The following is a 72,089-nucleotide window of genomic DNA, read 5'->3' as shown; positions in this document are numbered from 1 at the left end:
GACTTCAATAGTTGTGAACTTGAAATTACAAAGTCTAAAAAATAATTACGGTTGGGTTAGTATTTACGATAAATAGTTTAATTAAAAATTCCCCAAAACTTTCAACAGGTAAATGTTTCATTTTCAAATGGCAAGAGGAAAATACACCTCTATGTCTACATGTCAATATGTATGTGAAGTCATGAATGACGCAATACCGTACAACATGAGGAAAATGCATCTCTATGCATGTATGTCAAGTGTGCATGTCGAATGCAATGCAACTCAGTGATAAAACTATATGCATACTCTCAAAGTATCCATTCACTCAGTCCTCACAGTCTCAACATCACTGTCTCTCACTTCCACTCAGCACACACAATCACTCAGCACTGAACAGGGCAGATCCAACCCTCAACACTCTCAGTCACTCAACATTATACAGGGCAGATCCAGCCCAAATGAATCAATAGCAGCTGCACTCACTGTGGGTGTGCAGACTCCGGAGGGGCAGATCCAGCCCAAGTGCTATAATAAGCCAATCATGGCATGAATCAATAAAACCTGCTGCGGCGTGCAGCCCGATACCATCATGAATCAATAATACAGGGCAGGTCCAGCCCAAGAATAATAAATCCTGCTGCGGCATGCAACCCGATCCCATCAATACCACTCACAATCTGGCCCTTAGGCCCCAACTCAGTCATCAATCTTTCTAGTCTCTCGGGCTCACAATGACATAAAAATCAGCCCAAAATGATGATATGAAGTATCAATAAATAGCAACAGAGACTGAGATATGATATGCAAATGAACGAGTATGACTGAGTATGTAACTACAATTTAAGCAAATAACTTCACAATAAATATGACCTTAGTGGGACCCAATAGAATAATGATATAGCCTAAACATGGTTTCTAACATGGACTACATCTCAATTACTTAAAAGCTCAAAGTCAACCAAAAAAGTCAAACCCGGACCCGCACCTCAGAATCCGACAAAACTCACAAAATCCGATAACTCATTCAATTACGAGTCCAACCATACTAGTTTCACTCAAATCCGACTCCGAATCGATGCTCAAAACTCGAAAATTCACTTTATGAAATTTTAGACAAAACCCCCCAATTTTCTCTTTAAAATTCACAATCCAATTACCAAAAAAACGAATATTAATCCGTAAAATACAATCACAAACGAGTCAAGAATGCTTACCCCAATCTACGTGGTGAATTTCCTCTCTCAAGTCGCCCAAACCGAGCTCCAAAAATTCAAAAATGGGTAAAAATATCAAACCCTCGAACTTAAAGCATTCGGCCCAGCACTGTTCGTATTTGCAGACAGTAGGTCGCTTCTGCGGCAAAATTCTTCGCTTCTGCGAAAGCAGTTTGGCCCAGTACCCCTCGCACCTGCGGTAAAACAATTCCGCTCCCGCGAAGCTCGTCGCGTCTGCGTTCCAATTCATCGTACCTGCGCTGTCGCAAGTGTGCCAATTTTCTCGTTGCCAGCCTTCCATTTCCGCTTCTGTGCCTCATTCCTCCTACCCGCGACTCTCGCACCTGCGCCCAGTGGTCCGAAGGTGCGACCATACCAGACTTTGCCCAGAACAAGCCTCCTTCAGCAAATACAACATGCGACAAAAATGATCTGAACCTTATCCGAAACTCATTAGAGCCTCTCGGGACACCGTTCAAATATATTAACAAGCCCCATAATATAACACGGACCTACTCGAGGCCTCAAATCATGCATAACAATATCAAAACGACAAATCACACCTCAAATCGAACTTAATGAACTTTTGAACTTTCAACTTCCAAAACTCGCACCGAAACATATCAAATCAACCTGTAATGAGCTCAAATTTTGTACACAAGTCCCAAATGACATAACGAAACTATTCAAATTCCCGGAACCACAATCCGAACCCGATATCATCAAAGTTAACTCCCGGTCAAATTTATGAACTTTTCAAACCTTCAAATTTTTAACTTTTGCCAATTAGCGTCGAAACCTTCTAGAAATATCCAAATGCAAATCAGGGCATACGCCCGAGTCCAATATCACCATCCAGACCTAACTGGACCATCAAAACTCCAATCCGAGGTCAAATACTAAAAAGTCAAACTTGGTCAACTCTTCAAATTTTAAAGCTTAAATCATAAAATTTATTTTTCCAAATCAATTCCGAATAATCTAAAAATCAAAACCGGTGATTCACACAAGTCATAATACATCATACGATGCTGCTCAAGGCTTCTAATAGCTTAACGGAATGCAAATGCTCAAAATGACCCGGTCGGGTCATTACATTTTCCCTCACTTAAACATACGGTCGTCCTCGAATGTGCCAAGAGTCGTTCCAAAGCAATCAAACCGCCGTGTGACCTTACCATGCACATACCCGGGGGTGATCCCACGTCACCCTACTCCATATAAGCTCGACAACACAACATAACTGAAGATCATTACTTTAACCTTAGTCCGTAAGCCTTAGAACCCAATTTCCAACATCCGTAATCCCTCACAAGACCCGAATCTCACATTTATACACTGTATAAGTCTGAATATGCTATATCGGGCAATAATCTTAACCCAAGATGTAATAACATAATATACCACATTACTCGAATACTTATAGCAATAACTTCCGACCGCAATAGCTGCTCAAACACACCCGGTACCAGTAATAAACCTCATCTCAAACGAAACCTCGTTCCAAAACCTTCGTACACTATCGATAATGAAAGAAACACACAAAAACTCATAATCACTCATCAGATCAACAAGTCATGGAGCCCTCTCTCGTCCGACAAGAACCAAAGCCAAATCCTAATCCGACTTCCGATATTACTCTTCCAAACACACCGTAATCAAATTTGATAGCAATCACCTCAGGCCCAAAGACTTCATCTCATCAAATACAAGCTACTCTACAGACATGCCACACCAATACTACCAGAGCCACAAACCGTGCAATCCGTGCACCAATACGCAATAATTCAAATGCACTCAAAAATAAAAAATGACTCAAATGAGAGAACTATTCCGCAAGCTCAACAAGTACCACCACAACGCAATGCTAAGAACCCATCACACTGTAGAACCAAAACACACGAATCTAACACAAAGGATCATATCCCAACATAACTTTGCTACAATGCGCGACCCTATCCAAACACCAGCCCATATAAAAACTAGCCAAAAGCAACTCAAGAACATCAAATAATGCCAAAGGAAACAAACACAATCTATAGAGGTCGAATCTTTAATCAAAAGTCCAAAGTCAATACAAAAGTCAAACCCGGGCTCGCACCTCGGAACCCGAAAAACTCACAAAATCCGATAACTCATTCAATTACGAGTCCAACCATACTAGTTTCACTCAAATCTGACTCTGAATCGATGCTCAAAACTAAAAAATTCACTTTATGAAAATTTAGACAATTCCTACCTCCCCCCCTCCCCCCCAATTCCAATTACCAAAAATAAAGATTAATCCGTGAAATACAATCACAAACGAGTCAAGAATGCTTACCCCAATCCACGTGATGAATTTCCTCTCCCAAGCCGCCCAAACCGAGCTCCAAAAATGGGTAAAAATATCGAACCCTCGCACTTAAAGCATGTTGCCCAGCACTGTTCGCATTTGCGGACAATAGGTCGCTTCTGTGACGTTTGCTTCTGTGGCAAAATTCTTCGCTTCTGCGAAAGCAACTTGGCCCAGTACCCCTTGCACCTGCGGTAAAACAATTCTGCTCCTACGTAGCTCGTCGTGTTTGCGCTCCAATTCATCGCACCTGCGACAGCGCATGTGCGCCAGTTTTCTCGCTGCTGCGACCACAGTGCCAACCTTCCAGTTCCGCTTCTGCACCTCATTCCTCGCACCCGCGACTCTCGCACCTGCACCGAGTGGTCCGCAGGTGCGACTTTGCCCAGAACCAGCCTACTTCAGCAAATGCAACATGCGACAAAAATAATCCGAAACTCATTCGAGCCCCCCAGGACCCCGTCCAAATATACCAACAAGTTCCATAACATAACACGGACCTACTCGAGGCCTCAAATCACACATAATAACATCGAAATGACGAATCGCACATCAAATCGAACTTAATGAACTTTTCAACTTTCAACTTTCAAAACTCGCGCCGAAACATATCAAATCAACCCGGAATGAGCTCAAATTTTGTACACAAGTACCAAATGACATAACGAAACTATTCAAATTTCTGAAACCACAATCCGAACCCGATATCATTTAAGTCAACTCCCGGTCAAACTTATGAACTTTCCAAACCTTCAAATTTTCAACTTTCGCCAATTAGCACCAAAATCTTCTAGAAATATCCAAATGCAAATCCGGGCGTACGCCCAAGTCCAAAATCACCATCTTGACCTAACGGAACCATCAAAACTCTAATCCGAGGTCAAATACTAAAAAGGCAAACTTGGTCAACTCTTCCAACTTTAAAGCTTCAATCATGAAATTCATTCTTCCAAATCAAATCCGAATAACCTGAAAATCAAAACCGACGATTCACACAAGTCATAATACATCATACGATACTGCTCAAGGCTTCAAATAGCTGAACGGAATGCAAATACTCAAAACGACCGGTCGGGTCGTTACATTGCATGATACATACCAGTGATTTCAAGGTTCTTTCCTTATTGCACTATTATCCCTCAAGAAGTGGTCAATGGATGAATTTTGATGGATAGAATCACTTGTTTTCTTACTCATAACTTTTCCTGGATGAATTTTCTCTAAATATCTTCCAAGAAATTGAACTGTAGTGTCTTCTAACATCCCGAATGTTTCAGCCCGTGAGATAGCATTCACATGATTTAAGGACTGTGATGGTGTTGTTCCTGATGGAAGGGCGGAAAATGTGGAAAATTCATTCCTTTGCTTCTGTCATCTGATAAAGGTTATGAATCTTTGTTTGGGCACACAGTTTTTATTAAACGTGTCTTTGGATCGGACTTTGTGGATGGAAGTGATGTACTCTTTAATGGTTAGGGGTTCAGTAGGTGGCGTCTTAAATTCCAGTAAAGTACAGGGTCTATTGACAGTGCAAATAAAGAGAATGTTGCTAAAATCATGCAAATAGAAGATTCAGCTAAGTGATCATTTGTAGCTTAAGACGAATGTGTGTGTGTGTCTGTTGAAATCGCAGGATAAATTTGTTTACCTTCTCATTTTATACCACCAGCCAAAGGGTGAAAATCATTTACGCCCCTTTTATCCGATGTAATATATTGGGGAGAGGTAGTTAGGCAGGACATGTCATTGTTCCATCTTACCGAGGATATGACCCACGATAGAAAAGCGTGGAGGTCGAGGATTAGGATTGTAGGTTGACAGATAGTAGTGTGTTCCTCATAGGCTTACCAGTAGTACTAGGATTATTTTTGTATTATCTTATTCATGGTCTTTACTATTACATGCTATGTCATTCGCGCCCATTAACTTAATATATTGTTGTTACTATTGTTTGGTACTTGTTGCTTTATCTCCATTGTTCCTTGAGCCGGGGGTCTATCGGAAACAACCTATCTACCTTTATAAGGTAGGGGTAAGGTCTGCGTACACACTATCCTCCCCATACCTCATTTATAGAAAAATACTGGGTTTGTTGTTGTTGTTATTGTTGTTGTTGTTGTTGTTTATCCGATGTAATGTCTATTTTGTCTTTGTCATATTCACTCCTCCGTCTATGCACTACCTTTTTATATTGTATATGATATTTTATTTTTTAACCTAGGTATTTTACATATAGAATAAATAATTTTTTTAAATCATATTACAGATATTATTTAAATTTATTAACATTATAAGTGGAATAATCATTCTATGATTTGTTTTAATCTAACACTGTTTTTACTATTGTTATTTTATTATAAACGACTTTGATGGTCATTAATGAAATATTTTCTAAATTATAATTTAAAATTTATTTACAATATATATATATATATATATATATATATATATATATATATATATATATATTGTACTCCATCCATTCCAATTTATGTGAACCTAATTATTTTTAGTCAGTTTTCAAAGAATGACCCCCTTTCTTTATTTGAAAAATATTTAACTTTATGAGATGATTTACAGCTACACAAAAATCTCTTGACTTATTTTAAACCACAAGTTTCAAAAGTCTTCACTTATTACTTAAGTTCAGTGCCCAATTAAATAAGTTTGTAAAAACTGAAACTGAGGAATTTAAAATCTACCTCTAATCTTATTAACTATCTTGTTTTACCTGCATTGAAAAATATCGGAAAAGTTCTCGCTCTCTTTTATTTTTCACTTATGTAAATAAATATAGTATTTTTATTAGTATTTAAAAAATTAAGTTTTTCTTATTCTGCTCATTTATTTTATAATAGGATATTATTTACTAATATAGCTAATTACTATTTTCACTATTTTTTTTCTTGAAATTAATTTTCAAGTCAACATAGATTGAAAAAATTAAGGAAAAAATTATAATTATAAATAAAGAGAAAATAAAGACAAAGTTTGAGAATGTGAGGGTAAAATGGGCATTGTAAAATAATAATTAATATAAAGGGGGGAGAATGATTATTGTTCAAAACTGAGGGGGAGTTTAATTTTGAAGGTAAAGTTAGGGGGTTTAAATGATTTTCACCTCTGGGTTTCTTAATGTTTATGCTCAGGGTAAACATAGAACTGTGACCTGTTTATCTGAATGCAATTCGAGCTTGGTAAAGTAGTGGGCTGTAGATTATGAATGGGGATATTTTAGCATCAATTTCTTTCCCCAGGTTCTAACAAATTCCTATGGTTAATGTGGTCTATGGTCCTATGGCCAAGTGTCTTGATCTGTATTTGTCTTCTAATTCCTAATCATACTGCCGCCTATGGCATGGATGAATTGGATTCCTCCGCTCTTAACCAAAAGTGTTGATAAATTCCTGTTAGGAAGTACTTTTTTTTTTTTAATTTTATTTTATAAAATGAGTGTTACACTACATGAATTCAAATTAGTCCGCAAGTGTGTATCGAGATATCTATTGCTCGGGTAAAGAAAGAATGACCGAACAAAATTGATAAATGTAGGCACTCATCCTTCCAATTGATCTAAGACATTCGAGTTGAAGTAATTTCACTCACTCAAAAGTAGAAGAGAACAGAGATTTGCCTTACAAATTGTAAGAATAATAAATTCCACTTTTACTCTGAACAATGTCATGGGGTAATTTGCTTCCTCTTGGGATTGGTATCGCTGTCCTAGGCTTGACATTTCCATGATTAAAGAGGAATATAGGCTTTTCATATAACACAAGAAATCTAAGAGGAAGTGAAGTGTTGTGCTGAAAGTCAACATAGGTGCGTGAGCACTCGAAGAGCTTTTTTTTTTTTTTTTTTTTTAAAAAAAAAGTTAAAATGAAATCGATGTGACCAACTAGTCATGCAAAGTAATGCCTTGCATGTTAATCATAACTACTCATTTCAGAAAAGAATTGAAAAGATGAAGAAAACGATACTTTACACGCTGCATATTTGTTTGGCATCTCCACCCCTACCAATCTAAGAGGTCACGATTGATCGTTTTGAACATTCAATCATTTGTGACGACATCAAATACTATAGATTTTTATAGGCATTTGGACAATAGTTGGTGGAGTTGAAGGAGACACACTTTTCAAACAATATTTTCAATATTTTATTAGTATTTTCACATTGTGAAGTTCAATATTTGCAAATACTGATGGCAAAACAAATATTGCAAATATTAAACTTCAGTATTTGCATACTCCGTTGTTTTCGGGATAGTGCTTGCGTAGTGACTCCTAAATTATAGTGGTTTTGGTGAGCGATGGTAGGGTAAGGTCTTGTCCTCGGGGGTGTCAGTGCGGGGGAGGGGGTAAGAGGGTAAGAGGGCTAAGGGAGCTACTAGGCTGAGAGTGGGGTCTTAAAACATGGGAACTTTGACTGAAAAATCTGTAGAGTTAGCAAAGATTCTCGAGAAAAGGAAGATTAATATAGCTTGAATACAGGAGACTAGGTGGGTAGGAGATAAGGTGCGGGATGTGGGCAGTTTCAAACTTTGGTATTCTGGGAGGGTGGGGGGAAGAACTGGGTAGGTATCTTGGTTGATAAGGACCTCCATGAACTAGTGGTGGAGGTTAGGATGAGGGTTGATGACAGGCTGATGACTATTAAGCTAGTTATCGGAGGTTTTACTTTGAACACAATCAGTGCGTACGCACCCCAAGCAGGCTTGGATGAGGAAGTCAAGAGGCGTTTCTGGGAGGATTTGGATGAGATGGTACGTGGTATCCCGCATAACGAGAAGCTTTTCATAGGAGAAGATTTCAACGACCACATTGGAGCGGCGTCTGGGGGGTATGATGATGTGTATGGTGGCTTTGGTTTTGGAGATAGAAACGGAGGAGGAACGTCTCTGTTGGACTTTGCTAGAGCATTTGATTTGGTGATAGCAAACTCGAGTCTCCCAAAGAAGAGGGAGTACTTGGTCACCTTCCGGAGTTCGGTGGCCGAGACTCAGCTTGATTATTTACTCTGCAGGAAGTACGATAGAGGTCTTTGTACGGATTGCAAGGTCATCCCAAGTGAGAACCTCTCGACCCTTCATAGGCTCCTAGTCATGGACCTTGAGATCACGAGGAAGAGGAGGAAGAGGGCGGTGTATAGCCAACATAGGATAAAGCGGGGAGCCTTGACGGAAGCTAAAGCGTAGGAGTTAGGGGTCAAGCTGGTGATTATGGGGGCATGGAGGAGTGGTGGGGACGCAAGCGCTATATGGACCGTGACTGCGCAATGCATTAGGGAAGTTGCGAGAGAGGTATCAGGGGTCTCAAAGGGTTACTCTGATGGTCACAAAGGAGACTGGTGGTGGAATGGAGAGGTGCAAGGAAATGTGGAAACCAAGAAAGCAGCGTATCTGAAGCTAGTTGAAAGTGTAGACGAGGAGGAGAAGAGGGTGAATAAGGAGCATTATAAGTTGGCTAAGAAAGAGGCAAAGCTAGCAGTTACGGCGGCCAAGACTACAGCTTTTAGTCATTTGTATGAGGAACTCGAGGGCCGAGGTGGGGATAAGAGGTTGTTCAGGTTAGCCAAGGCGCGAGAAAGGAAGGCGCGTGACTTGGACCAAGTGAAGTGCATCAAGGACGAAGAAGGTAAAGTTTTGTTGGATGAGGGGCTTATTCGTCGGAGATGACAGACCTATTTCTGTAACACCCCAGAAAACTTCAAAGTACTTAAGTGTAAAGCCCGGTAAAATATGCAAAGCAAATAATATTTCATGGTGCCGGACTAAGCTTACGTATTTGAGGATTGTAACTTTTTGGGTTGAACAATGCACGGAAAAGTAAAGGAAAATTTTTGCCGGAAATGTGCATTTATGCGGTCCATTATGCGATCGCATAATCACTCTGCATGCCGCATAATGGCCGCAGAAGTGAGCAAGTGTGGGCTATTCTGGAAGCAGTTATGCGGTCGACTATGCGACCGCATAGTGACCGCATACACAGGCAGTTCTTTTGGCTATTTTGTAACCAAATATGCGACCGATATGCGGTCCACATATCGCATACCTTGTTCCAGAGCTCCAATTTTGGATTTTTAAAACCCGACTTTATTTCGTTAAATACACTCTTTGGGTCATTTTTGAGCCATAATCTAACATTTTAGAGTGAGAGAGGGTACCCTAGAGTGAGAAGGTATTCTCCAATTATTGTTCTTCAATTCTTGCCCAAGTTTTGAAAGATTGAGAAGGGAAGCTCACTAGGTTTTCATCCTAGAGATAAGATTCTACACCCTAAACCCTAATTTCGAAATCATCTGAAAATGAGTAATTACCAAGATAATTTTTGGGCATGAGAGTTGATTATTTTACATGCATGTGATATCAAAGGGTGTAGGAAGATTGTTGAGCTAAAAATGATAAAGATTGGGCTGTGGGATGATGGAATCCTTTATAAAAAGGACATTGAAACCTTATGCACACCTAGTGTTTGATAAAATGCTCAAGTGAGCTAGAACCATGATCATCTTCCAAATTTTGATTCGATTTGTTATATTTCTACAATAGATTGAAGTTGCTAAGAATTCCGAAATGTTTTAGAGTTTAAGGAAGCTCAAGTGAGGTATGTTGGCTAAAATCTTCTCTTAGAATTGAATCCCACGATAATCATGTAAATTATGTAAGTCCCGAGTGATTCATTATGAAATTGGCTATTTCGAGTAAGATTTGGTTGAAAGATATATGTTCAACAAGCATCCCAAATGCTCTATTCATGTTATGTTACCAATTGAGGATGTGTTAAAATATAGGCTGTGTATTAATAATGTTTCGACTTTAAGTCAAGTTCAAATGAAGGCTATTATGTCAAATTTTGTGAAGTATCTCTATGTGCATTAGACTCTAAATTGCTCACATGTGTACTACACACTTTGATTTGAATTGTGTTTATTGTTGATGATGAGGATGATATTTGAAATTGATAATGTGAGCATGAAATACTGAATATGGTCAACGTGCCAAGAATGATCTTATAATTATGGCCACTAGTGTCAATGAAATGAAAAGATATTAAAGTATTATGAAATGCGATGATTGATATAAAAAGGTTGATGTCTCTAATGAGATGGCCTAGCCGATCGGCTCGTGACCGGACTCCGTGTTAAAAATGGTGGTATTGATATTGAGAGTAATTGTGGTTGATGTCCCTAATGGATGGCCTAGCCGATCGGGTCGTGATCGGACTCCGTGCTAAAAGTATGGTGGCATTGGTATTGTGAACATTGGTATTGCGGACAATGGTAAATCGATACTAAAAATCTCCCAATGTGAGATATGGAAATTAATTTGAACACTGTCTTGATCCTAAATTGAGGTTTGATGTTGATTAAGGCTTTTATTGATATTATGATAATCTTGTTTGTATTAATTGTCATTCTATTGAGAGGGTATTTAGTTATACATACTAGTACTATTCGACAGTACTAACGTCCCTTTTGCCGGGGGCGCTGCATCTTTCAATGGATACAGGTGGTTCCACAGTAGGAGATATTGATCAGCGATAGTAGTGCACCATCTTTCCAGCTGACTTGGTGAGCCCCACTTTATTCCGGGGTCATGAATCTTTTGTACTTGTGTATCCTGTTTGAGGTATAGCCGGGGCCTTGTTGCCGGCATTATCATTGTACTCTTCTTTATCTATAGAGGCTCCGTAGACATAGTGTGGGTTGTGTATTGGTATTGGAAAAAGACAAATTATGTTATGTTGTGGTTGTATTACTTGTCCATTTGAAACTTTAAAAATGATGAAACTATTGGTAAGAAATTGGTAATTGCAGACATGACTACTTTATTGTTTAATTAAGGAAAACATATATTCTCTTTATTCATGAATGAGTTTGGGTAGAAGGAATCTAATAGGCTTGCTCGGTCGGGTTCACTCGGTTAAGCGCCGCTCGTGCTCCTCGGTTTTTGGGGCGTGATAATTTTCATAGTCTCTTGAACGATGAGGGGGACAAGAGCATTGCATTGGGTGATTTGGAACTCTCCGGGAGTCGTTGCGACTTTGGGTATTGTAGGCGGATTAGAGTTGATGAAGTTGAGGGGGTTATGCATAAGATAAGCAGGGGCAAAGTGACCGGGCCAGATGAAATCCCGGTAGAGTTTTGGAAGAGTGCGGGCAAGGCAGGCTTGGAGTGACTCACTAGGTTATTTAATGTCATGTTTAGAACGAAGAAGATGCCCGAAGAGTGGATGTGGAGCACGATGGTTCCTGTATATAAGAACAAGGGTGATATCTAAAATTGCAATAACTATCGGGGTATCAAGCTGCTTAGAGTGGTAGAGCTAAGGGTGAGGAGAAGTGTGTCTATTTTCGAGAATCAGTTTGGGTTTATGCCGGGGCGTTCGACTACAGAAGCCACCTTGTTAGGAGATTGATGGAGCAGTATAAGGAGAGAAAGAAGGACTTGCATATGGTGTTCATCGACTTAGAAAGGGCATACGATAAAGTCCCGAGGGAGATTTTGTGGAGATGTTTGGAGGCTAGAGGTGTACCTGTTGCCTACATTAGGTTGATTAAGGACATGTATGATGGAGTAAAGACCCGAGTGAGGACGGTGGGTGGGGACTCAGACTATTTTCCGGTTATGATGGGGTTGCATCAGGGGTCGGCACTCAGCCCTTTTTTGTTTGCTCTGGTGATGGACGTACTGGCGCGCCATATCCAAGGGGAGGTGCCGTGGTGCATGCTATTTGCAGATGATATTGTATTGATTGACGAGACGCCAGACAGTATGAACGCGCAATTAGAGTTATGGAGGCAGACCCTGGAATCTAAAGGTTTCAAGTTGAGCAGGACCAAGACAGAATACTTGGAGTATAAGTTCAGTGGCGAGACTCACGGAGGGGAAGGGGAAGTGAGGCTGAACTCGCAGGTCATCCCTAGGAGAAGGAGTTTTAAGATGGGGAGATTGATGAAGTTGTTACACATCGTATTGGGGCGGGATGGATGAAATGGAGATCGCTTCCGGTGTTTTGTGTGACAAGAAGGTGCCACCAAAATTTAAGGGTAAGTTCTACAGAGTGGTGGTCAGACCAAGGATGTTGTATGTGGCTGAGTGTTGGCCAGTCAAGATTGCTCATGTCCAGAAGATGAAGGTAGCAGAGATGAGGATGTTGAGATAGATATGCAGTCACACCAGGTTAGATAGGATCAGAAATGAAGTTATTCGCTACAAGGTGGGTGTGCCCCCTATTTAGGACAATATGCGGGAAGCGCGACTTAGGTCGTTTGGTCATGTGAGGAGGTGGAGCACAGACACCCCGGTGAGGAGGTGTGAGAGGTTGACATTGGAGGGCCTACGGAGAGGTAGAGGTAGGCCAAAGAAGAGGTGGGGAGAGGTGATTAGGCAAGATATGACGCAACTTCAGCTGACCGAGGACATGACCCTTGATAGGAAGGTATGGAGGTCGAGGATTAGGGTAGTAGAGTAGGTAGTCTAGAGTGTTCATAACAGTAGTATTGGCTCACAGTCTTGCTTTCTGTTGGTAGTAGGTTTTTATGACTAACTGTTGTTTCTTTCATTGTTGATCGCATTATTGTCTTGTTGTTTTTATTCTATTTTTATATGGCTTTTTGTTACTGTCCTCCTTGTCTATATTTTTATTAATGTGGTGCTTATGCTTTCCTGAGCCGAGAGTCTATTGGAAACAACCTCTCTATCCTCACAAGGTAGGGGTAAGGTCTGCGTACACACTACCCTCCCCAGATCCCACGGTGTGAGATAATACTGGGTATGTTGTTGTTGTTGTATTTGCATACTCCTAAACTTCATGAAATGTTCTACGACCAAATGGAAATCAAATCTTAACATCACAATGTAGAGGGTTTGGTTTCTTGACAAGCTTACTATTTTTCGCAAAACAACTATTTCGTCTGATTATGGGTGATTGTATCACCTAGAAGTTTCGTTGCTAATAAAAACGTTGAAATTTCTTTTTGGTGTTACTTTTTAGTTGTCGGTAATATTAGGAAAATCGTCCAGTGAATCGACAATCCTTTATGGTATGGGATTATCTTTTGTTGAAAGAATAAAGGATATCTACTAAATAAAAGCATGGTTTTCTTCCATATATTTTGGTTTTAAATTTCACGAAATAGCTCATGATCAGCATTTAAAGTCAATGTTACTTGATGTGTTAACGATTTTAATTGTAAAGTAACTGATTTTTCAAAAAGGAACGAATATGAGGACGGAAAAACTCCAATAGTCCATTTGGAACTTGAAATGATGTTTACTTCATTCATCTAATTCATCATCAAACAAATCTAATGGTAAGATGCAGAAATAATAAGTAATCCTTTAAATATGAGATATGATCATTTGTTGTTAACAATTAAATTTTTGACAATTTCAGAAACGATAAGATTACAAGCTAAAGTTAATTAAGGAGATACGTTTACTCAATATAGTAAGCTATAAAATTGGGTCATGTATATAGATAGTTTTAATAATTGCTCGTGTACCAGAACATGCACATAGATTGTTATTTTGTCATGGGAGAGTTGTAGTAAATAACCTCACAGAAATGGAACTCCCCTTAGACATGTGAACTGATTTCTCATCTTCATTGTCATAACATAAAGAATAAAAATAAAAAGAAGCAGACTTTTATCTTTCGAGATATGGATAGTTGAAAACTACAGTTTTGTGCACGATGATACATGTTGTAATTTTATGAAAAAATACATGAAAAAAAGAAATAAGTTTACTCTCGTTTGATGATATAAATGTTGTACTTTTATGAAAAATCAGGTCATACTTACCTATTGTGGTAGTTAATCTGCCTTATATATAAATATTACGGATCCGAGAATTATATGTCGTTATCTTTTGAGTAATCTGATAGTATGTATATATATATATTTTTTTATTTTTTTTTTACATTGTTGATATACACAAGTTAAACTCTACTATTATTTCAAGCTCTATTAACTTTTAAGTATTTCTAAAGGCAAGTGTGTTGTATTAGGAAAATTGAGCAGGCTGACATTTGTTCGTTTAGTTGGCGGTTTCTTAAGAGAGCGGTATATAAATTGACAATTCAAAGGCAACCAGAGAGCCTGCCCTTCGTGCGTCTCTTTTCCCTAATTTTCTCTCTTTTCTTTCTCTTTCCACATTCAACCGAATTCAGATCTCATCATCTCAGGAAGTTTAGTTTGTGTGTAAGGAAAATCCAAAAATGGCGGTGGTGTCGCCATTAGCAAAGTACAAGCTGGTGTTTTTGGGAGATCAATCTGTGGGCAAAACCAGCATCATTACTCGCTTCATGTATGATAAATTCGACACCACTTATCAGGTCTCCTCTTTCTAATTTTCCATATTCTCATCTTTTTTTTTTTGTTTAGTCGGCATATATATAATTTAATGTTCAGTTTTTGTACCGTTCTTTGTTACTCTTGATAAGCCATCCATATGTTAATTATAGGGAGAATTTGATGCTTGGATTTTTATTTTTTGAGTTATTTGATTTCCCCTATGATAACGCTTCTTCTAAAATGAATATATCAAAGTGCAAAATACCCCTGTATGGTTCCTATGATAAAAGACTGAAACTTTAATTAAAATGGTAACGAAAATAAGCTAGTGAAGGAAGAACAATACGGAAAAGACGCAAAGAGCAGCAATTTTTTTCTTCGCCACTGGCTTTGTGTGCAGAGGTGGATCCAGCAATTAACACATATACTCTACATCCGCCCGAGAAAGTTGTTTACCCTTAGAAAGGGATAACAATTAAATTTGTAAGTGATTTTAAGGATACATGAATTAATTTAATACAAATGATAAATTGCATTAGATTAAACAGATAAAGGACGAGATAAATTATCAAACCGATTAAGAGGGGTGATCCCGGACTTAGTAACAGCCTTAATGAGATGTCTGCCCTCGATCCCGGACTCACAATAACGAAGCACTGATGAACAAGAATAAGAACTTTGAATAACAGAGAAAATACGAGTATATTGCCTTGATATACGTGTTACAATATTTCTAATGAATAATGAGACCCCCCTTTATATAATAGGAGAGTTTTACCCTAAGTACAATTTCATAAAAGGTAAAAATCTTTCATTTAACTAATCACCGGTTCTCTGCCGATATGTGTCGAGATCCACGCCGTGATATCCGGCCGGTCGCGGATATCACGGCATTTTGTTGGTCGTGCTCGATTGTTTGGTAATGCTCTCCGAGACTTTTGGGGTTCGAACCGGACCTGGGGGTCAGGGCCCCGATACTTTCGAGGGCGGGTGTTTTGCCCGGACCCCGGACCAAGGGGCTCCTTGCCTCGATTCCGGTCCCTTGTCTTTACGTTTCTTGCTCCGTTCACTTTATCGGAAACCAAGGCGTCCCACGGGCTCGGTTTCACCTGTATACAGATAGTCCCCTCGTTTCTCGGAGAATGAGTTTACGGAAACGACGAGAAATGACACGAGCACCTCGATTCCTTCTTGAATTCGCCGTGACAGAAACGACAAAGAATTTGAAACGTCCTGTCAGTCGCGTCATAATGACCTCAAACGCGTGTCGGCCATCGGCAGACCGTCCCTGGACACGAAACGGCGTGAAGCCTCTATAAATACTACCCTTCTTCGTTCATTTTTTACTTTTGACCAAGCTTCTACCTTCGTACCTTCAGGATATTACTGCCTTTCTTCATACCCCCAACATTTTTACCTTCGTTCTTCAAGAGTTTTTAGCAAATCACAAGTTTTCATTTATCTTTTACCCAAACCAACACGTTTGATTTTCTCGGCAAGCTTTTACCCTTCATCTCCTAATCTTCCTTCTCACTTCTCCTAACGTTTTTCTAGATAACAATGGCGAAGACTTCTAAAACTGTTCCCCAAAAAGTTGCTACTTCTTCTTCACGCCCGACCACTAAAGTCGAAGAGACCGCTCCCGATGTGGTTGACCTTGAGAGGTCCGCTCCGGGCGTGGCTACCGATGAACCGGCAGCCGAGCCTCCCTTGAAAATGTTCGTCCCCGGGGGGTGTTCGGTCGCGGACGACTTCAAGGTCGAAAAACCCTTATCGGTGCAAGGCCAATACGAGGCGGTTTCTAGGTATATTTGCTCCATCACCGAGGCCGTCCTTCCTGCAGTTCGTAAGGACTGCAGCTAGGCGGATAAGGACATAGTAATTCCCGGGCCCGATGACGACATTACTACCCATATGGAGGGGTATGTGAGTGTTTACACTTACCCCTTCACACTGGGCCGGTGGACTCAGTTATTCTGGACTTCTGTAGGAGGTATGAAGTGTGCCTCGGTCAGATCCACCCAACACTGTGGAGGATCATAATCCTCCTCCGATTCTTTGTGAACAAAATCGACTCCTGCTAGTTCACCATCGATCATCTACTCCGCGTGTATAGTCCCCGAATCTTTCGGGGGACTGATAAAGCTCGTACGCCGGGCCAACAAAGGCCCATTTTCAAGCATCGACGAGGATCGGTATCGGGGCTGGCAAGGACGCTTTGTCCGGGTGAGGACCGCAGAATTGATCCCTGCCGAGTTCAGGCCATTCCCTGAAAAGTGGAATGTATCACGTAAGAATAGCTTTATTTTAAATGTCGATTTTATGTTTTATCTCCCTTTTTCTCATCGGTATTTGCTGTGGTGCAGCCCTTGCTCGAGTCCCAAACGCCATTCCTCGGCTCAAGGAGTGGATCGAGGGCATTTGCTTGCAGATGCCTTATTCTGAGCGCTCATGGCGCGAGCTCTCGAAGGGTCGTTGGGAGGCTCGTTCTCACGGTAAGATCTCTTTCCCGAATAAGTAATTTTTAGCATCACATTCTCATTTCCTTTCTGTTCTTTTTGCAGGCTTGCCTAAGACCATTGAGCTTAGGCCTTCAGTAGGGGATGAGGACTTGTCCGTTGATCCCCACGCCTCGGGACAGCTTGGGGCTGCTGCAAGAGAGAAGAAGAAAAGAAAGGCTCCGAGTTCCCCGAGCTCGTAGAAGAAGAAACCAAGGAGAAGATTGGCCCGCAAGCCAAAGGAGAGTTCTGGCTCTCGAGCACCCGACTCGGACTCACTTTATCGGCTCAGGGATGAGCCCGAGGAGGATGATATTCTTGTGGCCCGTAAACCGATCTCCCCCGAAGAGCGGGTGGTTGTTGACAGGGAGATTCATGAGGCTGATCTCCCTCAGATTAGGGAAGTCGATGAGGAGACCGGAGCCGAGACTTCCCGGGATGCCGGCCATGCCCCGAAGGAGACACTCGGTGTAATAGACATTTCAAGGTCGCCTTCTTATACCGAGTCCATGCTGGAAGAGGCTCAAACGACAAAGGAGCGATCCAACGAAGAGGCTCATGGTGCGGACGATCCCCTCAGTTTTGTTTTGAAGGTGTGGACTCCACCGCCCTGGAAGACTTCTCCGGGTTGGGTGATTTGGAGGTGCCGAGGAAAGACCCATCTTCGAAGGTCTGCGGGCTGAACTCGAGCCCAAAATTAATCAACCGGTTCCCCATCCCGAGCATGGATCCCGACCGAAAGCAGTCAATAATCATCACCGTACCGGAGGATGCTCGGGTTCTTTCTACCCCTGTTGGTGTAGCTAACTACCTTCGGTGCCTGGTAACCGAAGAAGACCAGGCAAAAATAAATGAGGTGGATAACGCCGTGCTTGTTTAATGAAGCACAGCAGGCGCTGAACCGGGTAAGGCGTCATTACACTCTTTCATCTTCGGATTTAGTTTTTGATATCTCATGCCTTTTTGTTTTCTTTATATTTTTGCAGGCCTCGGTACTTCATCATAAAAGTTTCCTCCGGTACCAGGCTGAGGTTAACTAGCTCGAGGCTGAGGTCAAGGAGCTTGCTGAGAAGAGGGACATGTATAAGCTTTTAGCGAGCAACGTGAAGAAGAAGCCAAGAGTCTCCGGGCTGAGTTGGATGCGGCTCAAAAGGAGCATGCCGACCTGGTGGAACAAGTAAAGATTTTTGAAGTTAGTGATGATGAGTTAGACATGGAGACTAACGGCCAAACTCCGCAGGTCAAGCTGAAAGTTGACAGGATCGACCAACTCCGAGCCGAGATGGACGAGGTCAAGGCCATGGCCGAAGGGTGGAAAGGAAAAATGGACCGATTGGCTTCGGAGAAGGAGACTGCCCGGGAGCAGCTGGCATCAGTGGAGGTCCAACTCCGAGTGGCCGAAGCATGGGCTCAACGAATCGAAGACCTCCGGTCTCAACTGGGCTTGGCCATTGCTGAACACGATGCCCTCGGCAAGGAGCTCGAAACAACGAAGTTTGCATCGGAAATAACCAGGGCTGATGCTGCAGAGATGGTGGCCCAGTACAGGGCTGATGCTGAGGCAGCCCAGGACCGCCTGAAAGTTACAGTCGAGTACATGAAGTGGTTGTCCCGAAGGGAGGCTCTCGAGGAGGCCCATGCCCGAGGTTTCGACCTGTCGGCCGAGATCGAAAATGCGAAAAGGCTCGAGGTAGAGGCCAAGAAGCTGGCTGACCCCGAGGGTGAGGAAGGTTCTAAGGGCTCTGGCGAACCCGAGGATGGAGAAGACCCCAACGGCTCCGGTGACGAGGCGGGTTTTGGGGAAGATCAGGCTTAGGTGCCTTAGGGATTTTTCTTTGTTTTTGCATTTTGTTCATTTTATTGAGGCCGTTATCGTTGGACTTTGTAAAAGACTTTTATTGCAATGTATATAAGGATTTTTTCCCTTTGGCAATTTTTGAGTTCGTTTCTTTTGGCTTCCCCTTTATGATTGCAAAGTTTTCAAATGCCTTAGCATGTAAATTTTGTTTGAATCTTGTGGGGGGCTCGGTATGACCGAAAGCTTCCCCTGAAGTGCTTGTTTAGATGTTTTTAGATTATAGATTTGCCGAGGGTAGACTTTGAACCGGTTTGGAATTTTTGAAGGCCTTTATGTTTCAATTACGGGTTACGGACGTCTCCGAGCCTTTTCTAAGGTGGCCGTAGCCTTTTGAGTTCAGGTACTGCCTAATAGGCTTTGTACCTACGGGCTTTGATACCCGAGCCGTCCGAACTTGCCTTGGATGACAGTCCCCGAGTGGGGGTGATCTCTTGGATCCGGATAGAGGCGACCCTTGGGCTCGATATCCTTAAGGAAAAATGTAATAGTCTTAAGGGGCAAAATATGTGTCTGTAAGGTAGAAACTTTCTTTCATTCCTGTGCGCGATATACAAGATTGTAAGTATGTACAAGTTTCGTGTTATGGCTTAGGTGGTCTACGCGGGCACAATTTACTTTGACCGTTTGGCCCTTACAATAAATCCTATCCACCGAGCCCAGACTGTTCAAGCACAAAGTTTTCTTCCTTGCTAGAATTATTACCCGAGGGTGATGGCCACCAGTATTCCAGGTCGATCGTCGAAAGGGCTCGGATACTATTGATGCGACCATCGATTCCGGTTCATAACCGGTCTTTGATTCTAAGTTAGCACGATCCACTGTTGTCTCGTTAAAAATCTTGCTGGAAAACCCATTTGGGACAAAACCGGTTCAAGGAAAAAAGAGTGCAACGCGTGCTTTCAGGCCTAGCAACTGCATCATTCTTTGGCTGTTGCCTGCAAGTATCAGTCCAATTCACAATATAAGTAAAGAAAAGAATGAATGGGGTCGTACCTCAGCAGTAGTATCGTTTTAAGTGGTTTATGTTCAAACTGTTTGGTAGTTGTTCACCGTTCCCTGCTTCGAGTTTGTATGAACCTTTACCGGTAATCTCGATAATTCGATATGGACCTTCCCAATTCGGTCCCAGCTTCCCTTCTTTTGGGTTCTAGGTGTGTTTAGTGTCACTTTTCTTAACACCAAGTCCCCGATATTGAAGTGTCGGAGGTTGGCTCTCCGGTTGTAATACCTTTCGATCCGTTATTTTTGGGCGGCCAATCGGACGAGGACGGCCTCACGCCTCTTGTCCAATAGTTCCAGGCTCGTGCTCATGACCTCACCGTTTGACTCTTCAGTCGCATATCGGAACCTGAAACTCGGTTCTCCTACCTCGACCGGTATTAGCGCTTCGACGCCATAGACCAACGAGAATGGGGTGGCCCCAGTAATAGATTTTGAGGTCGTACGGTATGCCCACAGGACTTCGGGCAAAATTTCCTTCCATTTTCCTTTGGCATCGGTCAGTCTCTTCTTAAGGTTTTGGAGTATGGTCTTGTTTGTAGACTCTGCCTGCCCGTTCCCACTAGGATGATAGGGTGTCGATATGATCCCTTTAATCTTATGATCCTCGAAAACTTTGCTCACCTATTAGATTTTGCTTCAACTGCTCTGAAGCCAATGAGCTTCGGGGATTGAGTCCTTGGGTGAAGGCCTGAACGGCCCAATCATCTACAACCGGAGGCAGGTCCATCCGTTCCATTTGAAACCTCGATACAAATTCCCTGAGCATCGCGTTATCTCTTTGCTTTACTTTAAAAAGGTCCGATTTCCTGGTTTCGACCTTGATGGCCCCGGCGTGCGCTTTTACAAAGGCATCTGCAAGTATAGCAAACGAGTCAATAGAATTAGGGGTTAAGTTGTGATACCATATCATAGCTCCTTTCGACAAGGTCTCTCCGAACTTTTTCAACAGAACGGATTCTATTGCATCATCTTCCAAGTCATTTCCTTTGATTGCACACGTATAAGAGGTCACATGTTCGTTGGGGTCAGTTATCCCATTATACTTTGAAATTTCGGGTATACGGAACTTCTTCGGGATCGGCTTCGGAGCTGTGCTTGGAGGGAACGACTTTTGGACAAATTTTTTGGAATCCAGGCCCTTCAGTATCGGTGGTGCTCCCGGGATTTGGTCGACCCTGCAGTTATAGGTCTCTACTTTTTTCTTTAAACCCGATTCCACCCATTTTGTCAGTTCCTCAAGCATATTTATTATCTCGGGGTTGGTCCCGAATTTTGCTTCACCCGGCATTTCTGTGGCTGGTTCATTCTGCGGGCGTTTTCCCGAGACGATTCGGGCTCAACTCTGCTGGAGGCTCGGCTTTGGTTCTGCAACTGGGCTATCGTTGCTTGTTGAGCCTGTTCGCGTGATCCCATCACCTTCGCCATCGTGTGTGCTCTGGGCTATCGACCGAGCTCCCCCGCGAATGCTGTTTTCGGGGTAAGTAGGCAAGTTTGCTTCGATAGACACGTGTGAGTTAGCATCAATCGGATCAACGACTGGGACTCCGTTGGGGTCAGTAGGGGGCACCTCGTTGCTGGGTACCACGTTATTATTTTCGCCATGGTGGCCGGACTCAGCATCCACGTTCAAATGGGCAGATTGAGAGTTTGACATTTTTAATCTGACCTGAAATTAAAGGCTCAAGAAACAAGTGTAAAATAGAGTGTGTTGTGGAAATTTGTATCAAATTGCCACTATTATCCTTAGCCCCATGGTGGGCGCCAAATTGTTTACCCTCAAAACGGATAACAATTAAATTTATAAGTGGTTTTAAGGATACGTGGATTAATTCAATACAAACGATAAATTGTGTTAGATTAAACAAATAAAGGACGTGATAAATTATCAAATCGATCAAGAGGGGTGATCCCGGACTTAGTAACAGCCTTAATGAGATGCCTGCCCTCGATCCCGGACTCACAATAACGAAGCACTGATGAGCAAGAATAAAAACTTTGAATAGCAGAGAAAATAAGAGTATATTACATTGATGTGCGTGTTACAATGTTTCTGATGAATAATTAGACTCCCCTTTATATAGTAGGGGAGTTTTTACCCTAAGTACAATTCCATAAAAGGTAAAAATCTTTCATTTAACTAATCACTGGTTCTCTGCCCATATGTGTCGAGATCCACGCCGTGATATCCGGCCGGTCGCGAATATCACAACCTTTTGTTGGTCGTGCTCGATTGTGTGGTATTGCTCTCCGAGGCTTTTGGGGTTTGAACCGGACCTGGGGTTCATGGCCCCGATACTTTGAAGGGCGGGTGTTTTGCCAGGACCCCGGACCAAGGGGCTCCTTGCCTCGATTCCGGTCCCTTGCCTTTATGTTTTTTGCTCCGTTCACTTTATCAGAAGCCGAGGCGTCCCACGGGCTCAGTTTCACCCGTATACAGAAGTATATGAGGACTTAAAAGATTGAAGTGATTGACTAGGAAAAATATCTTTCTACTCTATTTCTGAATACATGACTTACAGCTGTGCGTAATACTCTTCACGCGTCTATTAGAGAATACTCAGTTCTTAAAAGTGATCTCATTTGGTGATTGCTTCCAGATTATCAATTAAATCAGTGTTTAGCTCTTCCCCCCCCCCCCCCCATATATGCAGGCTACCATTGGTATTGATTTTTTATCAAAGACAATGTACCTTGAAGATCGAACAGTTCGCTTGCAGCTCTGGTACTCTCTCTCTCTCTCTCTCTCTCTCTCTCTCTCTCTCTCTCTCTCTCTCTCTCTCTCTCTCTCTCTTGTTTTTAGTTTTGATTAGCTAGATTGTTTCAGCTAATATTATTTATTTTAAACTTATCTGTAGGGTGTACTCGAAAATGTGAAAGAGAAGCGTGAATTAATTATAGCTAGAATAGTCTTTATAAAGACTAATTAGTTTTCAAATGCACGTCTTTGTTCCATCTGCTTTTGTTATTCAGTTATTCTTATGTTAGGTGATATGAGAAAATAGCAGACTTGGAGAAAAAGAGAACTCGAAATAATAATTTATTCATGTTACTGTAATCTTTGAATTTTATTAATGATGACGATATTGGGCAAGAGAGACTTTATTGGAGTAGCAATTTAGCATGAACAATGAATCAGGCATTTTATTTTTTCTAAAGCATTATCTGCACCCACGCAGGGATACTGCTGGTCAAGAGAGATTTAGGAGTCTTATTCCGAGCTACATTAGAGATTCTTCTGTTGCTGTGATTGTATATGATGTTGCCAGTAAGTGATTTCTTGACGTAGAATATTTCTACATATAACTATGCCCTGCCCTCTATGGTCTAAATTTATGTTTGGTGATAATAAAAGTTTCCAAGGGATCGGAGTCTATAAATAAATTGGTTCTCTATATTGTATGATATTCATTTCTTTGTTTAATGGTTTTGGTGATAAATCATCATATCTGCAGACCGCCAATCATTTCTTAACACTTCAAAGTGGATTGAGGAAGTACGTACTGAACGTGGCAGTGATGTCATTATTGTTCTTGTTGGGAACAAAACTGATCTTGTTGATAAAAGGTATGGTGTGGATGGATCGATGTTTTCCTTTTGACAACTGCTTTACCTACTTATGCAGCCGTGTACTTCTTAGATTATTTTCCTCTGTATTCTGGGTATGACTAAAATGTTTCTGCCGGTCAGTTGCACACTAGTGTATGGATCTTTTTCATGTCAGTTCCATCATTTATCTTACAGTGATGATGCTGATTTAAACAGGCAAGTCTCCACAGAAGAAGGAGATGCTAAGGCTCGTGAATTTGGAGTAATGTATATAGAAACCAGTGCTAAAGCTGGATTCAATATCAAGGTACAGACACTCTTAAGTTCCTTGCTGCAATTATCATTGAAATTCATTTGCATTGAATGAGGATCAGATATCATATCCTGATCAGTTAGTTCTGCTCAGAATGGCATCATTTCTTTTCATAGTCAAATTGCAGCATGATCCTAAGAATATGAAATTGAAAATTGCAGCCTCTATTCCGAAAGATTGCTGCTGCGTTACCTGGGATGGAAACACTATCATCAACAAAAGGGGAAGATATGGTTGATGTTAATTTGAAGCCTACCACAAATACATCCCAAAATGAGCAGCAAGGGGGAGGTTGTGCATGCTAGCTATATAGATTGTACTTGAAAGACGAAGAAAAAGGATAAAGAATGTAGACTTTTTCTTCATGAGGTACAACAACTTGTTATGACTCCATCAAAGAGGTAGCTGACGACAGTCTGCTCTACGTGACCATTAAGGATTTATTTGTTAGTGTCATCGCATTTTTGTTTATTTCTTGGTAAAACTCCTTGTGTTTATATGTCATGGTTCCTAGCTAGTTCATGAACCTTTTGTTTTGGATAAGTCTCCGAGCTGAATATATAATGAATTGCCATATGTATTTTACATTCATTTTAGCTTGTTGTACCACCTATTATTTATTGATACACCACTTAACATATCGGGGGGAGTTCTTTTTCATTTGTCAAAGTTCTCCCAACACGCGCAGGTTCTTTGCAGACATTGATGAGGTGCATCTTTTTGAATCTAACGATATATCTTCATAATCAATTCATTCCAGTTTTCTGATGCGTTACTTTGCTGCTGCCATCATAAAACAGTTTCGTAGAATCATATATTCTTCCTCCCCACCCCCACCCCGGGACACCCCCTCCTTTGCGCCGAAGCTGGGAATTGGGGTGCAAATGAGCCCCGCTGAGTTGGAAATAAGCTGTTCAAGGTGATTTGGTTTGTTCATTGATGAAAACAAGTTTTGTTTTAGTTCAGTACAAGTTGAGCTCGAGTATCTTCGCAATTTCAGTGTATTTATGGATCAACTTGACAGTATAAAGTTCGAGCCATGTTTAATTAGTTAATGAGCAGAACAACTGTGCTCAACATTGATTGCTTAACACTGAAGACGTCAAACCTGAAAGTTCTTGTTAATTTTGGATACTTTTTTTATGCGGGTATTAGTTATGCAGAAAAGAAAAGTAGAACTAAACATTGTATTAAATACTGCTGAATTTCATTTGAAAAGGCAAAGTGAAACCAAACATAGTATTAACAATGTCAAATTTTATCTGGAGATTATTTTCTAACTATCCCAACTAAATATCACCTTTGTTTCTTCCAACAGTACTAGCCATTATCTGGCGACTTCCACCTAGGCTGCTTGTAGAGATTTATAGGGATGCTTAGCCCGTGCGCCTTCAGCTTTAATTTCTTTGTTAAGGAATGATTATATTATTAGCTTATTTGAAAAAAAGAATCTCAAGTACAATGATTGCTTTGATTGTTATTTAAATTTTGTTGTATCGTATTATTAAATTTATAAAAAGACCTCTTTTTTCTCATCTTGCCCTAACTAAAATTATATTTTATGCTTTACCCTATCGTTTTTAATAATTACTCTACCTCATACACTTTTATTTTGTTGGTAATATTGTACACTTATTCTTCAAGTTGTTCGTGTGTGAATTATGAAACGATGGACAACGGTACAATTTACTTAAACATTATATTTATTAAAACAATACAATATAATACAATATAATAAAATATAATGCGATACATAAAGAAATAATATATAACAACCATCCAAACAAGATCGAGGCAGGAGAAAAGCAAACTTTGAGGCATGTGATGACACATGATTTCCAAGTAAAGTTTATCCGATCAATCTCATTTTTATTGCTTCAGTTTGCCTAAGGAGTTTCAATTAGACTACTTGATATTTCAGTGAAACAGGCGTAGACTAATCTCTCACTAGATATATATGTCAAAGATTTAACACTACACAAAAATGCTAAACGAAAAAAATCCAGCTCAAAAATGCATTTCGAAATTTGTAATCACAGTTTAATACAATCGAGTATCGACAATCGACTCTTGCGAAACAACTGAATTTATTAGGGAGAAGAATACCGATTCCCCGGTGCTGGAAAGGAATGAACTCTCCTACAGGCTACAACTTGGGATTATGAATTATGATCCAGCCAAGGTCACCTACTTACCTATGTCACACTTCGCCATCTAGACAAAAGAAGTACAAAAACCCTGAAAGTACGTGAAAATTTTAAACTAATTTCTACAATTTGAGAATATACTAGTAAAATGATATTAAAAAAGAAAGCAAAAATTCCAGGAAGTTCTAAATCTTAGAGTCAGAAGTATCAGTATAATCGTTCCCACGCTTGAGCTGGAAGAAAAGAGAAATGAACCAAATATAAAGCCCGAGTAATAATAGGAACACACAAAATTCCACATACACACACAATTCAAACATACACAAAAAGACAACTAATGTACATAAGTTCCAGATTTGGAGAGCCCATATAAACTCAGAAAGAGCATGTTTCTGCAAACAAACCAAAACTTGAAAGCAGATATCAAAATGCATGGGATAATTTATATTGTGAAAAGTTTCCTTTTAGTCCTGCCTAGGTGACATAGGCCGTAATAAAGAAAGGCATATTAGTTCTATTAAGTAGTACACCAACACACAAACCCAAAAGGAACACAAATAACAATAACAACAAAAAATTCTTAGAGCAGTGTACATCAGCATTTCTTACTTCTTTAGCCAAGTTCCAGATTAAGTGGCCAACAGTTCTCTTTGAAGAATTCTTCAAACATAGTATGTAGTTTCTTATAGTGACTGCCCAAGTTCTAGATTGCTTTCATCCTTCAACCCAGCCAACATTATGAATGCAAAATTCCTTTTTTCTTCTAATAAATGTTTGCAGTTATCTGACCTCAGATTTTCATCAACATTTCTCCTAGAAGATCGTTTAAGAACAATATGTAGTTGCCTATTCCATCCAGCAGCAATGACAAAATCACCGTTCTAAAGTGCTTCTTTTTCAATGAATAGATAGTTTAATCTTACATATGTTTGATTAGACATAGTTCAGTCGTTCCATTTGTTTTACAACCCTTTACTTTCTGTAATTATTCCTAGATGTGAGTCTTGTAACAACTTATGAGGCTCAACATATTACTCATCTATTATTAAAACAGATTAAACCCTATTATATCAGTGTAATTGAAAGTATAAATGCATCTACCTCACACCCATGCTCCTCGTCATGGGTCTAGAGTCCTTTTAATTAGTGACTGCCTCCCTCTACTTTGGAAATAGACTCCTAAAACCCTGATGTTCTTAATCCCACTTACCTCTTCCCTCTTATTTAAGTTGTCTAAACACCGTATCTTAAAACTTAACTCTCCCTTGTTATCAAGTATGAACTGTTACTTTATAGTGATCACAATAACAACTCCACCACCAATGTCACCCTCCTTTTACGAAACAAACTCAACCCTTGTCCTTTCCCTTAACACTTTATATTGTAAGCAGCTTTGTCCGCCATCGCGCTTGCTTGCGTACCAACTCTATATGAATTTGACTCCATCTCTCAATATTTTGACTGAGGTTTACTTCCACGCCTTGATGTCTCTGTTGAAATTGTCAAAAGTCCCACATCGGTGGATGACAATTTTGAATGGGAATTTCACCCTATAAAAGGAGGCCTAATGTTTAGGATTTAAACACACCTCTCATTTGCCTTTTTTATCTTCTTAAGGTATTTGTATCTTCTCTCTTTAGTATTATTTCACTTGTAATTTTGGAGTGGAATAAAATATTGATTGTGTCCGAGGAAGTAGGCAAAATTGGCCAAACCTCGTAAATTCTGGTATTCTTTTATTGTTGTCTTATTGTCTTGTTTATTATTTAGTGGTTGTCATAATTTTTGGTATAGTAGTTGTGACTCATTCACACTATATACATTTGGCTTCCGCAACAATTGGTATCAGAGCCAAGGTACTGTCTAAGTATAGTCTGTGGTTGCAGCATAGTCTGATCTTCCACATCAGAAAAGATCTATCTTGGTAACTGAGTCAAGGTTCTGTCTGAGTATGCTCTGTGATTGCAGCTTAGTCTGATCTTCCACACCAGAAAGGAAATAATCTTGATTTGTGTCGTCAGCTACTAAATAATATTTGTGTCAAAATGGAAGACAATAAACAAGAAGAATCTACATCAAGTGTCAATAATACGTCATCGTTGGCATCTTCGCTTATGACAAGAATTGTGTCAAATGCGAAATTTGCGGTAGAAATTTTTGACGGGTCAGGATATTTTGGGATGTGGCAAGGCGAGGTTCTAGATGTTCTTTTTCAACAAGGGCTAGATCTTGCCATTGAAGAAAAGAAGCCAGATGTTATTGGAGAAGAAGATTGGAAAATTATCAATCGTGTTGCTTGCGGTACCATTCGATCCTACCTTGCTAGAGAGCAGAAATATCCATACACAAAGAAAACTTCTGCAAGTAAATTATGGAAAGCACTGGAGGATAAATTTTTGAAGAAAAACAGTCAAAATAAATTGTACATGAAGAAGAGACTGTTTTACTTCACCTATATTCCTGGTACCACAATGAATGAACATATGACCAGTTTCAATAAGTTGGTCACAGATTTGCAAAATATGCATGCAACTTTTGATGATGGTGACTTGGCCTTGATGTTGTTGGGGTCACTTCCTAATGAGTACGAGCACCTTGAAACTACTCTACTCCATGAAAATGACAAAATTTCTCTCAGAGAAGTCTGTTCGGCTTTGTACAGCTATGAACAAAGAAAGGGAGAAAAACAGAAGGGCGGAGAAGGAGAAGCACTAATTGTGAGGGGTCGTCCTCAAAATCAAACGAGGACTAAGAAGGGAAGATCCAAGACGAGATTTAGACCCAGCAAAGATGAATGTGCCTTTTGTCGAGAAAAGGGGCAGTGGAAGAAAGACTGTCCGAAATTGAAGAATAAGGCCAGACATAACAATGGAAAGGCCATTATGGATTCAAATGTAGCTGATTGTGATGATTCAGACTTCTCATTAGTTACAACAGAGTTATCAACATCATCAGACATATGGTTGATGGACTCGGCTTGTAGCTATCATATGTGTCCCAACAAGGACTGGTTCATGAATTTTCAAGAAGGAGAATATGGAGTCATACACACAGCGGATAACAGCCCTCTTACCTCATATGGCATTGGTTCAATAAGATTAAGAAGCCATGATGGAATGATCAGAACATTAACAGATGTTCGATATGTACCGGGTTTGAAGAAGAATCTCATCTCTGTGGGAGCCCTAGAATCAAAAGGGTTCAAAATCATTGCAGAAAATGGAGTGATGAGAATATGCTCCGGTGCACTAGTGGTAATGAAGGCCAATCGGAAGAACAATAACATATACCGCTATCGTGGTAGTACAGTTATTGGGACAGCGACAGTGACATCCAGTGATGACAAAGAGGCAGAAGCAACTAGGCTATGGCACATGCGCTTGGGACATGCTGGAGGGAAATCCTTGAAAGCTCTATCTGATCAAGGATTGTTAAAAGGCGTAAAGACTTGCAACTTGGAGTTTTGCGAGCATTGTGTCAAAGGGAAACAGACAAGGGTTAAATTTGGTACAGCGATCCATAATACTAAAAGCATTTTGGATTATGTACACTCTGATGTTTGGGGTTCTTCCAAAACACCTTCATTGGGTGGGAAGCACTATTTTGTAACCTTTGTTGATGATTTTTCCCGAAGAGTGTGGGTGTATACAATGAAGAGGAAAGATGAAGTATTGGGAATTTTTCTCAAATGGAAGACGACGGTGGAGAATCAAACAGGCAGGAGGATCAAGTGTATTCGCACAGACAATGGAGGTGAATACAAAAATGATCATTTCAATAAGGTTTGTGAAAATGATGGCATCGTCCGACACTTCACTGTCAGACATAAACCACAACAGAATGGAGTGGCAGAACGTATGAACCGGACTTTACTGGAGAAGGTACGGTGTATGTTGTCCAATGCTAGCTTGGGCAAAGAATTTTGGGCTGAGACAATTACATATGCATGCCACCTCATTAATCGTCTACCATCTGCTGTTATTGATGGCAAGACACCATTTGAAAAATGGTATGGAAAACCTGTTGTAGATTATGACTCTTTGCACGTGTTTGGCTCAATTGCATACTATCATGTGAAAGAGTCAAAATTGGATCCGAGAGCAAAGAAGGCTATATTTATGGGGATTACTTCTGGAGTCAAAGGATACCGCTTATGGTGTCCAGAGACAAGGAATATTATATTCAGCAGAGATGTTACCTTTGATGAATCTGCCATAACAGATAAGGTGACAGTTGAAGATGTCAAACAAACTGGTGGTGCATCAAAGCAGGTGGAGTTTGAGGGAAAATTTATTTTTCCTACAGAAGAAGCAGAGAAGGAAACTCATGAAGATTACCCTCTGGAAGAAGAGCCAGTAGAGAGGGAGATTCCAACTCAGGAACCTCGACAACAACTTGAATCAATAGCAACCAGCAGGCCAAAAAGGACAATAACGAAACCTGTTCATCTCATAGAGACGATTGCTTGCACATCCTCAATTGTAGCTGATGGTGTTCCTACCACTTATAAAGACGCAATCCAAAGTTCAGAAGAAGATAAGTGGAGGATTGCCATGAATGAAGAAATGCAGTCCCTTCATCAGAATCATACATGGAAATTGGCCAATCTCCCGAAGGGAAAGAAAACAATTGGGTGCAAATGGGTATTTGCAAAGAAAGAAGGATTTCCTAACCAAGAAGATGTTCGCTACAAAGCAAGATTGGTGGCCAAAGGATATGCTCAGAAGGAGGGAATTGATTACAATGAAGTATTTTCTCCAGTTGTAAAACATTCCTCCATTAGAATTATGTTGGCTTTGGTAGCACAGTTGGATTTGGAACTAGTTCAGATGGATGTAAAAACTGCGTTTTTACATGGAAACTTGGAGGAGGAAATCTACATGAATCAGCCAGAAGGATTCAAAGTTGCTGGAAAAGAAAATATGGTATGCAAACTTGAAAAATCGTTGTACGGATTGAAACAATCTTCTAGACAATGGTACAAGCGATTTGACAAGTTTATGTTGCGGCAAGGGTACAAGAGAAGCAAATACGATCATTGTGTGTATTTGCGCAAACTTAATGATGGTTCCTTTGTATATCTTCTCTTATATGTTGATGATATGTTGATAACTTCCAAGAATTCGGAAGAAATTGATAAGTTGAAGATTCAACTGAATGAGGAGTTCGAGATGAAGGATCTGGGTGAGGCAAAGAAAATTCTTGGCATGGAGATAATAAGAGATAGACGTTCAAAGAAACTCTGTTTATCTCAGAAAGAATATTTGAAGAGAGTACTACAGCATTTTGGCATAGATAAGAAGACTAAGCCAATTAGTACGCCACTTGCTCCCCATTTTAAGCTAAGTACTACTATGTCGCCAAAGGATGAAACTGAACAGGAGTATATGTCAAGGGTACCATACGCAAATGTTGTTGGTAGCTTGATGTATGCAATGGTTTGTACGAGACCTGACATTTCACAAGCCGTTGGAGTTATTAGCAGATATATGCATAATCCAGGAAAGGAGCATTGGCAAGCTGTGAAATGGATTCTACGGTATATTCATAGTACTGTAGATGTTGGGTTAGTTTTTGAGCAGGAAGGCAATCGGTCTGTAGTTGGATATTGTGACTCAGATTTTGCAGGTGATCTGGACAAACGAAGGTCAACTACTGGTTATGTGTTTACTTTTGCAAAGGCACCAGTTAGTTGGAAGTCTACTTTGCAGTCAACTGTTGCTTTGTCTACAACAGAGGCAGAGTACATGGCTATTACAGAGGTTGTGAAGGAGGCAATTTGGCTTCAGGGGTTGCTAAAGGAGCTTGGTATTGAACAAAAAAATATTACAATTTTTTGTGATAGTCAAAGTGCTATTCAATTAGCGAAGAACCAAGTTTATCATGCAAGGACGAAGCACATTGATGTTCGGTATCATTTCTTACGAGAAATCATAGAAGAAGGTGGAGTCACGGTGAAGAAAATTCATACTACGGAGAACCCTACTGATATGCTGACAAAAGTGGTGACTGCGGTCAAGTTTCAACATTGTTTGGATTTGATCAACATTGTTGAACACTAAAGATTGAAGATGAAGACACAACCAAAATTTGTAATTGAGAGAAAATTGAAGATGTGAAATTTTGCCAAGGTGGAGATTTGTTGAAATTGTCAAAAGTCCCGCATCGGTGGATGACAATTTTGAATGGAAATTTCACCCTATAAAAGGAGGCCTAATGTTTAGAATTTAAACACACCTCTCATTTGCCTTTTTTATCTTCTTAAAGCATTTGTATCTTCTCTCTTTAGTATTATTTCACTTGTAATTTTGGAGTGGAATAAAATATTGATTGTGTCCGAGGAAGTAGGCAAAATTGGCCGAACCTCGTAAATTCTGGTGTTCTTTAATTGTTGTCTTATTGTCTTGTTTATTATTTAGTGGTTGTCATAATTTTTGGTATAGTAGTTGTGACTCATTCACACTATATACATTTGGCTTCCGCAACAGTCTCAACCAATTGGGCCATTCAGGAGTGTTTTAGAAACCTAGTCACTGCAGCATTATCTTAATTGAGGGCTGAAAGGATCCGGAGGACACAAGAAGAGAGAGTTCGCGGGGTTATGAGGTTTAAAAGATATTTACAAGACTGGGAAGTTGATGAATTCCAAAGATTGATCGAAAATTCTCTATAAATTCCAGAATACACCACTCGCTAGATAGAACAAGTGGAGATGGGGGGAGGGGGGAGGAGGAGGAGAAGTGATATGGAGCGTTCTCAGAATGTCATACTACCACAAATTGCTAATTAGGGAGGAATCAATTCCCCAATGTATCATTTTGGATTTCGGGAGCGACTAAAAAGGTGCGCTCCTTTACTTTATTGGCAGCAAATGGGCAATCTTGATAAATGAGAACTTGATGGAGAAGGAAGAGAAGATGGATGGAATGTTGCCTCCTTGGCTATCATGTGGGCCTGTGGAAGGAGAGGGATGTGAGAGCTTGAGGGAAAAGACAAAATTTGAGGAATAACCTTATTCTTATAAAAGCATCTTGACTTTGGTTCAACTGTTTCCTTTAGCATAGGAGCTTTTGATTAGCTTCTGTATCTTTGTGTTTCCTTTAACTTCCCGTTATTTTAGGAGCTTGTTAGGTTAATATTTTGATGGGGTTGCATCAGGGTCTCTTAGCCCGTTTTTATTTTCCTTGACAATGGACGCATTGGCACGATATATACAAGGGGATATGTCATGGTGTATGTTATTTGCAGATGATATAGTCCTAATTGACGAGACGCAAGATGGTATTAACGAGAGGCTGAAGGTTTGGAGACAAACTCTTGAGTCTAAAGGCTTCAAGTTCAATAGGACCAAGACGGAGTACTTGGAGTGCAAGTTCAGCGACGTTACCCAAGAAGCGGGCATGGATGTCAGGTTTGATACATAAATCATCCCTAGGAGAGGAAGTTTTAAGTACGTTGGTCAATAATATAAGGTGACGGGGAGATTAATAATGATGTCATGCGCCATAATGGAGCAGGATGGATGAAGTGGAAGCTAGCTTCCGATGTCTTGTGTGATAAGAATATGCTACTGAAACTTAAAGGTAAGTTCTACAAAGCAGTAAATAGACCAACTATATTATATGAGGCAGAGTGTTGGCCGGTCAAGAACTCTCATGTCCAGAAGATGAAAGTAGCTGAAATGAGGATGTTGAGATGGATGTGCGGGCATACTAGGTAAGATAAGATTATGAATGAAGTTATTCAGGATAAGGCGGGAGTGACCCCGTGAAAGATAAGATGCGGGAGGCTAGGTTGAGATGGTTCGAGCATGTTAAAAGGAGAAGCACAGAAATCCCAATTAGGAGGTATGAGAGGTTTGCCTTGGTGGGTATTAGGAGGGGTAGGCCAACAAAGTCTTGGGGAGAGGTGATTAGGCGGGACATCGCCCAGCTGGAGCTTACTGAGGACATGACCCTTGATAGGAGGTTGTGGAGGTCGAGGATTAGGGTAGAAGGTTAGTAGGTAGTCAAGCGTTTTCCTTTGTCTTCCTCTGTTTGATAGCATTAGTGTTAGTTTGATATATTTTTATTCTAAGATTGCTATTATTACCTACCATTTAGTTGCTACCTTGGCTTCGGTCTTCTTTTTATCTTGTTATTGTTAATACTCATTGCTATTGCTTCTTTTCATCTTTTCTTTAGCCAGGGATCTATCGGAAACAACCTCTCTCCTGTGGGTAGGGATAAGGCTGCATACATCTTACCCTCCCCAGACCCCACTTGTGAATTATTGGGTTTGTTGTTGTTGTTGTAAGGTTAATATTTTATCTGATCTTTTTGTATCTTTATTGATATTTTTCTGTTGTAATTCTGCTCTATATAAAGAGCTCATTCCTCATTAATAAAATACAACCTCTTTGATTCATTCTGCAGCCTATATGCTTTATGGTATCAGAAGCTTAAAAGAATTCTTGCAAATCAGATCCTAATTTCTTTCCCATCCCTACCCTACCTTACCCAAATGGCTCCTACTGTTGTCAATTCTGATGCCACAAACAATAACATTGTTGTTCAGTTTAACCCTTTCCCATTAAGCTTGCAGGTAGTCATAATTTTTCCCTTTGGAAGGCTCAGGTATTGATGCTTATGCGTGGGCGCGACCTGTATGGCCATCTTGAAGGAACTACCCCTGCCCCTAGCCGTGCCATCTCCCCGAACAACAAAATGGTTGCCAACCTCGCGTACCTAACCTGCACTACAAGAAATCGAACTTTTAGTGGTGACAAAAGTCGCTACTAAAGCATGAAAAGTCGCTGCTATAACCCGTTAGTGGCGACTTTCTGGTCGCACCATGTACTACTGTAACTGAATGTTATTTATGACGACTTCTGAAAATCGCCACAAAAACTATACATTTGTAGCGACTTAACTCGCCACAACAAGTGAAGTAAATACCCAACCACAAAATAGGTTTGAGGTTGGTCGCCACTGATGAACAACTTATAGTAGCGATTGTAGTCGCCACAAATGTAATTATACGTTCAGTGACAGCTCTGGTCGCCACAATAACATGAGGTTTTGTAGCAATATTTGTCGCCACAAATACTAATTATTTTGTAGCAAGGTTTGGTCGCCCCTAAAACCTCAATTTTCAACAGATTTTAAATTTTTAAAAATAATTAAGCAGCAGCAATATTTTTACTAATTATACTAATAAATTACCAGAATTATATCTAGGTAATAAGAGCATCCAAAAGTATTTAACAAACACCGAAAATATTCCTCAAACCGAATATTATAAATGCTTCCATTACTAAAAAAAATCAACTACATACTACACAATACTTCATTGTCTTTGTAAGTATATACTATATACTAGGGGTGGCAAGTGGGTCGGGCCCGGTCCTAAGTGGGCTTCGCGGGCCCGGTTCTAAGTGGGCCGGTCCTATGCGGTCCGGTCCTAAACGGTCCCGGGTTTCGCGGGCTTATTGCTAGAACCGGCTCGGGACCGGGACCACGAACTAACGGTCCCGGGTTAAGTGGGCCGGTCCCGGGCCTAAACGGGCCCAACAGAAACTTTGTATTTTTAATTTTTTTTTATAGAAGTTAGAGAAAAAAAATAGTAATAAAGATATATAAGCTATATTCGATTTATATACTATATATACATCTTAAAATATATATATACTATATTATATATACATAGTATACATCTTAAAATATACTATATATACATCTTAAGATATACTATATATATATATAGTATAGTATAGTAGATCTTAAATATATATATACATAGTTTATAAGTCATATTCGATAGTATACATCTTAAGATATACTATATATACATCTTACTATATATATATATATATATATATATATATATATATATATATATATATATATACACACACACTATACTATATATATATATATAGTTATATACACACTATACTATATATACATAGTATACTATATATACATAGTATATAAGTCATATTCGATAGTATACATCTTAAGATATATATAATATATATAGTAAGATGTATATATATTATAGTATAGTATAGTATATACTATATATACAACTTAAGATATATAAGCTATATTCGATATATTCGATATACATATATATATAAGCTTATATGTATACTATACTATACTATAATATATATATATATACATCTTACTATATATAAGCTATATTCGATTTATATACTATATATACATCTTAAGATATACTATATATACATGTATATCTACTATATATATCTAGCATATCTAGTATACTATGTATATATAGTATATCTTAAGATGTATATATAGTATAGTATATCTTAAGATGTATATATATCTTAAGATATATATATATATAGTTTATATATCTTAAGTTGTATATATAGTATAGTATATATAGTATATCTTAAGATGTATATATAGTATATCGAATATAGTTTATATATCTTAAGTTGTATATATAGTATATATATATTATACTATACTATACTATAGTATATAAGCCGTATTCGATAGTATATATATAGGCTTATTCGATAGTATATATATAGGCTTATATATATATATATGTATATCGAATATAGCTTATATATCTTATGAGATGTATATATAGTATAGACTATAGTATAGTATAAATATAAGCTTATATATATATATATATATATATATACACACACACACTATACTATACTATACTATATTATACTATATGTATAGCTTAAGATATATAAAAGAACAAAAATATTGTAAATAGATATTCAAATCAATGCGTTATATTTTTATTATAGCATTAAAAATTATGGCAATATCTTTCTTAGTCTTCCTCCCCCCTATGGAATGAGCACAACAAGGTGCTAATACCACCATTGAGAAGAAAAAAAAACTAATCAAGATGTGCCAAAATACAAGTTACATATTAATTTACATGGTATCTCTTACAAATTTCATAAATCCTTCAAGGTCCGGAGGAATTTCTGTTGGTGGTGGCGGAAATGAAGCTTGCTCATCACCGCTTCCAGGCGAAGCATCATCCTCCGCAAGTTCAGCTAGTATTTCTTCGTAAGCTTCGTCTACCTCTGGTTGTGATTCAGCAAGTCCAAAATTTCTTCTTTCCGAACGGATCCAATCTCTGAAAAGTACTGATTTTTCCAAGCTCTCCCTCATAGACGCTCTATAATCACCGAGTTGAAGTCTTGCTTGACTGAAAGCGCTCTCTGATGCCACTGTTGAAGCTTGAATAGTTAAAATATCTCGGGCCATCCTTGAAAGAATCGGAAAGTGTTTTTCTCTGTACTTCCACCATTCCAAAATATTAAAGGAGCCATCGGGATTCACTTCCTCAATTCCCTGTGACAAATAAACTTCAAGCTCATTTAGTTGTGAAAAATCACTAGTACTAGAACCTTGAGAACCCCTGAACCCTGCCCAAGCACTAAGTGCTCTTACTCCCGCAGTTCTTTTAGATGATTGAGAACTAGAAGAAGAAGGAGTTGGAATATTTGGTCTAGCATGATCTAATGCAACTTGATAAGCATTATAAATAGTTTGAACATTTATTTTAATTGAGGCTATTGCGTTCAGAAGTTTAGACAACTCCTCATCTTCAAGTGCTAAACCATTATAAACAGTTTCATACCAAAATTGAGGACCTCCTAATTTCATAGTAGGATTTAACAATGCAGTAATACCATAAATAGGGGGAATAGGGAAAAAATATTTTTTAAACTTTTTTCTCATGGAATCAATAGCAAGTTGATAAATTTTTCCACCCTCTGAAAAATGATCAAATAAATTTGCAAGTTCTGCAATATAAACTAAACAGTTAGAAATAGTAGGATAATATTGTCCAGAAAATTTATTTGTAGCAATATGAAATTTTTCTAAAATATCTACAAGAATTTTAACATTAGTCCAATCCGCATTTATAAGGTGCTCATCATCATCACTTACATGAGCATTAAACGTTGAGTTTATGGGGTTTCTATATTCATATGCAATAATTAAACTTTCATACATGTAATTCCATCTAGTTGGACAAGGTTTAGGAACCTTTCTTTCTCTTAGGCCAAATTCACCGCATCTTTTAAAATATTCTCTAAATCTACTTCTACGGTTTGAATAAAAAAGCCAATTAAGAGCCATTTTAACCTTTTCAATTTTAACATTTAAATTTCGCATACCATCACCCACAATTAAATGGTAAATATGACAAATACATCTAACATGAAAAATATTACTAAATACAGGACTTAGTATAGTGGTAAGCAAGGCTACAGCATTTGTGTTACTAGTAGCATTATCCATTGAAACTGACATTATTTTATCACTAATGCAAAAATATCTACAAATATCCGCAATCGTGCTAGAAATAAACTGCCCTGTGTGACGTGAATTAATTATTCTATAAGCAATAATGCACTTTTGCATTATCCAATGCTCATCAATCCAATGACTGGTAACAGTAAGGTAATCACAGTCATTACCACTTCTACCAATATCAGTTGTAATAGCAAGATGATAATTTATATGAGTAAATAAATAGCGCAAATATTGTTCATATTCATGTTTATATTTATAAATATCACTCTTTACGGTTGTGCGAGGAAAACCTTTATAAGTAGGATTATAAATTTTTCTAATATAATGCACAAAGTGGGGGTTAGAAGGAAAACTATAGGGTAAGCACATAACAGTGACCATTTTTGCCAATTCTTCCCGATCTTTTTTTGGATCATAATATAAAATACCACCGGTAACAGTGTTAATTCCCGGTTAAAATTGATTTGACCCGGTACTAAGGTCAGCCTGACTAGGTGCACTTGTCCCCTCAGCCAAAGCTTTCATACGAAAATATCTAGCTTTATCTTGAGGGTGTAGCAATATGTGTCTAGTCAAATTTCCCGTCCCCTCCCTCCTCCCCGACTTCCAACCCGACTTCTAACATATTGAAAAACTAACTCTTTGCCACAAGTTTTACACTTAGCCCTATTTTTTTCTCTTAGTTGAGTAAAAAATTGCCAAACAAGAGATGTTTCTGCCCGTTTAGGAGGTTGTCTAGAAAAAGTAGGGGCACTAATAGGAGGGTCAGACGGGGGATCATCTAGATTATTATTAGTTGGGTTAACTTCAGGAGCAGGACTAGTGGGTGTATCATTATCCGGTTGCGTTTCATCAAAATCTATTTCTTCATCATCATTTTCATCAATAGTTGGATTACCATAAAGAGCATTCATATATTCATGGTTTAATTGTTCACCGGGTGCAATATTATGGAAAAATTGACTCTCGGTAAATTGTAATAAACTATTATCGCTATCAAGAATAGGAGATATAGGACGGGTAACATGTTTGGGTCGGGGAGCCGGGGGAAGTGGAGGAGGAACATATTGGCCACTAGATTCACCACTCTTCGATTTTTTCTCATTTTTACTAAACATATTTTTTAAGGAATAAGCCATCTTAATTAATCAAGCAAAGTAAATAAAACAAACAAAATTATAATATTAAAACTTAAGAGTTTGAACGAGTTTACCGAATTGACGAACAACTTGTTGGAAATTGATTATCGTTGAAGACTTCAATTCACCAACTTCACAATTGATTCACAAATTGTAACAATAAAGTAAGCAATAGTAGCAATTATAGAAGTAAATTAGAGAGAGATTGTGATAGATTGATGATTTTGTAAGAAAAAATGAAATAATGATGGGGTATTTATAGTTGAAAATAGGGAAAAAGTGTAATTATAAAAAGTTTGGGATTAAAACAAAGTTGAGGAGTTAAATGGCTATTTTTTTGACAGCCCAACGGCTATTTTTGACAGCCCAACGTTTTTTTTTTTTAATTTTTTTTTTTTAAAAAAAAATAGCCGTTGGGCCCGCTAGGCCCGCCCGGGCCCTGGCGGGCCAAACGGTCCCGGGCCTGACGGGCCCAAATCATAGGACCGGCCCATGAGACCGGACCATGCCCGCTAAAACCGGACCAAACGGTCCTGGCCCGTTTAGCCGTTTGGCCCGCGGTCCCGGGCCGATCCCGGGCCTGAACCGGCCCACTTGCCAGCCTTACTATATACATATGACCAAAAACACAAAATATTCGGTGCGCGCCTTCAATCTCTTCCTTGGTGGACGTCATCGTTTAAGAATCTTGTCCCTGTTATTAAGGAAAAACACATGATCACTTTGACAATTCTCATAATTTAATGCTTAAAAGAAAAAGGGGTGACATAAAGCACATAAGACTATAAATCAATGACAATAGTTTCAGCACATTCAAAGATAAATCTTAGCAACACTAAACACAATATCACCCAACTATTCAAGATAAATATAAAAAAAGCTTCAAGACTCCCAAACATAAATTAATAAATCTTTTGTTATCACATGGCACACGTAATCCAGGGGTTGAATGAGAACTCTTTTAAGCTTCATCATCAATTTAGCCTTTCAAGCATGCAATAACATGTCAAAGTGTAGCAAACCAAATAAACGAATTGATTTGATAAACACCCAAACAACATAACTAAGAATAAGGCAACAAAAAAGAGCACTGAATTTTCTTAAGACAGTATTGTGCACAAATGAAGTAGCCAGCAATTCTTACAAGAGTTCTCTTAAAGCGAAAGCAATGAGCTAACAAGTTTCTTTTATCCATCTACACCCAAATTTACCCAGATCAATTGCATAGGTATCGTAGCACTATGATATTCAGAGGCCAGAAGCAAGCATATAGAATTATCTTTAGCTTAATATGTTGAAAATGCAGATAAACGCAATGATAAAAGTGATATAGACTAATCTTCCCAACCTTCGATCAGATCCAAAGTTGACCAGGAAAAAGGCAATAAAGTTGCAAAAACAAACAAGTAAGCTGCCACACTAAAGTTGCAAAAACAAACAAGTAAGCTGCCACACTGGACTATGCGTAAAACACAACTACTGATATCCCTACCAAACAACCATCTCAAAACATCCATATCCTCTTCAAAATAAAAATAGCAATACAACTTTTACCTAACAGAATCATTTAATGATCAGGTTAAATCACATTGTAACACTCTAACTGCATTTATAACTTGGTAGTAAACTGGGAGTTGGCAAGTTTGTAGGTTTAGGAAAATCAACAACTATATGTTAAATTGAAGCTATATATAGCACTATGCAGTGATTAAAGCTTGATTTATTAAAGATTTTGATATAAAGGTTAATTATCTGGATTAAGTCATAAAAATAGCACACGAATTCAGCAATATCATCATTACATGCTGATAAAATAGATTCGGTAATATCATCACCACATTACTGATAAAATAGCACCAGAATGCCGATAAACGAATGCAGATATAGACAATTATATTACAATAGACACCAAAATACAAATAAAATAGCACCAGAATTCTAGTAGAACTAGAAAAATTTATCAAGAAGGAGCAAGAGCAAGTACCTATTGCATTCTGGTCGTAAAAGCAGTCAATTGTCTTGGATGCTCTTATCTACTTCTACATTCACGTGTTCAGGCTTCTCTTCCAATTTCTTTTGCAATTTCCACACTTTATAAGAATCCTAGAAACCGTTCCTCAACTAGTCTCCTCTTACACCAATGCTTAGCTTGAACAAGGTGTTTATATACCCTTTACAAGGACATGGAATCATAATGCTCACCCTTGGTTGACTGAACTCCCGATTGAGAAGGCCGCCGACTCCATCTCTATACGTTTGGTCAACTATATTCTTAATATTCAACCAACTTTTATTCATTCCTATTTTTTTAAAAAGGCAATCAGTTAATTAATTAAAAGTGCAAAGACAACAATAACAAAGCAGACACATTTGTGAACTAGTAAGACTAAACAATATTCAAGTCATGTTTCAAGTATGCTAAACAAAACTTGACAAAAATAAACACATGCACAAAATGAAACCAAATCATACAACTTGAATCATAACTGAGATGATTTCAAATTATGTAGAAATAAAAAACTATTAGAAAAATAACTTTAAGACGTCGATTGAAACAATCAGAAGATGACAAGATTGGAAGCATTAGTATGCTCTGGTAAGAAGAGATGCGAGTGGTGATGGTGGATGTTCATAGAAGGGGAAGACTGTTACTCCTCCTCCACCCGGAAGCCCACTTGGTTCACCTCCCACTAGATTTGCTCCCCGCCTCAATCCAGTCGATCATAAGAAGACTTGTCCTCCGTTACTTCGTGTTTCAATAAGAATGGAAGCCATCACAGTGGCAATGATTGCTGTGAGAGGCAAACAATCTGTTTACCCGAAAAATGGATAGAGTTGAATTTATACGCAGTTCCGAGGATATGTAGCGTAACTTGATACAAAATGCAAGGATAAATAAAATATAAATGTAGATTGGAGAGAATGCAATCTAGATAAGGTTACCAAGAACAATGAACCTTAGGATTCGACAAATAGAATCAATCTAAGAAACTGAAAGAGCGATTCTTTACTGTAGAAGAGTATAGTACTTTTATTACAATGTAAGTCTCAGAAAACTTGTCCTACATAAATGATAACCAAGCCCTTTTATAGTGGAGGGATTCGGCTCCAAGCATAATAAAATAAACATTCAGTGGGAGACCCATGATAAGTCAGCTTTTCCATAATTTCTGCCAAGATTCTCTCTAGTGGGATTGCAACGGCTTTTTTCCTCGAGCTCGATCTTGCTTAGAATCCTCGATTTTGGTTTGAGCTTGATTTCGGCTCGAACATGTGATCTTGGTTCGAGCCCTCGAATTAATTCCAGGTCAATGTTGGTTGGTCTCTAGATTATCAGCACGATAGGTCTATCCTGCATCATGGTTCGATTCTTATTCAAGTTTGATTATGATATCGATCTCGATACGGACCGGCCTCCCCGGGTTCGAGGTTAGTTCGTCCCCCCTTCGGGATCTTACTTCGATACATCACCCTTCGAACTCGATCGGACATGCCAAGACTGAAATCTATTTCGACCGTATACAGATAGTCCCCTCGTTTCTCAGAAAGAATATGGCGAGAAACGATATGATTTTCAACAGCTCGATCGGATTATATCTTGTCGTTTTCATCGGGTTCGACCATGACACATCTGCTAGCTGTCCCGTCAGTTTAGTCTTTCAAGGTATTTAATGCATGTCAGGCGGTGGTCGGCCACTTTTCTCTTTTACCATTTTTACATCTTCTATCTTCCAAAATTTCCCAAGTTCTTCTTCGTACTCTCCAACTTACCAGTAAAGCTGTGATTTCTTTCCGCAAAAACCCCTCTTCAATTCTACCAAATCTATGTCACTTTCTTCTATTCCTTACTTTTGAATTCAAAAATGGCGAAAATATCGCAAACCATTCCTCAGAAAGAGAAGGCTTCATCTTCACAGTGTGTCGCCGATTCGACACCGGCAGAACCACGGCCTGAGGAGTGTGTTCCCGAGGCGTGCGTCCTTACTTCAGATTTTAAGGTTGATAAAGGTTCATCGGCCCTGGCCGGTGTGAGCCGGTATCGAGGTACATGTGTTCGATAACCGAGAAGCACCTCGATCTGTTGAAGAAGGATTGTAATTGGGGTGGAAAATAAGTAATAATACCTACCCCTGACGAAGATATCACTTCTTATGTGAAAGGGTTTTTGAATGTATATACTTACCCTTTCACTTTGGGTCCCCTCGATTCCGTCATTATTGACTTCTGTCGACAATATCAGATAACCCTAGGCCAGGTCCATCCTTCTTTGTGGCGGATCGTTATCCTGATCCGATATTTTGTGAGCAAAATCGAGGGGATGTCGTTCACCCTCGATCATCTTATCCGGCTGTACCATCCCCGACTTTTTCGAGAAGGGTTAATAAAACTCCAGCGTCGGGCTACCAAGGATCTGTTCTCGAGTATTGACGAGGACATGGACCGGGGTTGGATGGGCAGGTTCATTCGAGTAAGGACTTCGGACCTGATTCCGACTGAAAAGATGCCCTTTCCCGAGGAGTGGAATATGAAACGTAAGTGAGATCTTGCTGTTGCATTTATTTTGTTCTTCCATTTATTCTCTTATCGACACTCCTCCTTTTGTGATGTAGCGGTTCCTTAGATGCCTGGAGCGGTCCCTGATCTCAAGAACTGGGTACGAGCTCTTGTTTCGACCTCTACATACGCAGAGCGCTCATGGCGTGATTTGTCAAAGGGTCGGTAGGAGGCCAAAAATCACGGTAAGCTCATTTCTCAGACTCTGATGATCTAAACGAGGCATTTATCAAAATATTTTTTATAAGGTTTCCCACATGCAGGTTTGGGTAAAGACGCGGTCTTGAGGCTCATGTCCAATGAGGAGGATGTTTCGACCTCTGTCCCAAAGCCGGTGAAGGAAAATAAAAGGAAGAGAGCCTCGGTTCCCGAATATCCAAAACCAAAGAAGAGGACGGCTCGTAAGCCGAACAAGAATGTCATTCCTTTGACCGTGGAATCCGTTCTGCGTCTAAGGGATGAAGATGAAGAAGAAGAAGAAGAAGAAGAAGAGAACAACGAGTCCGCGCTGGCGGTCCGAACGAAGAGAGCCACCGATGCCTCATCGCCGACTGGATCGACGATGCTCTATGAGGCTCCGCCTCGAACTGAAGATATATCGGAGAAAGATTCAGGTAGAGTCTTCGAACTATCGGATGTCGAAGACGCCTCTCATCGGAGTCACCCGGCAGGGGATACGATTGAAGAGCCCCTCGAACCCCTCCGAGCTGAGGGGAACGCTCCAAGCGAGTCATTTGGGGCAGCAGCAATCGAGGATTCGCCTACCTTTCCCGCTTTTTCCGCAGGGGTGATTCGGGAAGCTCAAGCTCTGGGAGCCCTCGATCTAGACAGGCCTCACGATGAAGAAGATCCATTTCGTGACCTGTTTACCGGTATTGAGGACGTTGCCGGTGCCGGTGATGAATCAGATCTTTTTCACGGATTGCGGCAGGCTTTGAATCATGTGAGCCTTTAAAATTATTTTGTCGGTACTATCTTTATGTTCGTTTTTCGTTAACTTCGCTTCTTATTTCTTTGTAGTCAGCGACAGTCCATCGAGAACAATGTTCTCATTCCCAGAATGAGCTGCATCAATACGCGGCCGACCTACACCGCGCTACTGACGAGAGGAACTCCCTTAGACTTTCCTTAGGGAAGAGAGAGGAGGAAATAAAAGACCTCCGAGCTGAGTTGGCCAAGGCTTGTCGATATCAGAATGATTTGTCTGAGCAGGTAATGATGCTTTTGAAAGCCTATGGGCTTGATACCGGAACGATAGCTAACATTTCGATCTCATAGCTGCAGCAAAAAATCGTGATGATCGGGAAGCTTCGTGAGGAGGTCGACATGATAAGGATGGAGTTCTTGCGGTAGAAAGAAGGTATGGACCGCTTTGCTGCAGAAAAAGAGACTGCTCGAGCCCAGTTATCATCATCCGAAACCCAACTTCAGAAAATGAAGGAAAAAGGCCTGGTTCAAGCAAGAAGAATTGAGGAGCTTGAGGCTCGGCTGGCCTCTGTACTCGCCAAGGCCGAATCCAATGCTGAAAAGGCAAAGGCCGATGCGGATGCGCTCGTGGCCGTCTATCCGGCCGATGCTGAAGCTGCCCAAGTCCAGGAAAGAGAGGCAGCCGAGTCCGCCGATAGTCGAGCGCATTGGGTCGCCGAACTTGCTAAGTGTCGATCTAGAAGGGAAACTCTCGAGGAGATTCATGCTCGCGGCTTCGATCTCGCTGAAGAGATAAAAAGGGCAAAAGAACTCGAAGCTGATGCTGAAGCTCTGGTTTCTGATAGTGATGACGACGACGATGGGAGCAAGAGCGGATTCGAAAATGGGGGGGAACCTGAAAAAGAAGAGACCGCTCCCGGTCGAGAAATTTAGTTCTTAGTTTTTACGTTGTAATCACCCATGCAGATAAATTTGTGTATAGACATATCTCCCCTTTTGCCGACTTGCCTCTATTTTTGTTTCCAGTCTTGCGAGGACTTTATTCGCCTTATGAATGTTTCCACAATATTTTAAACAACTTAATCAAATTTGGACCTCGTAGCCTCTATAACCGAGCGAGCGTTTACTCAAACTTGGGGCAATGTAGCCCTTTAGGCTTATTAGTTGTCAATGATTCGATCTTGAAGAAATATAGCCCGTGGGCATAATGGTCGAGCGAGTGTTTGCTCGAACTCAAAAATGTAGCCCGTAGGCTTAGTCGAGTGAATGATTCGAACTCGAATTAATGTAGCCCGTAGGCTTAGTTGAGTGAATGATTCGAACTCAAATTAATGTAGCCCGTAGGCTTAGTCAAATGAATGATTCGAACTCGAATTAATGTAGCCCGTAGGCTTAGTCGAATGAATGATTCGAACTCGAAGTAATATAGCCCGTTGGCTTAGTCGAGTGAATGGTTTGAACTCGAAGTAATGTAGCCCGTAGGCTTAGTCGTTCGAACTCGAAGTAATGTAGCCCGTAGGCGTAATGGTCGAGTGAGTGTTTGCTCGAACTCGAAATAAAAATAGCCCGTAGGCTTGGTCGAGTGAATGATTCGAACTCGAAGTAATGTAGCCCGTAGGCTTAATGGTCGAGTGAGTGTTTGCTCGAACTCGAAATAAAAATAGCCCGTAGGCTTGGTCGAGTGAATGATTCGAACTCGAAGTAATGTAGCCCGTAGGCTTAATGGTTGAATGTATCATAATTCTAATTGCACAATAAATCTCAAAATAGAGGAATTTTTTTGGATATAAGATGCCGATAGAGAAGAGAACTTTCTTCGCACGTTATTACACGCCTGGGTTCGGGCCAATCTATATGAGCATGGTTCGCTTCGACTATTTGGCTCTTACAGTTTTTCCTATTGGGACCCTATTGCTATGAAATAACTTTCTTGCGGGACCTCGGATATTGTCATAAATGCTGCACGATCAATGGTTGCCTCATTAAAAACCTTGCCGAAAAACCCATTTGGGATAAAACCGGTCTAAGGGAAAAAGAGTGCAACGCGTGCTTTCTAGCGAGAGATCCATCCCTTGTTCGGACTTATGCAGGGGTCAGTTTTGAGATATAAACGAATATGGAAAGGTTGTACCTTAGCAGTAGTACCGTTTTAGATGTGATACATTCCAGCTGCTTGATAGCTGTTTGCCGTTTATAACGCCGATCCTGTACGACCCCTTTCCGATGTCCTCGAGTACCTGATATGGTCCTTCCCAATTCGGTCCTAGCTTCCCTTCATTTAGATTTCGGGTATTGATGGTAATTTTTCTCAACACTAAGTCCCCAGGCTTGAAATGGCGGATCTTGGTTCTTCGATTATAATATCTTTCGATTCGCTGCTTTTGGGCGGCCATTCGGACGAGAGAAGCTTCTCGCCTTTCGTCCGATAGTTCGAGGCTTGTATTCATAGCCTCGTTATTTGATTCTTCCATCGCAAATTGAAATCTGGCACTGGGTTCACCAACTTCGATTGGTATCAATGCTTCGGACCCATATACTAAGGAGAACGGGGTCGCCCCCGTACTGGATTTTGACGTTGTCCGATATGCCCAAAGGACTTCGGGCATGATTTCTCTCCATCTCCCTTTAGCGTCGTTCAACCTCTTCTTTAAGTTTTGAATGACAGTTTTGTTTGTTGATTCGGCCTGCCCATTCCCACTGGGGTGGTATGGCATCGATAGCATCCTTCTTATCTTGTGGTCTTCGAGGAATCTTGTAACTTTGCCGCCAACGAATTGTTTTCCATTGTCACATACTATTTCGGCGGGTATTCCGAATCGGCATATGATATGATCCCAAATAAAGTCTATAACTTCTTTCTCTCTTATTTTCTCGAACGCCTGCGCTTCAACCCATTTAGAAAAATAGTCAGTCATAAACAAATTGAATTTGGCTTTACCTGGGGTCGATGGCAGAGGGCCGACGATATCCATTCCCCATTTCATGAATGGCCACGTGGATAAGACTGAGTGGAGTTGCTCTCTGGGCTGGTGGATCATCGGTGCGAACCTTTGACATTTGTCACATTTACGAACAAACTCCTTCGCATCTTTGCCCATATCGATCCAATAATACCATGCTCTGATTATTTTTCGGACTAATGTATCGGCTCCAGAGTGATTCCGGCAAGTACCCTCATGCACTTCCCGTACGACGTAATCGACATCCCCCGGACCCAAGCATACCGCCAACGGTCCATCGAACGTTCTTCGGTACAACATTCCGTCCGACGCTAACGTGAATCGAGCAGCTTTGGTCCGTAGGGTTCTGGAATCTTTAGGGTCCGATGGGTGTTTTTTGCTTTTCAAGTATTCAATATACTTGTTTCTCCAATCCCAAGTTAAGCTTGTAGAATTTATTTCGGCGTGACCTTCTTCGATTACCGATCTCAAAAGTTAAACAACATTCCCCGAGCTTGTATCATCTACCTCGACCGACGACCCCAAATTTGCAAGTGCATCGGCCTCCTTATTCTGTTCCCGTGGTACATTCCGTAAAAGTCCATTGTTTGAAATGGCGCAAAGTGATAAGCAGTTTATCTAAATACCTTTGCATTCTACCTTCTCGAACTTCGAAGGTTTTGTTTACTTGACTCACCACCAGCAAGGAGTCACAGTTGGCTTCAATGACTTCTGCTCCCAAGTTTCTAGCTAGCTCGAGACCTGCAATCATGGCTTCATACTCGGCCTCGTTGTTAGTCAACCTGATAGTTTTAATAGATTGCCTAATAGTGCTACCCGTGGGTGGTTTCAAAACTATGCCCAGCCCGGACCCTTTTACGTTCGAAGCCCCGTCCGTAAAAAGGATCCATACCCCTGATGATGTACCTGATTTCAATAGTTCTTTTTCAACTTCGGGTACGAGGGTTGGTGTGATATCGGCCACGAAGTCTGCTAAAATTTGAAACTTGATGGCCGTGCGGGGTTGATATTTGATATTGTACCCACTGAGTTCGACGGCCCATTTGGCCAGTCGGCCTAATAACTCGGGTTTGTGCAAAATATTACGAAGCGGGTAAGTGGACAATACACATATGGCATGACATTGAAAGTACGGCCTTAACTTTCTTGAGGTGCTTATCAGTGCAAGTGCTAATTTTTCTAGGAGCAAAAATCTAGTTTCCGCCTCTCCTAAGGTTCGACTCGTATAATAAACGAGGAATTGTGTACCTTGCTCTTCTCGAACTAGGACACCGCTTATGGCGACTTCCGATACTGCCAAGTACAAACAAAGTTTCTCGTCTGTTTTTGGAGTGTGAAGCAGTGGTGGGCTTGATAGATATCGCTTTAGTTCTTATAATGCTTGTTGGCACTCCGGGGTCCAAGAAAAATCGTTCTTCTTTTTGAGTAGAGAGAAAAATTTATGACTTCGATCAGATGATCTTGAGATGAACTGGCTTAAGGCGGCAATCCGACCCGTTAGCCTTTGCACGGCCTTCACGCTGTCCACAACGACGATGTCTTCGATGGCCTTAATTTTATCAGGGTTAATCTCTATTCCCCGATGTGACACTATGAAGCCGAGGAACTTGCCCGAACTGACCCCGAAAGCACATTTCTCAGGGTTGAGCTTCATGTTGTATTTTCTTAAAATCTCGAACATTTCCTGCAAATGAGTTAAATGGTCCTCTGCGCGCAGGGACTTAACTAACATGTCATCAATATAAACTTCCATTGATTTTCCTATTTGTTCTTCGAACATTTTATTTACTAGGCGTTGGTAAGTAGCCCCTGCGTTTTTTAGCCCGAAGAGCATCACATTATAACAATACGTTCCATATTTGGTGACAAATGAAGTCTTTTCCTGGTCCTCCGGGTTCATCTGGATTTGATTATACCCGGAATAGGCATCGAGAAAAGTGAGGATCTCGTGGCCGGCCGTGGCATCGATCATGCGATCGATATTGGGCAGCGGAAAGGAATATTTGGGGCATGCTTTGTTCAAATCCTTATAGTCCATGCACATTCTAAGTTTGTTCCTTTTTTTAGGGACTACAACTACGTTGGCTAACCATTCAGGATATTTCACCTCACGAATGGACCCTACTTTGAGAAGCTTGGTTACCTCGTCCTTTATGAATGCGTGCTTTTTATCGGACTGGGGTCTTCTCTTTTGCTTCACCAGTCTGAACCTGGGGTCCAAACTTAGCTGATGCGTCGTTATGTCCGGCGGGATCCCTGTTATATCTAAATGGGACCAGGCAAAAAAATCGATGTTATCGATAAGAAATTAAACGAGTTTCTTCCTGAGTTCAGGGCTCAACCCCGTTCCCAAGTATACCTTTCGCTCGGGCCAGTGCTCGATTAATATGACTTGCTCTAACTCCTCGATCATCGATTTTATGGCGTAAGAGTCATCGGGAATCACGAAAGATCGAGGGACCCTTTGATTACCATCCTCTTCGATTTTCTGGTTGGGTTGAAGCCGATGTCTGTGATTGCTATTTGGTGTCCCGTTCTCCTTCCGGGCCCGATCCTTTTATCGGCGAAAGTGAGGATACTGGTTTAGCTTCGTCGACGGTGAACATTTCCTTCGCGACTGGTTGTTCTCCGTACACCGTTTTGACACCTCCCGACATCGGGAATTTGAGGGCCTGGTGTAGGGTCGAAGGCAAAAGTCTCATGTTGGTGGTTTCGCATGCCATATTGAACCCGTTTAGGACCAGAGTTGCGGGTACGATCTGATCCTGTAGGCCGAGCCGCTCCACTACCTTCAATCGGATGATGTTGGCCGAGCTACCTGGATCGATTAACACACGCTTAATTTTAGTTTTATTCACGAGTACGGATATTACTAGTGCGTCGTTGTTAGGTTGGATGACCCCCTCTGCATCTTCATTATCAAAGGACAGAGTCCCCATGGGTGCGTAATCTTGAGTCCGAGATCGCTTTTCCCTCACCATCGATGTTTTAGTGCATTTAAGCATTGGTCCCTGAGGGGTATCGATGCCGCCGATGATCATATGGATGACGTGCTGCGGTTCTTCTTGCTCGTTTTGCTTGCTGAAATCCCTACTTCTAAAATGGCTCTTTGCCCTATCACTTAGAAACTCCCGAAGGTGCCCTTTGTTAAATAAGCGAGCTATTTCCTCTCTTAGTTGCTTGCAATCTTCCGTTCTGTGGCCATGGGTACCATGATATTCGCACGTTTGATTGGATTTCTTCGGGCAGGATCGGTCTGCATTGGTCGAGGCCATTTAGTATCTTTGATGCGTCCGATGGCCAACACGAGAGCGGATGCACCAACGCTGAATTTATATTCTGATAATCGAGGTGCTTCTATAGGATCGGCATATTTATCCAAGCCGCTCTAACTCATAAGCCCCTGAGAATTTTGTCCTCGATCAGTCGTTCGATTGTTCCGAACTGTGTTGCGTGCTGAACCGTTGTTCACCCGATCTGCGACGTACGGTCGATATCGGTCTCTGTTCGGCCTTTGTTCTCTGTCGATCTACTTTTGATTAATAACTGTCCTGTTCTGATGAACGGGTCCGTACGGGGCTCCCGACTGATCATCCTCGACCCTAATTTTCGATTGATATCGGTTGTGCACATCTGCCTAAGTTACCGCTGGATACTCGATCAAATTTTGTTTCAGCCGATATGATGCTGTCGAACTTAGCTCCTTCAACCCTTAGGTGAAGGCTTGTACGGCCCAGTCGTCTGTGACCGGGGGTAATTCCATGCGTTCCATTTGAAATCGGGATACGAATTCTCTCAACATTTCTTCCTGCCTTTGCTTTACTTTGAAGAGGTCTGATTTTCTCGTTGCAACCTTTATGGCATCAGCATATGCCTTTACGAATGAATCTGCTAACATGGCAAAAGAATCGATGAAATTCGGCGGTAAATTGTGGTACCAGATCATAGCTCCTTTCGAGAGGGTCTCCCCGAACTTTTTCAACAGCACGGATTCGATCTCATCGTCTTCCAAATCGTTGCCTTTTATGGCACATGTGTAAGAGGTGACATATTCGTTAGGATCAGTTGTACCGTTATATTTGGGAATTTCGGGCATACGGAATTTTTTGGGGATTGGCTTCGGTGCCGCACTCGACGAAAAAGGCTTTTGTATGAATTTTTTCGAATCAAGCCCCTTTATAATTGGTGGAGCCCCCGGGATTTGGTTGACCCCAGCATTGTACGTTTCCACCCTCTTGTCGTTGGCTTCGACTCATTTTGTGAGTTCCTCGAGCAATTTAGTAATTCCGGGAGTAGTCCCCGATTCTTGCTCGTTAGATTTCACTATGGCAGGCTCTGTTCTGGGGGTGACTTCTCGAAGCGGATTGGAAACCGGCCTGCTTTGTGCGCGAGTTTGGCTCTGTAGCTGAGCTATCACTACTTGTTGGGCTTGCAGCATCTCGAAGATCATACGTAAGCTGGCCCCGATTTTCCCTGGGTTTTGGATGTCTCGGGCTACGGATCGAGTACCGCCCTGAATGCTTCTTTCCGGTTCGGAACGCTGGTTCGCCTCCAAAGCTATTTGTGAATTGACATCCAATGGTATTTCGGCTCAAATTTCGGGTACTTCGATTCGAGCCTCGGGTGCCAAGTTGTTGGTTTCATCTTGAAGGCCGACTTCGTAATCGATCGGTGAAGCCATTCGATCGGTGGTTATTCGTAGCTGACCCGAAATTCAAGATGTTTTTAGAAATAAGTGCAAAGCACAATGGCGTATTTTTTTCCAGATTTGTATCAAATGACCACTGTTATCCTCGGCCCCACGGTGGGCGCCAAACTGTTTACCCAAAAAATGGATAGAGTTGAATTTATACGCAGTTCCGAGGATATGTGGCGTAACTTGATATAAAATGCAAGGATAAATAAAATGTAAATGTAGATTGGAGAGAATGCAATTTAGATAAGGTTACCAAGAACAATAAACCTTAGGATTCGACAAATAGAATCAATCTAAAAAACTGAAAGAGCGATTCTTTACTGTAGAAGAATATAGTACTTTTATTACAATGTAAGTCTCAGAAAACTTATCCTACAGAAATGATAACCAAGCCCTTTTATAGTGGAGGGATTCGGCTCCAAGCATAATAAAATAAACATTCAGTGGGAGACCTATGATAAGTCAGTTTTTCCATAATTTCTTCCAAGATTCTCTCTAGTGGGATTGCAACGGCTTTTGTCTGCGAGCTCGATCTTGCTTAGAATCCTCGATTTTGGTTTGAGCTTGATTTCGGCTCGAACTTGTGATCTTGGTTCGAGCCCTCGAATTTATTCCAGGTCAATGTTAGTTGGTCTCTGGATTATCAGCACGATAGGTCTACCCTGCATCATGGTTCGATTCTTATTCGAGTTTGATTATGATATCGATCTCGACACGGACCGGCTTCCCCGGGTTCGAGGTTAGTTCGTTCCCCCTTCGGGATCTTACTTCGATACATCACCCTTCGAATTCGATCGGACATGCCAAGACTGAAATCTATTTCGACCGTATATACAATCCAAAGATGAGGTCTAAATCTACACATGGATGGATGGTACTTTGGTTTGCCATTGCATCTAAACACATTGAAGAACCATATCAGTACTCCTATATAACCAAATGATTTCTAAATGGAAAGGATAAAACACAAATAAGGCATTCACCACCAATATAAATGCTAAGATTTTTTTATAGCATTCGAATCCTTGAACTGTTTTAAAACTAACTAAATTCTACAGCTCTATTAGCTACAGGAAGAAAGCTTACAGATGATATGAAAATAGAACTCAAACAAGACCAAAATTATAGGAAATTGAACTCAAATAAGACCAACAATACAAGATACCAAAACTATCCGAACCATAAAATGATTCCTAAGGACAGGATCTTTGAGTTGCATAAGGCTAGAAAAACGACATGAATTAAGAGAAAAATATGTTCACCAGACAATATAACAGCAAAATCATCTCTAGTCATGACTTTTAGTGGGAAAATAGGACCCAAAATCCATATTCCCAAACCACCAAGTCAGACATGGGTTAATCTTTTTACCCAACATGCAGTCACGATAACCACACCAAAAGGTATAAGATATCAAAAGAGAAAGTTTCAGATTACGGAGATACCGAAAATTCCGCTGACTCCTCACCGCCGATAAGGGATTTAAACAAGACATTGCTCCTGTAGATTTTCAAATGGATGAGAGAAATTGGAGGTGGAATCTGAGTATACAATTGTGAAATTAGTGATTTGAGAAAACTACATGTACCACCGAAGAAGATTTGTTATTTGAGCTTTTGGGTCTCTAACATACTTGATAAAGTCACAATTTCTCATAGTGTCAAGACCCAAACCGATGGGCCGCGATAGGCAGTCGATACCTTACTCAACCGAGTATCATCTTTCGTATCATACTTTCATAGATAAATAAGCCGTAGAGGCAGTCGTGAGATAGGTAGAATAAAACATGAGGAAACACTCAACATTGGACGACCCAACATTTAATACAAACTTATACATATGACATACATGCCTATAAGACCAAAATGATCCCTCGTACACTGAACATAGGCCGACAAGGTCATACAATCTTTCACGTACATGACATATGTCTACAAGCCTCTAAGAGTAGATAAACACAATAAAGGTCGGGACAGAGCCCCGCTATACCAATCAATACATGTCCTAATCATATTGACCAAATAAGTAACTCCGGAGCAATGGAGCACACCAACACCTTTCGCTGAGCTGATAGCCTACTTGGAGGACTCTCAACCTGTCTATCAGGACCTGCGGGCATGAAATACAGCGTCCCCAGGCAAAAGAGACATCAGTACAAATAATGTACTGAGTATGTAAGGAATGAAAATAAGTAAATAAAAGACATAGAGAAACATGGAATAAAAGACTCAACATGTAAGTCTGAATAGCTATGTAAATCATCTCATATTTATAATGCCATGCATATGCGTATAATTGTCATACCATGCATAGGTATATGCGTTCATAACATCATCAAGCCTCTGAGGGCATCTTATCATATCATCTCGGCCACTGTGGGCAAATCATCAACGTATACCAGCTGATCAGGTGGTGGTGCGTATATAACGCCATAACTTTTTTCCGTATCCCATATACATATAATATACACGTATATAATGCCATCTGGTCATGGGTCAATGTACATGTATAAATGCATGAAATACATAAGAAGTGCGTTAATAAAATTTTTCGGAATGTCATAAAATCAATATGCCTTTGACTAATATCATAAAATAAACTTTATCAACTTACGTATTTTCTGAGACCCATGAATAAATAATAGAATAATAGGATACATGAGGAATCAAGAATATAGGCACTTCTAGTACTTTTATGAATAGAGTTATTTATGAAAGTTGTGCATTTGCTTGTTTCGTTTGTATTGTATGTATCATGCCAAAAGGAAAGAAGGGATAGGCTTAACATACCTGAGCCGATTCTCTTAACAATCCCTTTAATACACGTCAATTGCGACAAATCACGTAACGACAGATCGAAGTAAGAAAAAATTCGTATGATATTCTTGAGAAAGATTGTACCGTACTCCCTTAGAATTTGCAAGTCACGTTGCTATTACATAACGTAATCTCGTATGAATTTTTGTTGTAGCTTCATCCGCACTTTGTTGTTTTCAAAGTGTAACACCATTTGATACACTATCAAAACGTAGATAACTGACTTTTAATCCTCAAAGAGACGCAAATTCCTTTGGATGTCATTTGTTATAATCAACAACAGGTACAAGGTTCCAACTTGATATCTCATTTTAGAGACTACTAGTTGTATTTTTCCTTTTCTATTTCCTTCCTTTTTGATCCAAGAATTGGACTCAATTTAAGAAAGTAGTCTTTCACATTTGAAGCCGTTAGAAAACCAAAGAAAGTAGAGGACCAACGTCTCTTAAGAGTTTATTGAAACTTTCTTCATTATCTGGTAGAGACACCAAGTGAATTAGAGAAGTCTTAAGTCTTTGGGTGTGGGCCCCACTTATGTATGACTTGGCCAACAAATTCCTCTAAATGTGCCACCTAATCCATGACTTGCCTAGTCATTATTTGAGTCCCTACTTGCTGCCACTTGGTTAATGCTTATCCACCTCAATAATTATCAATCAATTCCTTAATTAACTAGTTAATCTCTCATTAATAAATAATTAATAAATTATCCACATAATTAAGAATTATCCTAAATTACTTAAAATACTACTCACTTTTAACATACCTCATACACCTTACTATCATAGTCATGTGGTATCTTGTATGACACTAATCCATAAATACTGGGTATTATAGCTCGGACCATATTTTTATCCCAAATTGACAATCACCAACGAAACTCATTTCCTTTGGCTTGCTTACCCTCTCACCTTCACGAATTTATTTATCACTTTTTTGAAATAGCATAATTCTTATAATCTCAAAATAATCTCATTCCCAAACTTACGTCGATTAACTTACGATGAAACTTTAATGTACGAAAATGCGGGATGTAACATCTCATTTTCGAGCTTATATCAATTTACTTATGGCGTACTTTCACGAATGAAAACATAGGGTGTAATATCATTCCCCCCTTTGAAATATTCATCCTCGAATGTTGACTGATGCACTTATCATTATCATAACTTATGTCTTCCGAATACTTTAGTACTCTCCTTGCCATCTAGGCAACTGTTCTGTAAATAATTCCAAAGGCCAGGGCATTCCCCCTTTAGGCCTCTTTCTCATACCATGACTTGTGGTCTGCTACCAAACTCCAGGTTACTCTCGTTGCTTATCCTATATGTATAAATCTAAGTCCTTTAATGCTTCTTCATAACTGTTCATCTTAAGAATGATGGCCTATTCTCATCTCATACTTTGTAACTTTTATCCATCCATTGTTGATTCACCTCAATGTTGATCTACAATCTACTACTGATAACTTGGAACCTCTTACGTAATCACTAGGCCTCACATTGCATCGAGGAACATTTGAAGTGATTTTTCTAATCCACCTGGGGGCGATACGATACTATACTTCCATAACCGTATTTCGTAGCATCGCAATATGGTTTACCTTACGTGGGTATTTTAATCCTGTGCCGTCCGTGAAATCCCTTTTTTTTCTTCTTCAAATTATTACTCAATCAAAGGCCCAAACGTCATCCTTTATCTATTACAATTACACCCTTATTCTACTACGATGGCAGCATTCTATCTCTTCTAAATGCTATTAGTCTTAGACTCATTTGAGTTCATTCAGGCTATACTCAGATTTCTATAACTTAGAGAAACTATTAGCTCTCTTGTTTTCCTGGGCTTAACGCTGAGGACTTATCCATTCTCGTCACCTTTTCACTCGCCTTTCCTTATCCTTACCAATGTCTTCCTAAAACCTTGTCGCTTTACCATACTTTAGCTTGCGACCTACACATATCTATTTATACTATTCGTAACCTTCCTTCAACTTGCTTGCACCATAGATTTCCTTATGTCATCATGGAACATCAAGTGAGACATCTCATTGTCTCTAACTCTTCTTTACTCTCTTAGTTAGACTTCGCGATAGCTAGAAAACATAGGCTGGAAAATATGCCACTGACGATGCTGCTATCATTCCTGGATACTGAACCCCAACGCTTCTAGCCTTCTATCCTAAGTATGGACTATACATAACCTTATGCATATGAGTATCGCGTACGTTGTTCACTTTTACCTTACTTACCTTAAAATCTCGCATCACATCTTCTATATCCTTCACGACCTTCCTTCTACATAGGTATAATTCACATCCACATACTGACTTCTTATGAGGCTGGTACTCTTTATAGAATATGGTTGTTGTACTCTTGCACTTCTGATACTAAGAGTGATTCTGCAATATTTTCAATCACGATTTCTATAATTTTCTGGGTCCAATAATCAGACTCATGATTTACTTGGCTGATGTAACTCTTTAGTTTCCTCTTCCCCCTGATCAACCTTTATGTAGGCTTAAGCTATATTCCGATTTACGGCTCATGGTATTAGTTATTACTTTAGTCTTTCATGAACACTATAGAATATTCATAATACAATCTTCTAACAATTCAATCCTTTGTCTATGACCTTGTCACGACCCGAAATTCCCACCTTCGGACCGTGATGGCGCCTAACATTTCACTTGCTAGGTAAGCCAACGTTAGAATAATATTAATCAATTTTTAAACAATCTTTAAATTATTAATAATCAAGGAAATAAAAGCGGAAGCAAAGTTCGAAATATAGTGAAATAATCCATAAAAATAACGGTGTCTAAATACCATTCCAGAATTGGTGTCACAAGTGCACGAGCTTCTAGAATAAATACAAATAAAGGTCTGAATAAAATAAAGCTGTCTGAAAATAAACACACAGCTAAAGTAAAATAGACGGGGACTTCAAAACTACGGACGCCATGCAGTTATACCTCAAGTCTCCTTTGCTAGCTGAAATCCGAGCAAATCTATGGTACGCCGCTGGGACCAACTCCAAAATTTGCACAAGAAGTGCAGAGTGCAGTATCAGTAAAACCGATCCCATGTACTGGTAAGTGCTGAGCCTAACCTCAACGAAGTAGTGATGAAGCTAAGGCGGTTCACTTACATTAACCTGTACGCAATATTGATAATAACAACAAATAATAGAAATAAATCAAGTAACTCATTTATAATAATTGAAGCCAACTCAGCAGTCATAATCCGTTATCATTTCAACCAATTCTGTTGCAGCGTGCAACCTGCTCTCATAATATATTCACATTCAATTCTGTTGCAGCGTGCAACCCACTCTCCCAATATATTGTGTGTGTGTGTGTGTGTGTGTGTGTGTGTGTGTGTGTATATATATATATATATATATATATATATATATATATATATATATATATATATATATATATATATATATATATATATATATATATATAAGTCTGTTGCGGCGTGCAATCCGATCCTCCAATATTGACTTTTTAATAAGTCTGTTGCGGCGTGCAACCCGATCCTCCAATATTGACTTTTTAATAAGTCTGTTGTGGCGTGCAACCCGATCCTCCAATATTAACTTTTTAATAAGTCTATTACGGCGTGCAACCCGATCCTCCAATATTGACATTTTAATAAGTCTGTTGCAGCGTGCAACCCGATCCTCCAATATTGACTTTTTAATAAGTCTATTGCGGCGTGCAACCCGATTCTTCAATATATATCCATTTCAATCAATTCTGTTGCGGCGTGCAACCCGCTCCTCCAATATATCCATTTACCAATTCTTATAGAAGAAATTTCCCTAATAAATACAACAATTAATATAAAATTAGAAGACAACAAGCATACAATAATTATGATTTAATTATGAAATAAACAATGACAAATAGCAAATTATTATGGAAATCAGGGAGAAAATAGGCAGTTTAATATTTAATATGCTAAATATCAAATAACAATTAAGACACATAATTCAAATAGCATGTAATAATTAATGCAAGAATTCAAGGATTAATGTTTGACAAAGAATAGGAGAGAAACAATTATTATAATAATTAATTTATGATTTAAAATAATTTATGATTTTTCAAGTAAGTAGGCAAACAGTCAATTTGACGAGTATGGACCTTCAAATCTTAAATTTTCGTTTTTGGAAGATTTTATAAAAATCTGATTTTTCTTTCATAAATTTACGGATTCATGATATAAACGAGTATGAAATCATGAAATATAATTAATATAGGATAAGGAACACTTACCCCAATGTTTTCCCGTGAAAATCGTCCAAAAATCGCCTTACCCGAGCTCAAAAATAAAAAAGGGTTGAAAATGGGACGAATCCCATTTTTCAGAACTTAAGTTCTGTTTCTGGAACTTTTACCCTTCGCGAACGTGGTCAGTGCCTCGCGTTCGCGAAGCGCAAATTCCTGCTGACCAATTTTACTCTTCGCGAACGCGAGGGATACTTCGCGAATGCGAAGCTTGCCTGGCTTGGCCTTCGCGAACGCGAAGGCCATTTTCCTGGCCAGCCCCTTTCCCTTCGCGAACGCGAAGCTTTGCACCTCGACACTTCGCGAACGCGTTCCCTCAGTCACGAATGCGAAGCACAAAAAGTGCCAGTCCAAATTTCCTCTTTGCGAACGCGAGACTCCCCTCGCGAACGCGAAGAAGGAAACCAGAAGCAGATTTCTGCAGTTTTTCTTAAGTCCAGCAATGATTCGTCAACCACCCGAAATCAACCCGAGCCCTCGGGGCTCCAAACCAAACATGCACCCAAGTCCTAAAACATCATACGAACTTGCTCGCGTGACCAAATCGCCAAAATAACACCTAGAACTACGAATCAGACACTGACTCAAAGGAAGTTTTCAAGAAAACTTTAAAACTTATATTTTTTACAACCGGATGTCCAAATCACGTCAAATCAACTCCGATTCTCACCAAATTCGGCAGACAAGTCATAAATATTATAGTGGACCTATACGGGCTCCGAAACCAAAATATAGACCCGAGGTCAATAAATCCAACATCAGTAATTTCTTAGAAATCATTAAGCTTTCAAGCTTTTAATTTTTCATCAAAATTTCATATCTTGGGCTAGGGACCTCAGAATTCAATTCCGGGCATACGCCCAAGTCCCAAATCACGATACGAAACTACCGGAATTGTCAAAATACTGATCCGGATCCGTTTGCTCAAAATGTTGACCAAAGTCAACTTAGTTGAGTTTTAAAGCTCTATTTCACATTTTAATCCATTTTTCACATAAAAACTTTCCGAAAAATTGTACGGACTGCGCACGCATGTCGAGGAATGATAAATGGTACTTTTCAAGGTCTTAGAACACAAAATTACTTATTAAATTTAAAGATGATATTTTGGGTCATCACAGACCTGGACTCAATTCTTTCTTTTAACTTATACCGGAGTCTTCTACGGCTGTATGATTGTCAACACAGATGCTGCATGGATAATACTCTGAAATCTTAAGTGCATTCATAATGTAACTAACTCTGGATCATTGATCGAATAATTCCTTTCGTTCCTTCTCAACTTTCTTTAAATGTAAGCTATTACTTTTCCTGGTCTTTCTGCCCCCTTATTGCATTCATACTTAGCTTATCTTAGTTCCCAGACATATTGGGATTCCATACAACCCATATGATCTTGAATATCACCTTTTCATTTTTTTTCTTCTTCCCGTTCATTAGCCACGATAGCCGCCACTTTCTTATGGAGTGCATACATTGCTATTGTGAGACTGTTATTACAAGACCATTTTCTGTTTAGGTCACTGTGCTTAGGTTGAAGCCTTCTTCCTTATTTTCTCAGCTAGTCTTTCGTTGTAGTATTTAGGGAGGACCTTATGACTCTTGTAAAGTTGTGAGCTTATTATATCGTTTACTCGGCGAAAATTTTGATGTCCTTCCTCGCCTATAATTATCTGTAGTTACTTATTTCCACTCCCTTATGCTTGTAGGGTTGCTTCTGAACTAATATTTTGACTGTCTTCCCAGTGGCATTATCTTTTATTTCCGTAACACTCATACGACACCTTTAACTACCCCATCTCCTATCTGAATATTTCTCAAGGGTCACGATGTCATATCTGCAAGACTGAATTCCCATGTTGGGGTTTACTATGTTTATCTTGCACGATCTGTTGATTTGTATGTATCCTCTTGTCTTAACTTACGACACCTTTGTCTTAACTTATGTCTCGCACTTTCTCCTTATTTATCAATAACATCTCGGGCAAGAAGCCTTACTTCCTCTCCTTCATGTTGTGTTTTCATAATATTCTAGAATCGTTGCATATTTGTGGGATTTGAATAAGTGCAATCTCGTTCCTTTTTCATTTTTTATCGCATTCTTCCTTTACCATTCCATAGTTACTAGAACCACTTAATCTTAATTAATGCCACATCACTCCATATTCCCCCCCTATAGGGGAGTACTAAGATTTAAAGCCACGACGATATATCTATAGATGTTTTACCTCTTTCTTTTTGGCGTCTTTTCACATTGATGACCCTTATCCGCCTTGCGGTAATCCTTCTGTACTAAGGATAACAAAATTCCTTGCCCACGAGGGTGACACTTAGTGTAACTGACACACGTAGTCCCTTAAGCTTAACTTTGCTCACTTTGCTTGCTTTAGGGAAGCGTCTTCCTGAATGACCTTTAAAGGGTATTCTTCTGTCGTCCATTCTATTATCACCGGAATGCAATCTGAAATTCTCATGATGCCGACTATTATCATATCACTCAGTCTCTAATTCATGTTTAGTTTATCTTATTCACCAGTCCATACTGATTTCCATTACTTTGGGGGTGTAACTTTTCCTTCTGGTAATCACGTTAGAGTCGCAAACTTATTTCTCGAAATGAGGATATGACTTTATGACTTGTACTCTTTTGTTTCCTCAAGGCCTGTCACCTCTCATATTTTCCTCTCCTTGACTATAGACTCTATAATACTGTCATTGTTTTGATCTACCATTGTCATCCATGTATCACATCTTACTCATAATGCTTCATTAACTCTCTTCTTATTTCCCTGCTAATATTTCTGTTTATCACTTTATTCTGAAACTTCAACAAGACATTCTTTTGCTTTTAGCTCTCCTTGCTCCATTCCCTGGCTCTTCGGGTTGCCTAACATTCTCGCTCTACTAGGGACGTGAGCCATACTAAGATAATATTTATCCCTTCCAGGCTTCCAATGCCTATCTTTGTAGTACTCATATTTAGCTGTACTATTTTAGAATGCCCCATCTGGGTGTCTTATAAGGAGATATATTAGCACATTTGCAATATCCTTCGGAAATGTCAACTAACGCGAATAATCCATTCATCATTTTTGGGTTGCTCTAACCCCAGCCGGATCCTGATATCCCGTCCTTCTCTTAAATCATATCTGTTAGTTCCCATAGGGCATAACTGAGATGGGTGTGACCAATTATACATACCTCTGTTATTGTTGAAGGTAACTCAAAAGGCTTATATTTCTCTGCCTGAATTGCAAATCCTGATAATCTTCATTAACTGGGCGCCTCGTACCCTTCTTCACCTTGCTTCTTTTACTTGTTGAAACTTGTATCTACCTTCTGAATCTCTCATTGCTTTTTATCATATGGGTGGATAAATATTCATGCCTTAGGGCTCCTTTTTCAGAAGCTCACACGTCTTAGTACACACATGATCTGCTGGAGACCTTACATTTACTCATCATAAGCATCATGTAAAATCGAGTTCCTCTGACTCAACTCTTCCACATCCACATGCAATCTTTGACCAACTATCTTTATGGATGTAGGTATCGTTGTATTATGAAAAAGATAGAGTTTAGGAAATTGAGTTCTTACAACTGAGCTCTACCACACGGTCTAGAGTAAGAAGAAAGAGTGACAGTCCTAAATGCCCTGTAGGCTCCTGCTTATATGTGTGGTTCACAACACACCCATAAACAAGACTCTACTAGACACGACTTGTAGACTCCCTAGGACAGAACTGCTCTGATACCACTTTTGTCACGACCCAAACCGATGGGCCGCGACGGGTACTCGATACCTTATTCAATCGAGTACCAATGTAACGTATCTTTCGTATCATACTATCATAGATAAATGAGCCGGAGAGACTGTCGTGAGATAAGTAGAATAAAACATGAGGAAACACTCAACATTGGACGACCCAACATTTAATACAAACTTATACATATGACATACATGCCTATAAGACCAAAATGATCCCTCGTACACTGAACATAGGCCGACAAGGTCATACAATCTTTCACGTACATGACATATGTCTACAAGCCTCTAAGAGTAGATAAACACCATAATGGTCAGGACAGAAGCCCCACGATACCAATCAATACATGTCCTAATCATATTGACCAAATAAGCAACTCCGGAGCAATAGTGCGCACCAACACCTTCTGCTCAGCTGATAGCCTACTTGGAGGACTCTCAACCTGTCTATCGGGACCTGCGGACATAAAATGCAGCGTCCCCATATAAAAGTGACGTCAGTACAAATAATGTACCGAGTATATAAGAAATAAAAATCAATAAATAAAAGACATAGAGAAACATGGAGTAAAACACTCAACATGTAAGTTTGAATAGTTCTGTAAATTATCTCATATTTATAATGCCATGCATATGCGTATAATTGTCATACCATGCATAGGTATATGCGTTCGTAAGATCATCAAGCCTATGAGGGCATCTCGTCATATCATCTCGGCCACTGTGGGCAAATCATCAACGTATACCAGCTGATCAGGTGGTGGTGCGTATATAATGCCGTAACCTTTTCTCGTATCCCATATACATATAATATACGCGTATATAATGCCATCTGGTCATGGGTCAATGTACATGTATAAATGCATGAAATGCATAAGAAGTGCGTTAATAACATTTCTCGGAATGTCATAAAATCAATATGCCTTTGACTAATATCATGAAATAAACTTCATCAACTTACGTATTTTCTGAGACCCATGAACAGATGATAGAATAATAGGATACATGGGGAATCAAAAACATAGGCACTTCTAGTACTTTTATGAATAGAGTTATTTATAAAAGTTGTGTATTTGCTCGTTTCATTTGTATTGTATGGATCATGCCAAATGGAAAGAAGGGATAGCCTTAACATACCTGAGCACAGTCACTCACTATATGCATCAAGTTCGCTCTCTTTGTGATGAACTTGCTTCAGCTGGTGCTCCTGTTTCCAACGAGGAGCTTATTGTGAAGATCCTCACAGGTTTTGGATCTGATTTCAAAGAATTTTCAGCAGCTATTCGGGCACGAGATACTACCATCTCATATGAAGAGTTGTATGAGAAGTTACTTGATCATGAACTCTTTTTGAAACATCATAATACTCGTGCTTCTCTCTCAAATTCCATTATTGTTGCTGTCGCACAATGCTCTACTACACAATCTCGGATCAACATCAACAATAGGCATACCAACACAGCAAACAACGATCAACCTAATCGAGGCCAACCATGGAAGTATGGAAAGAACTCTGCTCAGCCTGATAACAATTTGGTTTGCTAACTATGTGATCATCCTGGTCACATTGCCCGGGTCTGTCGCAACGAGTCCCACAACTATTTTCAGGCTAGAGCCAACTTTGTTGGATGTCAAATACAACAACAAGCACTGTGGATCATCGACATAAGGGCCACCCATCATATTGCCTCTGATGCATAAAGCCTAGCAATTTCTCAAGACTACCACATGCCTAAGAAAATCACTATGGGTAATGGAACCACCATACTAGTCTCTCAAATGCTGAACTAAAAGTATCAAATTATCTCTTTATCCTATCTAATACTCTTTGCTCTCCTGCTATAAAAAACAATCACATATCTGTCTCTCAGTTTTGCTTTGACAATAACACCTCCATGGCAGTTTTTTCTTTTTCTTATCTTGTAAAGGATCTGAGTACGGGGGCACTGTTAGTTCAAGGTCAGAATAATGGGTTACTATATGCGTGGCCACCAGATAGCAATTCCCAGTGCAATGTGGCTATTCCAATTGAACTGTGGCACTAGCGTTTGGGTCATCCAAGTTGTTGCACTTTAAACAATATTTTGCATAAATTTTCAACTCATGTTAGTTCTTCAAGAATAAGTTCTGATTGTAATTCTTGTGATTTTCATAAAAGCCACATGTTGCCTTTTTCAGTTAATTCTTTGAAGAGTCAACGACCCTTTAGAGTGATTTATGGGGGCCTACACAAATTTTATCTATTGATCAAAAATAATATTATATTCTATTTGTGGTGGATTACTTTTCAAAATATATTTGGCTATACACTTTACAAGAAATTTTGGAAGTCTTTAAAACAATACATCCACTCTTAGAAAGACGTTTTCAAACAAAAATTTATTCTTTTTACACCGATGGAGGAGGTGAAGTTTCAAGCTTAACTTCCTATTTAAAATCATAGGGTATTGAACACTTGGTTTCCCCACCATACACTCCACAATGAGCTGCGTTGGTAGAACGTCATCACCGACATGTTATTAAAACTTAAAAAATACTTTTACACCAAGGCTCGTTACCCTCTAAATTTTGGAGTAATGCTTGTCACCAAGCTGTATATCTAATAAATAGACTCACTACAATAAAAAATCGGTGCACGTATGAAATTTTATTTAAAGAAGCACCAAATTATGAGGCTACTAAATTTTTTGGGTGTTTATGCTATCCGCAGCTTAGACTATATGCCAAAAATATATTAGAACCAAAGTCAACACCCTCTGTTATTTAGGTTTTTCGAATAAATATTATTCTCATTTGTGTTTTGGGAGGCCTTATTTTTTTAATCAATAATAGGTTAATAGGTTAATTTGTTCTTCTTTTTTTTTCGGAAAAACAATTACAATACTTTTAAGTAGACTCTTCCAAGCCGTTTATGTGTGAAAAGATCTATCAAGTGAAATAATTATATTCCACTTTTTTTTTTTCCAATCAGAAAACATGTAAAGTAGTATATTTTACGCTATTCACTTTTTTTTGGTTTGTCGAAGAGTCAATCTCTTACACAACATTTATATACTTCTATATTCCCTTTTATTTTTTTCGAGTTCAAGTCTGATAAGCTAGTATTATTCTCTGAAAATCATAGCTTAAGAGCACTATTAATAAAATATATTGTGCACTTTTGATATTATTGAATTATTGAAGCAACTAAAACATATTTTGAAATCAAGTCATTAATTTTCTTTTAGCGAGATTCCATTATCTAACTGTCAAGCATATTTTTTGTTTATGTTATTTTTACTTTACAGTTATATATTGTCTTTTTAATCCTTTATTAGAATTTTAATATGTCAATTAGAAGATATGAATATGGTACTTCAAAAAAGAAAAAAAACTAAAACTATAATACATTCACCAAAAAGGATTATTAGGAGAAACCGATTATAAGAGTTATTAATTATTTTTTATCAAAATATTAGGAAAATAATCTCCAAGTGTGTGTGTGTGTGTGTATATATATATATATATATATATATATATATATATATATATATATATATATATATATATATATATCCTTTAAGTGCAAGTTTTGAATTGCCATCTTCGATTTCCATGCATAAACAGTCATCGAATGCTCCTCCTTTCCCTATGTGTGCGTCTTCTCGTTCAGGTAATCATCTCTCCTCCTCGTCATCAAACTCTATTTCATCTCAATCTTCACCACCCGAAACTAACCCTTCTGGCCCAGATAAGCGAAACCCATCCTTAACTCCAAACCAACCCACTTCAGCGGCTCCTCCAAGATCCAACCCACCTATCACCATAACCTACTAATGCTGAAGCACCCTCCCTCAACAACCTGCACCAAACCCCGATCAACTCTCGCTCCCGACCAACTCTAATCACCCTCCCCCTCGTCACCCAATGGTCACACGGTCTTAGACTAAGAGTCTGAAACCCAAGCAATTCCATCTCTCAGTTCAATCACCCCCATATCTAAACCTATAGTCCGATATCAAATACCTTCAAACAAGTCCAATCCTACCCTCATTAGCAAACTGCTACGTAGTCTGAATTTGATGTTTAGTCAGAAACATGACATGGATTTAGCACCTAGTGATCTCTCATGGAATGTGGTTGATTGCATATGGTTGTTTACGGGGCAGATGTAGCGTTCCGGTGTCGGGTTCAATTGAACATATAATTTTTGACGCGTAATATAAATTAATGTGTAAAAATCTATTAAAATTATAATAAATAGTAGATTGAGCCCATAGTTTTAACGGGGAAGGGCCAAATATACCCCTGTACTATGAGAAAAGGTTTAAATATACTCCTCGTTATACTTTGCGTCTAAATATACTCTTGTCGTAATACTATTTGTTCAAATATAACCCTCGTCTATTAAGTTGACATTTGATGAGGTAGATGCCACGTGGCATGCCACCTCAGCGCCCCTAACCCATTATACCCTCCCTTCTTTTTTTTCCATCACTAAAATTTCCTTCACCTCCACCACCATGCCACCATTACCGCCACCATGAACAATATTGTATTTCATTGCCACATATTCACCAGCAACATTGTCCCACGGGAGACACGAAAACCTCTAACGACACACTCATTCGAGGACTCATGTGGCACAAGAATCGGAACAATTGGATACATTTGGAGAGTTTCGTTTATGATTCCATGGAAATAAGGGAGTTGAGCAAGGTTTGAGTCATCAAGTAATCTTGGTGACTGTCCTATGTGAGTGTCTATTTCGTTTTGAGATTTCTTTAGTGCCTCAGGATTGTTCAGAAGAAGTGATAATGCCCACTCCATTGTGCTAGCTGTAGTATCAGTCTCTGCTGATAACGTGACTTGTCCCATGCCCCTTATCACTTCATCCGTGTAATAATCAGGTTCTAAATCTTGGAGTGATAGAAGAACATCAATCATGGTGTTGTTCTTTTGCTCAAAAGAAGATCCCTTTCTGTTGTTCTTGTGCTCTTCAATCACATCTTGCATGAAGTTGTCCCTTTTCTCCTGCAATAACTTCAATTTGGGCCATATCAGGAACACCTATTATCTGCACATATAAGGTGTGCGTCTTCTCCAAGTGGCTTTTCTTGTGATGGTAGCAATGAAATACAATATTGTTCATGGTGGCGGTAATGGTGACAATGTTGGTGGAGGGGAAAGGAATTTTAGTAGTAGAAAAAAAATAGAAGGGAGGGGTAAAATGGGTTAGGGACGCTGAGGTGGCATGCCACATGGCATCTACCTCATAAAATGTCAGTGCCATGTAGGATTGAATGTTCACCTTGGACAAACATAACAGACAAGGGGTATATTTGAACCAATAGTATTACGGCAAGGGTATATTTCGACCCAAAGTATAACGGAGGGTATATTTAAACCTTTTCTTATAGTACATGGATATATTTGGCCCTTATCCGTAGTTTTAAAAATATAATGGGTTGAATGCTAAAAATCTTAAACGTTGAATCCATAAAACTTAAATTCTGGATCCGCCTCTGGTTGTTTAGGATTAAGCATAAGCCTGATAGTTCAGTTAACAGGTACAAGACAAGACTTGTTGCGAAAAGGTTCACTCAGTGACCTGATTTAGATTATCATTCCACTTTAGTCCGGTGGTTAAACCCACAACTGTTCGTTTAGCTCTTGCTATTGCCAATTATCTATCCTGGCCTATTCACCAGTTGAATGTCAATAACGCCTTCTTACAAGGAAAGCTAGAAGACGAGGTCTACATGAAGCATCCTATAGGTTTTGAATCAACTCAGCATCATACTCATGTATGTAAGCTTAATAAAGCACTCTATGATTTGTAACAAGCTCCACGAGCTTGGTACACTGAGCTGAAAATCATCTTCTTACCCTTGGTTTTATTGAGTCTCAATCTGATGCATCACTTTTTATTCTAAATTATTTGGATTTACTGTTTACATCCCTTGTTTATGTGGATGATATCATTGTGACTGGTAACTAGCCACAGGGTGTGAAATCCATTATTGATGCTTTGTCTTCACGGTTCTCCCTTAAAGATCTTGGGTTGCTTCATTACTTTCTTGGTATTGAGGTTACTCACACAACAAATGGTTTGCTCCTATATCGGCATAAGTATGTCAAAGACTTCCAAGATGTTAACATGGCTGAATACAAACGCGTTCCCACCCCTATGACTTCTACATGTACCTTTGAAACTTCTCCTGACAATTCCAAAGTTGATGGTACTCTTTATCGTCGAGTCATTGGAAAGCTTCATTACCTATATTTACTCGGCCTGACATTGCCTTTACAGTGAGTAAATTATCTCAATTTATGCATCAACCTGGTGTTTCTCATTGGAGAGCTATCAAGTGTCTTTTGAGTTTTGAGATGTCTTTGTCACACTGCTCATATTGGTATTAAGCTTCCTAAAATCTATTTCTCAATTGGTTGCTTATTCAAATCCGGACTGGGCTGGTGACCCAGTTGATCGAAACTCTATCATGGGGTATGTTGTTTATCTTGGTGATTCTCCCATCTCATGGTCTTCTAAGAAGCAACGTCCTGTTTCTCAGTCGTCTATTGAGGCCGAATACAGAGTTGTTGCTACTACAAATTCTGAAGTTGTCTGGCTCACCAACTTGCTTCATGAGCTTCACTTTATGCTGTCAGGTCCTCCTGGGGTTCTCTGTGACAACATGAGCACTATTTAGATATGTGCCAATCCGGCTTTTCACAGCCGTATGAAACATGTTGAGATTCATTTTCACTTTGTTCGTCAGCTTGTGCAGTCTAAGGTTCTTGAGGTCCATCATCTTCATTCTGCAGATCAAATTGAAGATATTCTTACAAAGCCACTGTCCTTTTTTGCAATTTCTGCGTATTTATCCCAAGTTGGGTCTTGTTGACATCGGTCCCACCTTGCGGGGGCGTATAATGGCCTCTTGCCTTTGGTTCAACTGTTTCCTTTAACATAGGGTCTTTTTGTTTCCTTTTGTTAACCGTTACTTTAGGAGTTTGTTAGGTTAATAATTTATCTGAACTTTCTGTATCTTTATGTATATCTTTCTATATCTATTCTGTTGTAATTCTGCTCTATATAAAGAGCTCCTTCCTCATTAATAAAACATAAAACATAGCTTCTTTAGTTCATTCTGCAGCCTATATGCTTTAATTCTTAGTTTTTGATGCACTCATCTTTCCTTGAAAGTTTAAGTTGGTTGGGCACATGGCCTTATTCATTCGTTCATGCACGCAAATATAGAGTTATTTACTTATAGGTGCAACTGCACCCGACAACTAATTGTCACAGTTTTTGGTAGTCCAACTCAGAAGTCTAAATAATTCAATATTGATTACTGCATCAACAAATAGATTGCAGAAGATCAAGATTAAGCATTAGTTGTACGGTATGATAGGTATTTTACGAAGTGTTTCTTGTTTTAGGTAACAGATAAATGGGTGGCTGATAAAATCTTTGATACTTCTAGCAACAGAGTGAAGAAATACAAGCGCACTGCATCATTTAATTCAAGAAGAGTTGTTCTTCTCTTCTCTGTACTGTAAGCTTATTCCCTGTTTTCTTTATTTATTTTCTTTTTTTTTCTGTTCGGGCACTATAAACACTTGCATCTTTCCTAGGTTGCTGACAGATTTAAGATTGAAGTCACATGAAATTCCCTAGATACACATTTCATGTTACTTCATAATTGAATCAATTTAAAAATTTGAGCGGCTACGATGTTACAAGTTTCTTCCTCTTGACCGAATCTGTAGAGGGTATCGTTCAGGTCTTGATATAGTCACGACCCAAAACCCGCTATACGTCGTGATGACACCCAACGTCGTCGTTAGGCAAGCCAACGGTGAACTATCGCATTAGTTGTTCATATTTTTACTTTCGAAATCATAAATTTTGTTAAGGAAATTTACACTTTTAAATCCACGGGAATGTAAAAAATTAGTAGTTTATAAAAGAAATGAAAGGCGATGATAATATATAGAACCGTAAGCAACAACAAGTATATTCCAAAACTCGGTGTCACAAGTGCATGAGCATTTACTAAGGAGTACAATAATAATAAAATATCTGTCTGAAATGTAAATAAGACAGGACAAGGTGAATAGTACGATGGGGACTCTGTGGACTGCGATAAGTAGCCTGGAATGCAGCTCATATAAAGTCTCCTCAACAACTGCGCCTACGTGCCGGGTTGATCACCAAATGAACCTGTCAGATCCTGCACATTTAGTGCAGAAGTGCAGCATGAGTACGTAAATCAACGCGTACCCAGTAAGTATCTAGCCTAATCCCGGAGAAGTAGTGACGAGGGGTCGACGCCGACACTTACTAGAGGTCCAATAAAGCAGTATGCTAAATCCTAAACAGATATAAAGCACAATAGTAATAGTAGGATGAGGCGGTAACCATCTTTAAAAAT

At 39.6% G+C, this 72,089-nt stretch overlaps 2 protein-coding genes and 1 long non-coding RNA gene across 5 annotated transcripts; 1 reads left to right on the top strand and 2 right to left on the bottom strand.

The window, feature by feature from the left end:
* Positions 1 to 14,540: 14,540 nt before the first annotated feature.
* LOC107794791 (ras-related protein RABH1e-like) lies at positions 14,541 to 24,688 on the top strand. 3 transcript variants are annotated; one of them, XM_075228021.1, is made up of 8 exons: positions 14,641 to 14,872; positions 17,198 to 17,326; positions 17,396 to 18,234; positions 18,316 to 22,911; positions 23,366 to 23,454; positions 23,642 to 23,753; positions 23,952 to 24,042; positions 24,210 to 24,688. In XM_075228021.1, the coding sequence occupies exons 4-8, from the start codon at positions 22,835 to 22,837 to the stop codon at positions 24,351 to 24,353; spliced, it is 513 nt and encodes a 170-aa protein (XP_075084122.1). In that variant the 5' UTR covers positions 14,641 to 14,872; positions 17,198 to 17,326; positions 17,396 to 18,234; positions 18,316 to 22,834; the 3' UTR covers positions 24,354 to 24,688. The 3 variants fall into 3 exon arrangements, with proteins under 3 accessions (XP_075084121.1, XP_075084122.1, XP_075084120.1); XM_075228020.1 differs by lacking the exons at positions 17,198 to 17,326; positions 17,396 to 18,234 and having other exon boundaries at positions 14,541 to 14,645; positions 14,732 to 14,872; positions 22,841 to 22,911; XM_075228019.1 differs by lacking the exons at positions 17,198 to 17,326; positions 17,396 to 18,234 and having other exon boundaries at positions 14,652 to 14,872; positions 22,841 to 22,911.
* A 15,218-nt stretch (positions 24,689 to 39,906) lies between these two features.
* Positions 39,907 to 54,386, bottom strand: LOC107832715 (uncharacterized). Its single transcript, XR_001658627.2, has 3 exons — positions 54,234 to 54,386; positions 41,636 to 41,951; positions 39,907 to 40,345 (listed from the first exon to the last, which is right to left on the bottom strand). It is a non-coding gene; the product is annotated as an uncharacterized LOC107832715 (long non-coding RNA).
* A 13,822-nt stretch (positions 54,387 to 68,208) lies between these two features.
* Positions 68,209 to 68,941, bottom strand: LOC142168158 (isoflavone 2'-hydroxylase-like). The gene is made up of 2 exons (XM_075228823.1): positions 68,921 to 68,941; positions 68,209 to 68,682 (listed from the first exon to the last, which is right to left on the bottom strand). The coding sequence occupies exons 1-2, from the start codon at positions 68,939 to 68,941 to the stop codon at positions 68,209 to 68,211; spliced, it is 495 nt and encodes a 164-aa protein (XP_075084924.1).
* Positions 68,942 to 72,089: the final 3,148 nt, after the last annotated feature.

Source organism: Nicotiana tabacum, chromosome 13 (genome assembly GCF_000715075.1).
Source record: "Nicotiana tabacum cultivar K326 chromosome 13, ASM71507v2, whole genome shotgun sequence".
NCBI lineage: Eukaryota > Viridiplantae > Streptophyta > Magnoliopsida > Solanales > Solanaceae > Nicotiana > Nicotiana tabacum.
The sequence above is the reverse complement of the archived record's forward strand: the minus strand, read 5'-3'. Positions and strand labels throughout refer to the sequence as shown.

Coding starts and splice junctions, on each gene's coding strand:
- LOC107794791 (XM_075228020.1), top strand. CDS start 14,756: ATGGCGGTGGTGTCGCCATTAGCAAAGTACAAGCTGGTGTTTTTGGGA. Junction 14,873..22,840: donor AATTCGACACCACTTATCAG/GTCTCCTCTTTC, acceptor CCATATATGCAG/GCTACCATTGGTATTGATTT. Junction 24,043..24,209: donor AAGCTGGATTCAATATCAAG/GTACAGACACTC, acceptor TGAAAATTGCAG/CCTCTATTCCGAAAGATTGC.
- LOC142168158 (XM_075228823.1), bottom strand. CDS start 68,941: ATGGCACTGACATTTTATGAG. Junction 68,683..68,920: donor TGGCACTGACATTTTATGAG/GTAGATGCCATG, acceptor AAGTTATTGCAG/GAGAAAAGGGACAACTTCAT.